Genomic DNA, 67,043 nt, shown 5'->3' with positions numbered 1-67,043 from the left:
TAAGTACATCACAAACACTCAGATAAACTCGCTGACAAAGCCTCAGCTGATCTCTGCTGAAGAGACTTCCAAACACCCATCACTTTCTCAGTATGGAAGTTTCTCTCCTCCAGCCCAGCCAATCCCAATTCTTATTGTGATTGCCGCCCGATCTCGTCCACTCAGCCATGGGAATCTCCTCCCTGCATCCAGCCAGTCGAACCCTGCTGGAACTTTCTTCCTGAGATCTCCGCTCGTGGTCCGGAGAATACAGCCCAAGTCAGCTCGATCTCTCCTCATTCGGCAAACCCGCTGGCTCTGGGAGCAGCCTCCTGAAACTCTGCTGAACTCCTTCTGTGTCCAGTACATCCTTTCTGAGGTAAGGAGACTCAGTCTATGAGGCCAATACCTCTGCACTTTAACCCTGCAAACCTGTGACCTATGACACCATAAAACAAGGTCAAGGTCAGGTTTATTGTCACGTTCACAAATATGTGTAAACACAGGTAAAATAAAACGCTTACTTGTACCGACACGAAGTATCAGGTAAGCAACATTCACAAGAAAATCATAAACATGAATTACATCCAACTTTTACAGGAAAGAATATGACTAAAGGAGAGTATTACTCCATCTGTCAGTTTCACCCACCCTCTCTCTCCATCCCAACCCCTCTCCACCTGGTTTCAATGACCAGGAAGCTCAGAGATTTGTGCTCTGTCCAACTGAACACCATAATGGGGAAGAGATGGTCTGGTAAACAGGAGAGATGGAACTCACCACTGCCTGCCAGTTAGGAGGTCCCTCAACTCCCTCATCACCTCCTCAACCACTCTACTTGGAGGTTGGTCCATCCCTACTGGAAACCCTCATGAAGAATATTTCTCATCCAAGATTATGTCCTCTTCTTCCTCACCCCCTGTTTTCAAACAGGCTGCTTCATCTGTAAAGCAGGAGCTGGTCATGGCCGTTAGAAAGCAAGTCAGTGCATATAGTCCTGTCTCTGTCAATGGTGCTGAGGTTGGGAGGGTTGAAATCGACAAGGTTTCTAGAACTGAACATCACCAACAGCCTTTCATGGTCATGGCCACTTCAGTCACCAATGCCTCTACTTCCCCGAAAGGATAAGGAAGTTCGGCAGGTCCCCTTTGACCCTCACCAACTTCCAGTGCTGCACCATGGAAAGGAATCTCTCTAGATACATCAGAAACACTCTAAAAGTTCAGGTTTAATCATCATTCAACCACACATGAACACCCCTGAATACAGCCAAATGAAACTGTGTTACCCTGGGGCCAAGCTGCAAAACAGTGTACCCACTGTCATACACAGCACGAGGCACACAGGGCACATATATATAAGAAAGCAGTAAAATATAGTCACAGAGAAAAAATATAATCCAAGACCCTGAGTCCATGACTGTTGCAGCAATCTGCAGTTGAACATCATATAGCTCCCTTTCTGCCAGGCGAACACAAGAGGAAAGCACCAACTTCACACCGTTCGTCACACCATACCACCCCCAGCACTCTGGTGGAATGCACCGACTCTGATGTCTCTCTGCTGGGCGGCTGCAAGCAGCTGACACCTCGGCTTGAGGCCCAGTTCCAACTACAACCGAGGCCGGACAGCTTCCCTGCCATCCGCCCCTGCTGTTCGACAAAAAATGCTGAGAGTTGGATTTGCAACATTGCACATTAACAATGTCCAACAGGGTATTGTGACCACAAGCAAGGAAAAATGACAAAGATGAACACTCGCTGTTAGAATACACAAATCCTTCGTGCACCCACTCCGATGTCTATCTGATGCAGACAGCAACACAATCTGCACCAAATCCAACTCCGCCAGTTTCTCCACCAACAACCACCTCACTGATGGGGCACATCTGCAATACTCTAAGTTTGTAATATCCAGACGGGTCTTGTGATTGTAGAAAATATGTTGAAAAAAGATAACAACACCTTTGTGTGTTGGCCTCCTACAAGTTGCTGTGTCCGAGCACCCGCCATCTTATCACTGGTTGGTATGGCTACTGTTCAGCCCATGGCCACATGAAACTACAGACAGTTGTGGACACAGCTCAGCACATCAGGGAAACTATTCTCCACTCTACGGACTCAGTCTACACTTCTCACTGCCTCGGTAAAGCAGTCAGCATAATCAAAGACCTCACCCACCGAGGACATTCTCTCTTCTCCCCCTCCCATCGGGCAGGAGATATAAACGCCTGAAAAGCTGCTCTTCCAGCAGGCAGAACAACAGCGACTGTGTCACTGTTTTAGACAATTGACCGTCCCCCTGGTACGACAGGGGGACTGTCGACCTCACAATCTACCTCCTTATGACCCTGCACCTTGCTGTCTGTCTTCACTGCCCTGTTGTAACACTTTATTCTGCACTCTTGTTGTTTTACCTCCTACTATCTCAGTGCACTGTTGTAATGAATTAATATTTATAAGACAGGGTTTTCACTGTACCTTGCTAAATGTGACAATAATAGACAGATTTACAATTAACAGAGGAGTGCAGAGCAAGAGGACGAGGTAGGGATGGGAGGAACAACTGGGGAAGGACAAAGTTTACAACTCAATGTGGGTGAATTTGGACCTTTCTGGCTTATTTTCTCCACATCTGCTGAGTGCAAACGCTGGCCCCAGTGGGGCAATCAGAGTGGTGTCTGTCAGTGAATCACAGTGACATGGGCTGGACTCCCCAAACTACATTCACCCCCACTGGCTTACAGGAGTACAGTATAATTAAACAGAGCTCTTTGCTCTATTTTACTCTTTTTAATGTAATTTCACAAAATATTTCCCAGGAGAATCTAACTTCCACCCAAGGTGGTGCAGACCATGGTTGTGACACCCTGATTCCGTTTCACTATATGCTCCTTCATTTATCTTTGTATCGTCTGCAAACCCGGCCACGAAGCCATCAATTATTTTATCCAAATTCATTCAACCTCCATCACCTTCCAAAGATTCACCACTCTCAGAGACAGGAATATTCTGTGTGCCTCAGTTTAAAAGGACCGGCCCTTTATCTTGTAACTATGCCCCCTTGTTTGTGTCTCTTACTGGGGGAAATGTTTCAATATTTACCTTGTCAAACCTACTGACAATCTTATATATTTGAATAAATCACCCCTCATTCTTATAAACTCCAGAGAATGCCGAGACAAACTATCTAACCTCCTGGACTGGACAACCCTCCCACCCAGACAGTAGCCTGGTGAATCTCCTCTGAATTGTTCCCATTGCTAGTACGTATATTGTTTCTTACATTCTCAGGGTGCAAGCACATATTTGATCTCGTGGGTAAACAAGGATGTATTTTGTATACATTTCTCTGACATTAAATGTACGTATTGAAACCTATAAAACCAGGACACTCCCTCTGTCCTATCGACCAGCAAAGTTTATACTCTGTCATGATCCCTAGCACACAGCAGTCCCACATGTTCTTTTCACTGGCACAGGCACTGCCAGGCTATGTAACAGCTTCTTCCCTGAGGCTGTGAGGCTAATGGATATCCTACCGTCACCAGGGTCAAAGTCAAAGTATATTTATATACAATAAACACAAAATAATCTGCAGATGTTCGGGTCAAAGCAACACTCACAACACGCTGGAGGAACTCAGCAGGTCGGGCAGCATCCGTGGAAAAGATCGGTCGATGTTTCGGGCCAGAACCCTTCATCAGGACTGTAGGGGGAAGGGGCAGAGGCCCTATAAAGAAGGTGGGGGGAGGGTGGGAAGGAGAAGGCTGGTTGGTTCCAGGTGAAAAACCAGTAAGGAGAAAGATAAAGGGGTGGGGGAGGGGAAGCAGGGAGGTGATAGGCAGGAAAGGTGAAGAAGGAATAGGGGAAAACACAATGGGTGGTAGAAGGAGGCAGAACCATGAGCGAGGTGATAGGCAGCTGGGGGAGGGGGCAGAGTGACATAGGGATAGGGGAAGGGAGGGGGAGGGAATTACCAGAAGTTGGAGAATTCTATGTTCATACCAAGGGGCTGGAGACTACCCAGACGGTATATGAGGTGTTGCTCCTCCACAGGGTTTAGAAAATACTAATGAAGATGTGTCAGAGCCTGACCAAGTTAAAAAGGGATATGAAACTTTTATAACCGAAGGATTTGTATCCTTGAAAGATGGATCCAATTCAGTACCAATAAGAATACTTAGAGATACTGGCTCTTCTCAATCACTAATATTAGACAGTGTGCTAAAGTTTAGTGGTGAGTCTGACATTGGTGAGGTAAATTATATAAGATGAGTTGGGAGTGCCCGTATGCCAGTACATTTACATAGAGTAAGTTTAAGGTCAGGATTAGTTACAGGGGTTGTTAAAGTAGGACTACAATCCAATTTACCTGTGAATGATGTTTCTCTTTTGTTAGGGAATGACTTAGCAGGTGGACAAGTTTTTCCTGAAGTGCATTTGACAATAAATTCAAATTCTGAGGAACCACAGTGGGATTCTAACACAGATTCTTCCTGTGTTGTAACAAGAGCTATGGCTAAAAAGACTGATGTACAGGATGAGGTTGTTACCCATGATTGCTCAAATCAAGATTCGAATTTTGAGGATGTATCAGAAACTTTCTTACTTGCATTATTTGATCAGGATTTTGGTGGTAAGTCTGAGGAATTGCGAAGAATACCACAAAGGCTTTAATACAAAAAAAAAATCGCTGAGCATTATATTACTTTGAAAACGTTTGATGATGAGGTGTTAGATAGGTTTCCAATGAGTAATCTGGAAATGCAGTTACATCTTGAACAAATAAAGTTAAAGCAATTAGAAGCTGATTTGGAAAGAAGTCGGTTAGAAGCTGAAAATAAAGAGAAGGAATTCGAGGCTAGAGAGGCCCATAAAAAAGGGAATTTGAAGATAGAGAGCAAAGTAAGGGAATTTAAAGAAAGAGAAGCTGAAAACCAGGGGAAATTTGAGCTAGAGATGGAGAAATTAAGGATGGGAAATCAGTCTTCTGGTTCTAAGAAACAGTTTATTGCTAGTCGTGAGGTTATTTTGGCTCCTCCATTTAATGAAGCTGAAGTGGACAAATATTTCCAGCATTTTGAAACTATTGCTCTGAGTTTAAAGTGGCCGAAAGAGCAATGGTCAGTGATGTTACAAAGTGTAATTAATGGCAAGGCACAACAAGTTTATACAGCTTTAAATGCTGAGCAAGCACTGGATTATGATATTGTTAAACAGCATATATTAAAGGCATATGAGTTGGCTCCGGAAGCGTATCGAGAAAGATTCAGAGATTTGAAGAAATCTATGGAAAAAAACTTATGCAGAATTTGCCTATCAGAAATCTGTGTGTTTTGAGAGATGGGCTTCCTCTAAAAATGTGAATGGGGAGTATAATAAATTAAAAGAGTTGATTTTGCAGGAGGAATTTAAAAGGAGCATCCCTGTTGAAGAGAGAACATACTTAAATGAAAGGGACACTGCTACATTGCAGGAAACTGCTAAATTAGCTGATGAGTATGCTTTAATTCATAAGAATAAATTTTCTCCAGGTAGAACTTTTAAAAGGAAAAATAGCACAGAGAGTCAAGGTAAACCAGAAATTTAACCTGAAGTTACTGAGAAAAGTAAGGATGAAGGGAGACATGTGAAGGAAAGATATTTTGATATTATTTATAATTATTGTAAGAAACCTGGACATGTAGTAGCTAACTGCTTTCGATTGAGAAGGAAAGAGAAAGAAGTAGTCCCAGATGCTTGTGTGCAGCAGATTGAAACACCTGTAAATTCATAGGGTTTAGAAAATACTAATGAAGACGTGTCAGAATCTGACCAAGTTAAAAAGGGATATGAAACTTTTATAACCAAAGGATTTGTATCCTTGAAAGATGGATCCAATTCAGTACCAATAAGAATACTTAGAGATACTGGCTCTTCTCAATCACTAATATTAGACAGTGTGCTAAAGTTTAGTGGTGAGTCTGACATTGGTGAGGTAAATTATATAAGATGAGTTGGGAGTGCCCGTATGCCAGTACATTTACATAGAGTAAATTGAAGGTCAGGATTAGTTACAGGGGTTGTTAAAGTAGGACTACAACCCAGTTTACCTGTGAATGATGTTTCTCTTTTGTTAGGGAATGATTTAGCAGGTGAACAAGTTTTTCCTGAAGTGCATTTGACAATAAATTCAAAGTCTGAGGAACCACAGAGAGATTCTAACACAGATTGTTCCTGTGTTGTAACAAGAGCTATGGCTAAAAAGATTGATGTACAGGATGAGGTTGTTACCCATGATTGCTCAAATCAAGATTCGAATTTTGAGGATGTATCAGAAACTTTCTTACCTACATTATTTGATCAGGATTTTGGTGGTAGGTCTGACCAGAAAGATTTGTCTTTATCTCGGAAGGAGATAAATAAATGTTTGGTTGTTTTTATATAACCTGTCTCGGTTGATAATCATTGTTGCCGGTTACGTAACAAAAGACCACACCAAATTGTGATCTTTGATAGAAATTTACCATACCTAAAAGTTCTTGCAATGCTTTGTTAGTGCACCACTGGAAATTCCATAACAGTGGCAACTTTAGACAGCAGACGTGTCAAAAGTCACCCTCCACCCCTTCCCACTCCATCTCCCTTCCTCTTCAACCCCTCCCACATCCTCCCCTATATTCACCCACTCCTCCCCCTTTGTCTCCCACCTCCTACCCTTTCCCCTCCTCCTCCCCTGCACCTCTCCCTCTCCCCCTCCTCTCCCCTCCCTTATCCCTTTCCCCTCACCCCCAATCAACTCTTTCTCCCCTCCCCCTCTTTAGAACATGGCTCTCACTGTATTTCTGAATGCGGTGTGCCTCTCTCTATAGCCTGTGTTTCTCCGTATTTCAGATGCCTAGGACTGACTCCTGGTGATGGCTGTACCCACTGTCCTGCAGTGTCTCGCTGTGCTGGATGTGGCTGTGACCAGGGTCCTGAGTCCAGGCCTGCAGCTGTAGGGGACTGTGCCCCTGCTGGAGCTCTGGGCAGGCTTGTTGCTGAAATAATACTGTAGGATTTTGCGAATAATCAATGCAAAAGTCATTTTCTGGGCTTCAAAAAGCCATAGAACTTAACTTTCATGAAGGATAAACCAAATGCAGTGACCTTACACAAAGTCATTACTTCAAACACCATTTCCCAAAGTGAACACACCTCGATAACAGAGTTTGTGAATTATGTAGAAGAGTTTCTCTTATGAACAATATGGGTCATCTGTCAGCAGACAGTGATGAATCTGTGGAATTCACTGCCACAGGTGGCTGTTGAGGCCAAGTCATTGGGAATATTTAAGGTAGAGATTGATAGTTTCTTGATGAGTCAGGGTATTAAGGGTTATAGGCAGAAGAAAGGAGATTGGGGCTGAAAGGGAAAATAATCAGCTATGATGAAGTGGCAGAGTAGAGAGACGATGGGCCAAATGGCCTAATTCTGTTCCTTTCTCTATGGAATAACCCAGATTCAGGATGAGGTGGCCCATTGCTCTCAGTAAGTACCCTGAAACATCGGAATTGTCAGAAATTCCATCAGCATCTGTGGTCCCCAAGGAGGGGAAAAGGATGAAATCGCACTGGACAGGGTGCAGGGATCCATCATGGTGGTGTTTGTGATGGAGCAGTGTGGTTATGAAGGAGAGAATGGATAGACCCCTTCCCTTGGAGTGGAGGATGCTGAGGGGAGACCTGATAGACGTACAAAATCATTACAGGCAAAGACAGGGTCGTCCATGTTTGAAACCTGCCCCATGGCAAACGTGTCTGAAACTAGAGAGACAGGGTTTGGGCAATGGTGAAGAGGTTTAGAGGAGATCCAAGGAAGAATGTTCATACGGAGGGTGGGGGGTTTTGGAACCTGGATCACACTACTTGGGGGATGGCGGACGGGCAGACTCACAATGTTTAAGAAATACCTTGAGAAGTACTTGAATAACCAAGATGGAGAAGGTTATGGACCAGGTGTCAGTGAATGGGAATAATGTGGATTGGTCATTGATGATTAGGACAGGCATAGTGGTCTGGAGGGTCTGTTTCTATGGTTAAAGACCGAGACAGTGTCCTGCAGAGTCGGGATATTGTACACTTTGATCAGAAACTCTGGCCCCAAAATGAACAAAGAAAGTCATGAATACAACCCCGAGATTCATTTACTTGCCAGCATTCACAGTAAATCCAAGAAACACAATAGAATCAATGAAAGACTGCATCAACAAGACAGACTAACAACGAATGTGTAAAGGAACACAGGTTGAGAAAATACTAAATAAATATCAAAATCAAGTTTAATATCACTGCCGTGAAATTTGTTGTTCTGCAACGGCAACACAATTATAAACACTGTAAATTACAGTGAATATATTTTTAAAAGGGAACAAACAAGTAGCCCAATCAGCGGCAGGAAGAGGCCACAGCGACGAGATTTCTCACAGGTCAGTGATGCTTGTTTAAAAGTACAGAAGGGACAAGCGGGTGACCATCATCGGGAGTAGGCCAGTGGTGAGAGTAGGAATGTCAAGCTTTGGCTCAAAAGAGATTTTGGCTCCGGATTAGATTTTGTTAAAGTTCCCTTTTGGTTTCTCTTACTGTACCTGGTGTAGTAAACGGCTGTTATATATTCTTCATGCTGGATGCTGGAGTCCTGGGAGACCCAGAGTCTCCCAGGGAACTACATCTGTGTGAAAAGCATCCGGCTGCAGCTCCTTGAAGACTGTGTCAGGGATCTGGAGCAGCAGCTGGATGATCTTCAGCTTGTACGGGAGAGTGAGGATAAATCGATCAGAGTTACAGGGAAGTAGTCACACCGAAGTTGCAGGAGACGAGTAGCTGGGTGACCGTCAGGATAAATGGAAATGTGAATGGGCAGTTAGCACAGAGCAGCCCTGTGGCCGTTCCCCTCAATAATTAGTATACTGTTTTGGATACTGTTGTGGGGGTGACCCCCCAGGTGAATGCCATGGAGACTGGGTTACCAGCACTGAGCATAGGTCTGTGGTGCAGAGGGAAAGAGAGAGAAGAGGGGAGTGGTAGTGTTAGGGGACTCAATAGTCAGGGGACAGGCAGGAGATTCTGTGGATGTGAACGGGACACCGGGATGTGTTATGTTGCCTCCCTGGTGCCAGCGTCAGGGATGTCTCGGATCACGTTTACAATATTTTGGAAAAGGAAGGAGTGCAGCCAGATGTCTTGGTACATACTGGTACCAATGGCATTGGAAGGAAAAGCAAAGAGGTCCTGAAGAGAGAATTTAGAGAGCTGGCAGAAAGCTGAGAAGCAGGATCTCCAGGGTAGTAGCTTCTGGATTGCTGCCTGTGTCACGCACCAGTGAGGGTAGAAACAGGAAAATTTGGCAAATTAATGCGTGGCTGAGAAGCTGGTGCAGGGGCAGAGCTTTGGGTTCTTGGATCATTGGGATCTCTTCTAGAGGAGGCATGACCTGTTCAAAAGTAATGGGTTGTGAACCAGAGTGAATGGACTCAGGATAGGACAGACGGTAAATGAGCAAAAATAGCGTGCAGTCAGACTCAGGAAGGGCAGGCAGATGACAGGACAAAAGTGCAGCCAACAGGGCGAGTATCAGTGCATTGGGGTTGCAAAATCAAAAAGGGTAGCAAATACGGCACTCAAAGTGTTATATCTCAATGCACGGAGTATAAGAGAAAAGCTGGATGATCTTGTTGCACTTTTACAGATTGCCAGGTATGATGTTATGGTCATCACTGAATCGTGGCTGAAGGATGGTTGTAGTTGGGAGCCAAATGTCCAAGGTTACATGTTGTATCGGAGGGATAGAAAGGTAGGCAGAGGGGGTGACGTGGCTCTGCTGGTAAAAAAATGAGGCCGGAGAAATAATAACAGGGGACAAGGAGATGGAGATGAGTATTTTGCATCTGTCTTCACTGTGGCAGACACTAGAAGTGTGCCAGACATTGAAGAGTGTGAGGGATGAGGGGCGAGTGCAGTTACTATTACAAGCGAGAAGGTGCTCAAAAAAGCTGAAAGCTACACAAGTCACCCAGACCCAATAAACTGCACCCTAGGGTTCGGAAAGAGGTAGCGGTAGAGATTGTGGAGGCATTAGTAATGAGCTTTCAAAAATAATTGAACTCTGCCATGGTGCCAGAGGACTGGAAAATTGCAAACGTCACTCCACTCTTTAAGGAGGGAGGCAACAGAAAGGAAATTATAGACCAGTTAGCCTGACCTCAGTGGCTGGTAAGATGTTGGAGTCAATTGTTAAGGATGAGGTTATGGAGTATTTGGGGACACAGGACAAGATAGGACAAAGTCAGCTTGGTTTCCTTGAGGGAAAATCTTGCCTGACAAACCTATTGGAATTGGTTGAGGAGATTACAAGTAGGATAAATAAATGGGGATGTGGTGGATGTTGTATTATTTGGACTTTCAGAAGGTTTTTGACAAGGTCCCAGAAATGAGGCTCTTACCAAGTGAAGAGCCCATGGTATTACAGGAAAGTTACTAACATGGTTAGAGCATTGGCTGATTGGTAGGAGGCAGTGAGTGGGAATAAAAGGATCATTGTCTGGTTGGCTGCCAAAGTGACTAGCGGTGTTCCACAGTGGTCAGTGTTGGGACCGCTTCTTTTCACGCTGTATTTCAATGATTTAGATGATGGAATAGATGGCTTTACTGCCAAGTTTGCAGATGATATGAAGGTTGGTGGAGGGGCAGGTAGTGTTGAGGAAACAGGTAGGCTGCAGAATGACTTAGTCAGATTAGCAGAATGGGCAAGAGAGTGGCAAATGAAATATAATGTTGGAAAGTGCATGGTCATGCACTTTGGTAGTAGAAATAAATGTGCAGACTATTTTCTATATGGGGAGAAAATCCAAAAATCTGAGATGCAAAGGGATTTGGGAGTCCTTGTGCAGAACACCCTGAAGGTTAATTTGCAGGTTGAGTCAGTGGTGAGGAAGGCAAGTGCAATGTTAGCATTCATTTCAAAAGGTCTGGAATACAAGAGCAAGGATGTGATGCTGAGGCTTTATGAGGCTTTGGTGAGGCCTCACCTCGAGTATTGTGAACAGTTCTGGGCTCCTCATCTAAGAAAAGATGTGCTGGCATTGGAGAGGGTCTAGAGGAGGTTCACAAGGATGATTCTGGGAATGAAAGGGTTATCATACGAGGAATGTTTGATAGCACTGGGTCTGTACTCGCTGCAATTTAGAAGGATGAGGGGGGGACCTTATTGAAATCTTGTTGAAAAGCCTCGATAGGGGCCGGCTGGTGGCAAAATGACATCAGTGCCGGACCTGGGAGTGGAGGTTCCCGAGTTCGAAACTAGTCAGGTCCGCCCCCGAGCATGCTTTCCATCTGTGTCGAGACCACGTAAAACAAAGGGAAAATACTGTGAAAATGTCTGTGTGAGGAGTGACGCTCCACAGTCTCTCTCTCTCTCTCTCTCTCGCTCTGCACCTTGGAAAAAAATCATGAAAAATCCATCATCACGGACACATACACGCACACGCATAGACCCGCACGCACGCAGGCACACGCCAAAAAAAAAGAAAAGCCTAGACAGAGTAGTGTGGAAGGATGTTTCCCATGGTGGGGGAGTGTAGGACAAGAGGGCACAGCCTCAGGATAGATGGGTGCCCATTAAAACAGAGATATAGAGATTTCTTTAGCCAGAGGGTGGTGAATTTGTGGAATTCATTACCACAGGCAGCTGTGGAGACCAGGTCATTGGGTGTATTTAAGGAAGACTGGACAGATTTTTGATTGGACACGGCATCAAAGGTTATGGGGAGAAAGCTGGGGAGTGGGGCTGAGGAGAAGAAAAAGGGATCAGCCATGATCTAAAGGCAGAGCAGAGTTGATGGGCCAAATGGCCTAATTCTGTTCCTGAGTCTTACTGTCTTATGAAAACCTGTTATTTATTGCCCCTGGTTAAAGAGCCTGATGGTTGAGGGGTGATAACTGTTACTAAACCTGGTGGTGAGAGTCCTGAGGCTCCTGTACCTTCTTCCTAAACACAAAATAATCTGCAGATGTTCGGGTCAAAGCAACACTCACAACACAGTGAAGGAACTCAGCAGGTCGGGTAGCATCCATGGAAAAGATCAGTTGACATTTCGGGCTGGAACCCTTCGTCAGGACTGAAGAGGGAAGGGGCAGAGTCCTTATAAAGAAGGTGGGGGGATGGTGGGAAGGAGAAGGCTGGTAGGTTCCAGGTGAAAAACCAGTAAAGGGAAAGATAAAGGGGTGGGGAGGGGAAGCAGGGAGGTGATAGGCAGGAAAGGTGAAGAAGGAATAGGGGAAAACACAATGGGTAGTAGAAGGAGGCAGAACCATGAGGGAGGTGATAGGCAGCTGGGGGGGGGCAGATTGACATAGGGATAGGGGAAGGGAGGGGGGGAAAAATTACCAGAAGTTGGAGAATTCTATGTTCATACCAAGGGGCTGGAGATTACCTCGATGGTATATGAGGTGTTGCTCCTCCAACCTGAGTTTAGCCTCATCATGGCACCATAGTTCAGTCTCTCCCCCCCTACATTCGGGATACATCCCATGCCCTCCACCTCTTCAATAACTTCCAGTTCCCCGGTCCCAACCGCTTCATTTTCACTATGGATGTCCAATCCCTGTACACCTCAATTCCCCATCAAGAAGGCCTCAAAGCCCTCTGCTACTTTCTGGATAATAGACCTCACCAGCTCCCCACCACCACTACCCTCCTCCGGTTGGCGAAACTGGTTGTCACACTCAATAACTTCTCTTTTGGCTCTTCCCACTTTCTTCAGACCAAGGGTGTAACTATGGGAACTCGCATGGGCCCTAGCTATGCCTGTCTCTTCGTTGGTTATGTGGAACAGTCTGTGCTCCAAACCTATTCTGGTACTGCTCCCCAACTTTTCCTTCGGTACGTTGACGACTACATTGGTGCTGCTTCCTGCACCCATGCTGAGCTCGTCAATTTCATCGACTTTACTTCCAACTTCCACCCAGCCCTCAAATTCACTTGGTCTATCTTGGACACTTCTCTCCCCTTTCTCGATCTCTCGGTCTCCATCTCTGGAGACAGACTGTCCACTGACATCTTCTACAAGCCCACTGACTCTCATAACTACCTCAACTATACCTCTTCCCACCCTGCCACATGCAAAAATTCCATTCCCTATTCCCAGTTCCTCCGTCTCTGCCGCATCTGCTCCGAGGATGAGGTTTTCCATTCCAGGACATCTCAAATGTCCTCTTTCTTTAAGGATCGTGGTTTCCCTTCTGCTGTCATCAATGATGCCCTCACCCGCATCTCCTCCATTTCCCGCACTTCAGCCCTCACCCCATCCTCCCGTCACCACAACAGGGACAGGGTTCCCCTTGTCCTCACCCACCACCCCACCAGCCTCCGGACACAGCACACTATCCTTCGCAACTTCCGCCACCTTCAACAGGACCCCACCACTAAGCACATCTTTCCCTCTCCACCCCTCTCCGCTTTCCACAGGTATCAGTCCCTCCATGACGCCCTGGTCCACACGTCCCTCCCCACGGATCTCTCACCTGGCACTTATCCCTGTAAGCGCAAGTGCTACACCTGTCCCTACACCTCCTCTCTTGCCACTGTTCAGGGCCCCAAACAGACCTTCCAGGTGAGGCAACACTTCACTTGTGAGTCTGTTGGGGTCATCTATTGCATCCGGTGCTCCCGGTGTGGCCTCCTCTACATCGGTGAAACCCGACGCAGATTGGGGGACCGCTTTGTCGAGCACCTCCGCTCCGTCTGCCACAACAGGCAGGTTCTCCCGGCAGCCACACATTTCAACTCTGCTTCCCATTCCTATTCAGGTATGTCCATACATGGCCTCCTCTACTGCCGTGATGAGGCTAAACTCAGGTTGGAGGAGCAACACCTCATATACTGTCTAGGTAGTCTCCAGCCCCTTGGTATGAACATAGAATTCTCCAACTTCCTGTAATTCCCTCCCCCTCACTTCCCCTATCCCTATATCACTCTGCCCCCTCCCCCAGCTGCCTATCACCTCCCTCATGGTTCCGCCTCCTTCCACCACCCATTGTGTTTTCCCCTATTCTTTCTTCACCTTTCCTGCCTATCACCTCCCTGCCTCCCTTCTGCCACCCCTTTATCTTTCCCCTTACTGGTTTTTCACCTGGAACCTACCAGCCTTCTCCTTCCCACCCTCCCCCCCCACCTTCTTTATAGGGCCTCTGCCTCTTCCCTCTACAGTCCTGACGAAGGGTTCCGGCCCAAAATGTTGACTGATCATTTTCATGGATGCTGCCCGACCTGCTGAGTTCCTCCAGCGTGTTGCGAGTATACCTTCTTCCTGATGGCAGCAGCAGGAACAGAGCACGGTCTGGATGGAGCCACAAAACAACAAATTTCACAACATTGTCACTGACAGTAAACCTTATTCTGTATGATGGTGCGATTACATAAATCCTTGGCTTCCAACTTCGCAGAAGGTAACTGGGAGCATCTCAGAAACATAGTCACCACTGTACCAGACACCGTTTTACTGGGCCTTGCTAGATCTCTCCCTGGTCACTGTTGCCTCAACAGAAACCACTCCTCATGTCTTCTCCCACACCCTCCCACGAATGTAGATTCTCCTTAAATCCATAATCCACATCATTCCCACTTTGTCCAGAGTCCTAGTGGCTGCATCCTTCAAATCCCAATGTTCCCACCACCACAAACACTGCCAGACAGGGAGATGGAATAAACAGAGATTTTATTTGGATTCAGTATTAAAAAGCCTGGACAATGAAGCACAAATGAACCCTTCCCTCCCTCCCTCCCTTCCTCCCCACACCAGCATTAAATCATGCTTCCAAATGTCCCTGTAACATTCCCACAGCCCGTGGTTTAAAGTCTCACTTTAACTTCAGCACCTGCCACCCACTCCCCTCCCATCTCACAGGGGCCAGAAGCCACTCTCGGTCAACAGTCAAATTGACTGAATGAGTAAATCTAGTCACCCACTGTGAGTCTCCAGATGCTGACCAGGACTGAGCTGTGGGTCGGAGATGTTCCCCACTAAGCTCCTTCACTTCATCCCAGACACGTTAAAGTGATTCAGGTTCCTTTGAAAAGCAACATTACAGTCCGTCTCCTGCAGTGAATCAGCAAATTATCAGTAATACCAAGCACAAAGATCAAAGCATAAATCATGGATTTCCCCCGAGAATATCTCGTTAATCACCCAGAGTCCAGGATTACACTCTGTTCCCATAGATTTCTTCATCAATATCCTGCTAGGAACTGAATTTCCTGCAGAGGGGGAGAGAGGCGAGGAGATATGGTTATAGAGTGAGGCATCAGCAGTCAATCTCCCCAACACTGACAATGAAACCGACTAAAACCCCCCCCCCAACACAACACTGGGAATAATGTCCAGTGATTCCAATTCCCAATAAACAGTACAACATAATCTATACATTCAACCCATTCCCCACCACATCACAACCGTAACACATCCCACAAAATCCATCTCCCCCCACCACCATAAATCACCCACAACACCCCCATACCCCAAACTCTCCCTAGCCCTCCCTCACCCCCACCTCAAAACACTGGGCAACCCTGGGAAAGCAGCAATTCCAATGACAAACCATGAAAACTGGGCACTGGATCTCTGGAATGGAACGGAGCAGGAGGCCATTCCCAGGGTGAGGTGCTGTGGGGACTGGTTACAGCCCATCCCACAGCTCTGGTTCCGGACCAGGGTTTCTCAGTGCCCAGACTGTGCTGTAATGACCAGCTCCAGCTCCAGTGACAAGAGCTGGGAAGCCCAGCATTGACCAGAGCCCAACACGGTTCCTACCTCAGGCCATGGCAGAGGAGTTGGAGGAGGATTCTCCTTTGTCAGAAGCTGTGAATGGAAGGACAGGCAGGAAAGCATTTACTACCAATGCAGTGCAGACACAGAGAAACAAAGACAGCCACATGCACACAATACACCACTGCACAAACACAGGTATATACGGATAATCACACACACCGACAGAGACATGCACAAAGGTGTTGTACACACAGACACAGAGACACACACACGCACAGAACCCCTGTTCTGTTGATGAGACCCAGTGAACATGAACAATGTCACACAACCACCCAGCTGTGACTTACAGTAAACTTACTTTTGGTGGGATTGTAGCCCTTGTTCCCTGATGAAAAACAGCCTGCTGTAAGACACAGAGACAGTCAATGAGAATGGTCCCACATCCCCAGCATATAACCAGATAGATTCATCTCCTGCCCAGTGAGCTCTGAATTCCAATCAAACAGAACTCAAGGCACAAGCTGTGAAAGGAGACACATCCAACAGGATCAGTGTGGCCCCAACTCATTTTAAGGCCATGAGACGGAACAAAGCTGGAGTGTGACAGAGTGGTCAGTGGGAGGTTTGGAGTGACCACTTACTCTAATACTGACCCTGACCCTGGTCAGGTCCACCAGGTATGGATGCACACGGTAATGAGAGGCTCAGGTGGGGCAGGTAGGAGGAACTGATTTCCCTGAGCAGAGGAGTCCAAGATCAGAATCGGTCAGTGAGGAGAGAGAAACTGGGAGTGACCAGAGGAAAGAATATTTCATGCACCCTGCCCCAGAAGATGGCTGGAATCAAACACACTGACGGAGCAGTGAAGACAGACTCTCACAACATTGAAGATAGATCTAGACAGGCATCTGAATCACCAAGGTAGAGAGGGCAAGGAAATGGGATCAGAGTGTGCAAGTATGTGATCAGCAATGGCAGGTCGTGTCCAAGGGACTAAATCCTTGCAGTCTGACCCAACGGCTCTCGAACTGGGGAATTGTGACCGTTACTCTATAAGATGATCAGAGGTTTAGATAACATGGACAACAGCTTTGGCTTTAAGCAGGAAAGCAATGTCTAGTACCAAAGAACATCCCTATGAGGTTGATTGAAAGAAAGTACAGAGGGTGAATGTCAGGGGGGTGAATGGAACACTGCTGGGGGTGGTGGTCGAGGTTGACACATTACCGACAGTTAAGAGGAGGAAACTGTTATAATGGGAGGAGGAAACGTGGTGGGGAATGGTGGGGTTGGATGTGGGCACCCTTGGGTGTAGAAACACAAGGGTACTGGGATGGGGTTCGCTGAGGAATGCCAGGAGGACACACCCTTCCCAAGCCCCCTTCCCCAGGGGAACAGTCCAACTCCCTTCTGTCCTACCTTTCTTTTTGTAGGCAACACCAACAGCGATGACCATCACCAGGATCACCAGGACCACATCTATAGCGATGACCAAGATCGGGATGGAGTTGGGCTTCAGATCTATTGCTGATTCAGAGAAACAGTCACATCAGTGACAGAGACAGTGTTAACCCCGATTCTCCTAGACCAATCCCACCCACACTCTCCCATCCCACCAACCACCCTGTCTTAGAAACATGGATTCCTCCCTTTGTCCAACCCTGGGCCTATGGTCAACAGTGACCCCTCACTGTGCTCTTGAACCAGAGGTCAACAGTGTCCCAGCCTTGGGCCAGTGGTCAGCCAAGCCCCCTCACTTTCACTGCCCGTGTACCGCCCCACCAGTGAGTGTTTCTTACCCAGCAACATGACGAGGGGCTCGGGGAGACTCCGGTGTTCCACCCGACAGGAGAACTCTGCTGTGTCCATGGGCTCCACCTGCACCGTCCTGGTCAGCTGGTAGGTGTTGTCGTGATTGGGCAGGACCTCGTGGGAATGGATCTCCTCCAGGATCCGGTCGTCCCGCAGAATAGTCACGTTGATAGACTGAGGGTAGAAGCCAGTGGCCACACAGGAGAGGTGGCGGCCGTCCTTGGAGGCGGTGAACGAGACTTCGGGGGGATCTGGGGTGGGAGAGAAGAGGCAGTGAGTGTTGGGAAGAAGGGAGAAAGAGGAGATGAGGAGACGGGGAGGGAGATGGGGAGACGGGGAGGGAGATGGGGAGATGGGGAGACGGGGAGACGGGGCAGAGAGGAGGGGAGATGGGGCAGAGAGAGGAGACGGGGCAGAGAGAGGAGACGGGTGGAAGGGGGCACAGTGCAAGTGTGAGGGGGGGGTCACTGCTAGACACACATTCCCCCCCCCCCACTCACTGGGCTCTAGGTGACTCTCCCCGGCCTTGACGTATCTCTTCACTGCGTCAATGCACTCCTGATCCAGGTAACCCTTGTTGTACTGGTTGTAGTCCGAATCCTGGTCCCAATTGTCCTTGGTGATCTGACCCCAGGGCACAGGGGTCACCCACACCATCTGGTCCTTGTCAAAGGCGATGAGGTCTGACCCGTCCCAGCCGTACTGAATGAACCCGCTGGTGGTCCCGTCGTCACGGAGCTCACAGCCAACCATAAACTGGTAAATGTGGATCCCTGGAACAAACCCGGGGGGGGGGTGGTGGGCACATCCACATCTGTCAAACGTGGCTCAAAATCACACCCCCAACAATGCCGACAGTTACCTTCATAATTCTCACAGTTACCCCATCACCCCCCACAATCCCCACCGTTAGACCTGTCCCCCCAGATTCCCACAGTCACCACTAACCCCTTCCACAATCCCCAGTCACCCCTACACCCCCCACAATGCCCAGTTACCCTGTCACCCCAATCACCCCCACCACCACTCCCTCAACAATCCCTAGTTTCCCCTATCCCCCACAATCCCTTTACCCCATTCCCCCATCCCCACAGTCACCACCAAACCCCTTCACAATCTCCAGTCACCCCTACACACCCCACAATGCCGCTACCCCATCCTCCCACAATCCCGTTACCCTGTACACCCCACAATCCCCAGTTACCTGTCACCCCAAATCACCCCCACTGCCCCACAATCACCACCACTCCCTCCACAATCCCGTTACCCCTACCCCCAACAATCCCCATAGTTACCCCATCTCCAATACCTTGGTACCAACCCCCCAGCTTCACCCATCATCCCCACAGTTACCCCATCCCTACCACAATCCTGTTACCCCATCCCCACCACAGTCCCATTACCCCATCCCCACCACAATTACACCCCTCCCCACCATAATCCCCAAAGTTACCCTCAACCCCCAGTTACCCCATACCCCCACAAACCTCATTTACCCTGTACCCCCATAATCCCTGCAGTTACCCCGTCACCCACAATCCCGTCACCCATTCAGCCCCCACAATCCCTAGTTACCTCCACCCCTACAATCTCCAGTTACCTTGTTCCCCCCACAATTCCCAGTTACCCCATCCCCCAATACCCAGTTACCCTGTCTCAACACCCACAGTTACCCCATCCCCACAGTTTCACCCTTCCCCCACAATCCTCATTGTTACTCCATCACGCCCACAATCCCCATAGTCGCCCCATCGCTCCCACAATCCCCATTGTCACTCTGTCTCTGCCACAAACCCCAGTTAACCTATCCCCACAGTTAAGCAGTCGCCCCACAATCCCCAGTTACCCAGTCCCACCCACAATCCCGAGTTACCCCATCTCCCTGACAATCCCCACAGTTACCCTGTCCCCAATACCCAGAGCTACCCCATCCCAATACCCAGTTACCCCGTCCCCACAGTTTCACCCATCATCCCCAGTTACCCATCCCCCCACAATCTCCATAGTTACCCCATCACCCACACAATCCTCACAGTCGCCCCATCACTCCCACAATCCCTAGTTACCCTGTCCCCCCACAATCCCCAGTTACCCAGTCCCACCCACAATCCTGTCACCCCATCCCCCCAACAATCCCCAGTTACCCCATCCCCCACCCAAATCCCAGTTACCTCGTACCCCTCATAGACCCCATAGTTTCCCTGTACCCTCCACAATCCCCACCGTGACCACCACCCATTCCACAATCCCGACAGTTACCCTCCATGTGGAGGAAAAGGATTAATGAGCTACGTGACTAGGGTCAAGGAGACTGCAAAGCAAAGACCCTTGTGTGCAAATAGAGAATGTTACGTGCTAACTCTCGCGAGATCAGGTATGAGTCTAATCTGCTGCGACCAGAGAAACAGGAACTAATGTGCTCAGCTCTGCAAGATAGTTCAACTTGTAACTGCTCTTTTCTCTCTAAGTTTTTTGTAGTGAACAGTAACATATTGGCAGAGTGGTAATATTCTTATGCAATGACTGGATATATTATAATGAGTCTGCTGTTACTATGCTGAACAGTATAAAAGGACACTATTGTAACAGGAGAGTAGAGTCGGGTGCTGGTGGAGACCAGCTCTCTCTCTCCTCGGTCCCAAGTAAAATAAAGGTCCCGAAACGAGACTCAGGAGTCAGGTAACACACATCAAAGTTGCTGGTGAACGCAGCAGGCCAGGCAGCATCTGTAGGAAGAGGTGCAGTCGACGTTTCAGGCCGAGACCCTTCGTCAGGAGTCAGGTATTCTTTTCATCCCACTAAGGTCAAATTTTCACGACAATCTGGCGTAAGTCAACAGGATCCCAGCACTAACGGGATACTAACAGAGGGACAGCTGTGGAAAACCCCAGTAGAAAAGGAAATCGACTGGGGTAGCTATCATAATGTGCACAAGAAAGCTGCGACTCTTGTGCCTGGGGGATAGTCCTGGCTGCTCCAACGGTGAAAAGGAGAGCCGGGACCAAACATTCACAATCTGGCAATTGAGTGAATATGGAAGAAGTGAGAGATTTGGCAGGAGCGATTATAGCTCAAGGGACCTAACTCTAGGAGTAAGGCATCCCAAGGCTGCCCAGTGTAGAGGCAACTCTGGGGGTACTTATCTCCGGCCGGATCGCCGGCCGATACAGTAATACATGAAACGGGATAACATTTAGTAATGACCTGTACGGGTGGTCCCAAGGAGATTGGCCCTATGTCGGAACATTTAACTTGCTTACGCAAGTTAAGATAAGGGACTGGAAAGAGACTGTGGAAATGGGAGATGGGGATCCGAATTGGGATCTGAATTATATGATCGGCTGTTTTAATAAATGGGAGGAGGTGGCCAAGAGACTCTGGCCCCCTAAGCCCCCTTGGAAAGATAAAGGACCACATAAGAGTAATCCCCCGGCCTCCCAACCACTGCTGGGACAGTATATCAGATCGGCCCCGAGTGATCCCCCGGAGGGGGACACAGAGGAATTGACACAGATGGCCACCCCCTGTGGGCGAGGTCAGAGGCAGAGACAGCCAGGCCCCCGGCCACGGTATCAACCCCCTCTCCGTGAGGACGGGGCCGTGACGGCTCCAGGAGGTGCGAGGGCTGCCGGAGATGAGACCGAAGTGAGCAGCACCACAGGTGATGCAGGAGGCCACGTGCTACTACTACGTTGACTCAGGCCTAGGGGGCTGGCATCGGGCACGATGATGGACTCTCCACTTCTCCCTCTCCCTCATCAGTGTGTTCAGTTCATCTACATCAGCCGCGCCGCTGTCTTCTAGGAGTGTGTTGACCGTAGTCTTGGGAGGGTGCCCAGGGTTCATCCTCCCGTGCTTGGGCTCCCGTATGATGACTAGGCTGGCAGGTAGCTCGGGGTGGCGTAGACAGTGCCCCGCTAGTTGCAGTCTTCTCGCCTCGATTTTAGTGGAGAGCATCGGTAGGTCGTTATTGAGCTCGACGTTCGCCATGTGCTGTTGCCAACTCAAGTCAAGAGCCAACCAGAGCATTCATGTATAGTAACCATCCAGAGACTTTCACATCGTCTTGGTGAGTGTCTACGCCTCACATCCGTATGTGAGAATGGGCTCTATGACTGCTATGAAGGTCCTCTTTTTAAGCCCTCTGGACTTCCAGATTTCCTTCTTGTCGTTCATAGCCCTCCACGCCAGCGCCTTCCGTACCTTTATGTCCTTCTCCGAACTCATCAGTCTTGACCCGAGGTACCTAAAGTCAAAGACTTTCTTAATGGTATCATTCTTTACATTCTTGAGTGTACTTTCGTCGCACTTAAACACCACGTACTCTGTCTTTTTAACGTTTAGGTGAAGTCCAACTTTACTGCACTCAATAAAGGCCGCGTGACTCGACAGCAAATACGGGGACGAAGAGAGAGAGAAGAAAAGGAGGGGACAAACCCCTCAATTCAGGCCCCCAAATATCATGATAGGTGACGTCCCTGTATCCCAACCGAAGTACTCATCATGGTCACAGAGGCGCCTGACCCCTTAAAGAAACCAAACACCTTCCACAATTGGTTGGTCCTGATGCTATATACTTGCCCCTCCTAGGGGGATGCACAGATACTATATAATCACCCCTCCCAGGGGAATGTACAGATACCGTATACTCACCCCTCCCAGGGGAATGTACAGGTACTGTATACTCACCCCTCCCCGGGGAATGTACACATACTGTATACTCACCCCTCCCGGGGGATGTACAGATACTATATACTCACCATTCCCTGGGGAATGTACCGATACTATACACACACTCCTCCCTGGGGAATGTGGAGATGATATATACTCGCCCCTCTCTAGGAAATGTATAGATACTATATACTGTTACATACCTCATAATGGGTTAAAGAACCAGCAGAAATGGAAAACACTTTTAGTCTGGTATTGCTTTTAACTAATGCTATTTTTATTAGTAACTACCTAATAATACTATAAAATCAGATAAATCAAACAAGTTAGCAAAAATCATGCATATATAAGTGTGGAAATATATAAAAGCCAAGCTTCTTCCAGCTTAGGGTGTAAGTGGATACAGTCTTATGATAGTAGGTAAGATAGTTCAGTTCAATGCTCAGGTTAATTAATGTGAGATGTTTGTAATCCAAAGGCGAATGCTGTGAGAAGGCAATTACATCGATATTCCACAGATTCTATGACAGCAATACAGAATAACAATAGTGGTAGGTTATCTCCGAAGTTGTTCCACTCCATACACAAAGTATCACCGACAGTGATCTTCAACGAATATCCTTTCAACACAAGTGGTACCACACCTGAATTCAGCTACGGGTCATTCCAAAGTGTGGCCACAGGATACTCCAACAGAATCCACGTAGGGATTATCACCAACAGTAGTCTATCACTAAGGGGACCTTCTTCAAGTGGTAAAGCTACCAACCCAGGCAAGGATTATCACACACAGGTAGTTTCCACACAAGGTTACTCCAAACACACAACTGTGATAGCCATTTATCCAGTTCCACGACATACGAAATAACTCCAACAGTGATTTGCCACGGGGTGCCTTTCTTCAGTGAACTACCACACCCAAATAAGGGTAACACACAAGTGATATTCACAAAGTACTCCCCTTACCAGAGAACCCACTCCTGTGGATTAACTACATGACAGTCACACCTTCGTATTCGAATGGAATCAAACTCACCCTGGCGGGCTACTTAGAGAGAGAGTCCAAACAGTGACCTCTTTGTCACTAGGCTTCTTCTGGTACAAACCTTCCTCTCCCTGCTTCTCTTCCTTTAAAGTCACCGAATGTGACCACAAAAAGGAGACTGTCTTCTGTGGTAAAGTTACCAACCCAGGCGAGGGTTGGACACACCGATAACTTCCCACCGGTCACATCTTTTCCACACTGCGAGAGCCACTGATCGACTCTCCTGACTGATCCTCCAAAAACCCATCTTTCTGTGGGCACAACAAAGCTCACCCAGTGTCCAAAACCATGTGTGTGTCTAACAACCAGCTGACCTCGTATTTATCTCAGCATGCTGAACACCAGCTGTCCATCACATAACACCGCCCTCGGTTACCGTGCGACTCACGAGCTGCTCGTTCCTCTCTCTCTCTCTTTCCATGGCACCCAGAAGCTGCCAGCAGTAGTCAGTGTCCTTGTAAAGGTGGAAACACGAGCTGAAAGGCAGACTCTGCCCTCTCTCTCTCAGCAAAAATCCAAAAGTTACTCTCTGTTCTATCTTGTGCCTTAAAGTGACAGTCCACAGAAAATATGAACCCTGGGAGTACATAATACGGGGCATCAGGTACATAACAATACTCACCCTCCCTGCGGAATGTACAGATACTATATACTCACCCCCCCTAGGGAATGTACAGATACTATATACTCACTCCTCCCTGGGGAATGTACAGATACTATATACTCACTCCTCCCCGGGGAATGTACAGATACTATATACTCACCTTCCCTGGGATGTACAGATACTATATACTCACCCCACCCTGGGGAATGTACAGATACTATATACTCACTCCTCCCCGGGGAATGTACAGATACTATATACTCACCCCTCCCTAGGGAATGTACAGATACTATATACTCACTCCTCCCTGGGGAATGTACAGATACTATATACTCACTCCTCCCTGGGGAATGTACAGATACTATATACTCAGCCCTCCCCGGGGAATGTACAGATACTATATACTCACCCCTCCCCAGGGAATGTACAGATACTATATACTCACCCCTCCCAAGGGAATGTACAGATACTATACACTCACTCCTCCCCGGGAAGTACAGATACTATATACTCACCCCTCCCAAGGGAATGTACAGATACTATATACTCACTCCTCCCCAGGGAATGTACAGATACTATATACTCACTCCTCCCCGGGAAGTACAGATACTATATACTCACCCCTCCCAAGGGAATGTACAGATACTATATACTCACTCCTCCCCAGGGAATGTACAGATACTATATACTCACTCCTCCCCAGGGAATGTACAGATACTATATACTCACCCCTCCCAAGGGAATGTACAGATACTATATACTCACTCCTCCCCGGGAAGTACAGATACTATATACTCACCCCTCCCTGGGGAATGTACAGATACTATATACTCGCCCTTCCCTGGGGGATGTGCAGATGCTATTAAAACGTGCCCGTCGTCCTCTGGGCCTTCGCTAAAGGAGGCTTTTGTGATACCCCCGGGGGATGGAGCAGACTGGGGACAGGATGACACGGTGCCCAGTAATGAGACAATCTCACACTGGTTGGAGAATGGAGGGAAAACTGCTATAATGGGGGAGCACGGAGACATAGCGGTAAAGGGGAGGTGACACGGTGCTCGCAGAGGAAGGGTGAACCAATTCCAGATTTTGTAGCAAGGTTTAAGCAGAAGTGGGGAGAGAGTGTTGGGACACCCTTAGAGGGGAATGGTCCCTTGGCCATCCAGACTTTGTTAACCTGCATGAGGCCGCTGCAAGCCCAAGGATATAAATTACAGAATCTGCTTTGGACATATGGATCGGGAGGGACTCTTTTCTCAGGAAACAGACGAGAGAGGGAAAATGTCAGTAGGCCAGTACTCCCAAAGCAAAGGGTGCCCATCTCAGGGATGAGGTGGGGAAGGGGAGGGAATTCGGGGTTTCGAAGAAATCTCCCTGATTCCCCAAGCGACCAATGCTGTCGTTGTGGTGAGAAGTGGCACTGGGCCCGAGATTGCCAAACTACATACCGAAATTGCGGGAAAAGGGACAGTGGGCCCGGAACTGTCACCCCCGCCCCTTGCCGTCCCCCTCCCCAGGCTTCAGAGGATCAACAGTTGCCCACTTCCTCTTTTACTCATCCCTCGCCTCAGCAATAGGGGCGCCACGGAGAACCGGTGGTGCGGGCAGCAGCCATCAGACTATCCAGAAGGATGAGAGAAGAGCCCATGGTGGTTGTAAAAACAGGAGATAGTGAGGGGTCTTGTCTGATTGATATGGAGCTACTCTGTCTTCTGTGCCCCCCACCACCCCCGCGGACGCGCAAGCGAATGGACAGTCGATTAGCACCATCGGGATAGCCAGTGTCCCGATGACAGAAACCCTTTTCGACCCCTCCCTCGCTGACAATAGATAACGTGGATGTTACTGATACCTGTATAATTTCTAAAGACAAGCCCCTCCCCTTGTTAGGCAGACAGACTCTATAAGTTAGCTGCGACTTTGTACTGTCGGCCTGATGGTATTTACGTGGATCTCCCGTAAATTTGCATCCCGCAGATGTTAAAGCTCACTGGAAGAAAAGGACCATTCAGCGGCTGGCCTGACAGTAGAGGCTATCTCCACGCTACTAGACCAACACCGCGTAGTGTTAGCAGCCGAATTTAAATTTTCGTTCAGCCTGCTGGAAACAAAACTTGATCAAATCCAATGCAAAGTGGAGGACCATGGCCATCGCTTACCCTCTCTCGAGCTTGCTACGGACGACCTGAGCCAGCGCATCAGTGAGCTGGAAAACATCTGCTCCAGCTTACTCGAAAACAATACCAAGCTAATGGCTAAAGTTACTAACTTGGCATGTTGGCCTTCATAACAAGGGGACTTGAGTATAGGAGCAAAGAGGTCCTTCTGCAGTTGTACAGGGCCCTGGTGAGACCACATCTGGAGTATTGTGTACAGTTTTGGTCTCCAAATTTGAGGGAGGACACTCTTGCTACTGAGGGAGTGCAGCGGAGGTTCACGAGGTTAATTCCCGGGATGGTGGAACTGTCATATGTTGAAAGATTGGAGCGACTGGGCTTGTATACACTGAAATTTAGAAGGATGAGAAGGGGATCTGACTGAAACATACAAGATTATTAAGGGATTGGACACGCTAGAGGCAGGAAACACGTTCCGGATGTTGGGGGAGTCCAGAACCAGAGGCCACAGTTTAAGAATAAGGGGTAGACCATTTAGAACGGAGTTGAGGAAAAACTTTTTCACACAGAGGGTTGTGGTTCTGTGGAATGCTCTGCCTCAGAAGGCAGTGGAGGCCAATTCTCTGGATGCTTTCAAGAAAGAGTTAGATGGAGCTCTTAAACATAGCGGAGTGAAGGTTATGGGGATAAGGCAGGAACGGGGTACTGATTGTGGATGATCAGCCATGATCACAGTGAATGGCGGTGCTGGCTCGAAGGGCTGAATGGCCTACTCCTGCACCTATTGTCTGTTGGAGGACTGGAGCAGATGACAGAACCTACGCATCCCTGGCCTGCCCGAATCCATTGAAGGCAGGCGTCCTACTGAATTTTTTTTCCAGTCTGCTTTGCAAGATCTTTGGGAAGGAGACACTCCCATCCCCGCCAGAGATTGATAGAGCCCACCATTCACTAGCAGCTAAACCAGCCCCAGGACAGAGATCGTGCCCGGTTATTCTTCGACTTCACCACTACCAGATTAAAGACAAAATAATCTACCTGCAGATGCTGGGGTCAAAGCCACACTCACAACACGCTGGAGGAACTCAGCAGGTCGGGCAGCATCCGTGGAAACGATCAGTCGACGTTTCGGGCCGGAACCCTTCGTCAGGACTGTAGTGGGAAGGGGCAGAGGCCCTATAAAGAAGGTGGGCGGAGGGCGGGAAGGAGAAAGCTGGTAGGTTCCAGGTGAAAAACCAATAAGGGGAAAGACAAAGGGTGGGGGAGAGAGGCAGGGAGGGGATGGGCAGGAAAGGTGAAGAAAGAATAGGGGAAAACACAATGGGTAGTAGAAGGAGGCGGAACCATGAGGGAGGTGGTAGGCAGCTGGGGGAGGGGGCAGAGTGAAATAAGGGTAGAGGAAGGGAGGGGGAGGGAATTACTGGAAGTTGGAGAATTCTATGATCATACCAAGGGGCTGGAGACTACCTAGACGGTATATGAGGTGTTGCTCCTCCAACCTGAGTTTAGCCTCATCATGGCAGTAGAGGAGGCCATGTATGGACATATCTGAATGGGAGTGGGAAGCAGAGTTGAAGTGGGTGGCAACCGGGAGATCCTGCCTGTTGTGGCAGACGGAGCTGAGGTGCTCGACGAAGCGATTAAAGACCAGATTAAAGATCTCCTGGTTAGGGAGGCCCGGCGCAGATGAAAGTTACAATACCACGGCCAGCAGATTCAGGTTGTGGAGGACTACTCTCCCGAAGTTTTGAGCCTCCGAGCCCAGTACAGAGAAGTAATGACGGAGCTATACAACCGAGGATTCAGGCCTTCCCTTCTATATCCTGCACGGCTCCGCATTACACTTCCCAGCGGAGACAAGAAGTGGCTACGCTCGGTAGATGAAGCACGAAAATACATCGATAGCCTCCCCACTATACTGAATACTTCATAAGATATTTTTATCCCATAGCCTCTGCCAGGTAACATTAGCAGTACATGGATGGTGAGCTCTGGTCTGACTTGGCTGGGTTAGGTACGGACTACCACGATAGGTGGAATAATATTCATTCAGTCTGCTCTCGAGAGGGAGAGTATTTCCTTTTACCTCCAATCCAGTGAACTCTACAACCTTTCGTGGGAAGAGCACTGGGTAAACTCTGTTTATTTTTTTTCAAATATCAGTCTATATTTCTGTTTTATGGTTCAATTTGTAGAGCCATGTTTAATAAACCTTGGGGGAATTGTTTTATCTCTCACTAAGCACATTGTCAGTTTAGGAGTGTTGAATGTTTACTGTTTAACTAACAGTGACAGAGTTTAAGATGACGCTACGAGTGACAGGAAGTTGTACTGTTGGATGATCGTTGGTCTTCAGAGCTTGCTGCTCTGCTCTCTGGCAGCTGTCTTGTTGTGGGTTGGGGGGGTGGGGGGAGGGTACTCCAATGCCGGTACTGTTTTTAAGAACCCTCAGAAGTCCTTGTTATACAGGATTTATTTCTGCCCTGTTTCTCTTTGAATTACACTCCTGCCTTAGAACTGATACCCGAAAACGTGACACCGTTTATGCCTACCAACCTGTATCCTTTTTAAAGGAGAATGGTTGGTCCGTTAAATTTTGTGAACTGGAATGTCAAGGGGTTGAATCACCCTGTTAAAAGAAGGAAGGTATCCTCACATCTCAAACATTTAATACAGCAATTGCATTTCTACAAGAAACACACATTCACAGTTCTGACAATTCCCATCTTATGTCACGATGGGTGGGAAAGCAATTCCACTCCACTTTTCAGGCTAAAGCCAGGGGGAGGTCTCAATTCTCATAAATCAAAATGTCCCCTTTGAACTCCACAACAAAATATCAGATACAAACAGCTGTTTTGTCATTGTCTCGGGGAAAATTATAGAACACACTGGTAGTGTTGGCTAACATATACGCTCCTAACTCAGATGATGTGGACTTCTTTGAATGTTTTTTCTCTGCGCTGCCTGATTTGAGTTCATACTCTCTCATACTAGGTGGAGACTTCAACTGTTGGTTAGATCCAGTGCTGGATCGATCATCTCCTACTCCCAGAGTACAGAGCAAATCTGCCTCATTAATTCAGTCCTTCCTCTCCAACTATGGCACCTCTGATGTATGGCACTTTCTCCACCCAAATAAGAGAGAATATTCTTTCTTCTCACACATTTTCTAGAAGTGACTACTTTCTAATTGATAACCAGATGATTCCATTGGGCCGTTCCTGTGTTTATCAGAGAATAGTGATATCAGACCACGCTCCGGTTGTCCTGTCTATAACTCTTCCTGGCCTTCCTCAAATAAATAATCATTGGCGTTTTAATTCGACCTTACTGTCAGATAGTGACTTTGTAAAATTTATGGACGACCAGATAATCTTTTTCCTTAATACTAATACGTCACCTGAAACCTCAAGCCAGGTTGTTTGGGATGCTCTGAAAGCATACCTCAGGGGTCAAGTTATTTCCTACACCGCGAATATGAAAAGAAAGAACCACAAAGAATGTCTTGACCTGGCCAATCAAATTAAAGAAATAGACCAACAATATGCTCAAACTAAAAATCCAGAGCTGTACAAAAAACGAGTGGAAATCCAAACTAAATTTGACCTTATTTCCACTCATCCAATTGAATGCCAAATCTTGAAGAGCAAGTGCCAGTTCTATATTCATGGTGACAAATCTGGTAAATTTTTAGCCAACTAATTAAGGGGCTTCAAAGCCAAACAACACATCACAACAATTCAAATGGAAAACAGAAGCATCACCTCGAATCACTCTGAAATCAACGACACATTCGGGAATTTTTACTCCCAACTTTACACCTCTGAATCCCCAAATGATCACATTTTGGTCGAGAATTTTTTAAATAGCTTAAATATCCCTACACTCTCTCTAGATCTCAAAATGAGACTGAATGAGCCAACATCATTAGAGGAAATATCCTCAGCCATCTCGTTACTGCAGACTGGTAAATCTCCAGGACCCGATGGGTTCCCGGTAGAATTCTTTAAATCATTTTCATCACTGCTCTCACCTCAACGAACCTTGGTTTTATCTGATTCATTTAACTGCCAGCATCATTTAACGAAGCATGCATCATTCTTCTGGCGAAAAGAGGCAGAGATCCAACAGAATGCTCATCATACAGGCCAATCTCTCTGTTAAATGTCGATGTCAAAATCTTAACTAAAGTTCTGGCCCGTAGATTGGAGAACATCCTACCCTCTATTATTTCTGAAGACCAAAAAGGTCTTGTCAAAAACCGCCTCCCTTTTTTAACATACGCTGTCTTTTAAATATCTTATACTCACCTTCAGGGATTCCTGAATGTGTTATCTCCTTAGACACAGAGAAAGCGTTCGACCGTGTGGAATGGAATTACCTCTTTGCTGTTTAAAAAAATTTGATTTTGGACCAAGTTTCATCACGAGGATTAAACTGTTATATTTGTGTCCCACTGCCTCTGTTTTGACCAACTCTCAGCAATCCCAACCTTTCAACCTGAAACGTGGAACCCGCCAAGGGCGCCCTTTAAGCCCTTTACTTTTCGATCTGGCCATAGAGCCACTGTGTGGATCTGACGGGGGTTTAGAGGGAGGGAGTTGAGCACAAAGTCTCCCTTTATGCTGACAATCTTTTACTTTTTATATAATGCCCGATCACCCCCTTACCCCCTTACTCTTTAACAAATTTAGCCAGTTTTCAGGATACAATCTTAACTTAGACAAGAGCAAACTTTTTTCAATAAATGGAGAAGCACAGGCGTCAGAGTTCCAGAACCTCCCTTTTAAGGCAGTGAATAACCAATTTACATACCTTGGTGTCACAGTAACAAGGAAATATAAGCGTCCCTTTGGAGAAAATTTCATTAAATTGTTAAATCATACAAAACAGAGCCTAGCACAGTGGTCACCACTGTCCATGTCCCTGATGGGCCAAATCAATGTTGTCAAAATGAACATCATTCTTGTACCTTTTTCAATCCATACCAACTTTCATTCCTAAAGCCTTCTTTGACTTGCTAGACTCAGTCATATCGTCCTACTTATGGAAGGGCAAGCGTCCCTGACTGTATAAAGTCCATCTTCAAAAATCTAAAAGTGTTGGGGGCACGGCTTTGCCCAATTTTCACTTATATTACTGGGCAGCTAATATACGTTATCTCATCTTTTGGTCTCATTTCTACAACCAATCTGACTGCCCAATATGGGTGGCAATGGAACTGAACTCTATTAAGAATTTCTCCATCTCCGCACTTCTTGGATCCGCACTCCCTTTTCTTACTCCTAAACCAATTGTTAATCCTGTTATCAGGCACACCCTGAGAGTATGGGCCCAGTTCAGGAAGCATAGTGGTCTCCATGGCTTCTCTCTTTCAAGTCCTATTCTATATAATCATCTCTTCAAGCCTTCTATACATGATCCAACATTTCAAGACTGGTACAGAAAGGGCATCAGGCGCTTTAAAGATCTTTTTATAGACAACTGCTTTGCATCATTTGCACAACTGTCTGCAGAGTTTAACCTACCCAACACTCAACACTCAGATATTTGCAAATTAGACATTTTATCAGCCCTCTGATACCAAACTTCCCTGAGGCACCCAACACAAACGTCACTGATATCTTCTCTGCATGAATTCATTGCTCAAAGGTCCAATATTTACTATTTGCGACAAGCTAGTGGTTCTGAGGCGAGCTCCCTTGACAAAATTAAAACTGCAAGGGAGCAAGATTTAAATTTTTCACTGTCAGACAATGTATGGGATTCAGTTCTCAAGTTAGTTAACTCAACCTCTTTATGTGCCCGACACTGCCTGTTACAGTTCAAGGTCATACACAGGGCCCATATGTCTAAAACTAAATTATCTCGCATTTACTCAGATGTTAATCCCTGCTGTGAAAAAATGCGAAAGGAGCAAGGCTTCCCTTATTCACATGTACTGGACATGCCCTAGCTTGGAAAAATATTGGAAAGATGTTTTCCAAAGTCTATCCCAAATACTTAATTATAATTTGGAACCTAACCCTTTGATTGCTCTTTTGGGCACCCCCGGAGAGGGGGGCACACACCTAAGTCCGACCAAACATTGCACACCGTCTTTTGGCCAGGTGTGCAGTCTTGCTCAGGTGGAGGGATGCTGCTCCGCCCACCCACGCTCACTGGCTCAGGGACATCATTTCCAGTCTATACTTTGAGAAGATCCATTATTCAATTCTCAACTCGGACATAAAGTTCCAAAAGGTGTGGGGACCCTTTCTTGAATATTTTCTGAATGCCAGCCAAACTAAAGGCCCATCCTTTCTTCCTCTCCTCTGCACATAACTCCCTGACTTCCAGCATTCTCCGGTAAAATTCTACGGACTCAGACGTGTAAACATACAATGTTTGTGTGTTAGGAAAATACACCTTCTCTATACCAATGCAGCTCTGTGGGGACAAATGTTCTGTTTAAGCCTTCTTGCCAACGCAATGATGGCTTGCAGACGGGGATTGGGATTGGGAGGAGTGGGTCGGGGCAGGGAGACAACTAAAGCATGATTGTACTATGGGTGCATCTCTTTCACAGATGTGAATTGTACATTTGTTATGTACTGCACAAACCCCCTTTGTACTATGCTTTCTTTATTTTAAAAAAACAATGAAAATATTGCTGAGAAAAAAAAAGCTCGCTGGAGGAGTGAATGATTGTTGTGATACTCCGGTATCGTACTGCTGGCAACTGGGTTGCAAACCTTATTCCCCCCTCGTACAACAACCATGCACAGCCCTGAGGGATTCCTCTGACTTGCAAGGACAGTATTTGCAATAGCTCCTGGAAACCGGCCGGGAAAGCAAGATGCTTCACTGCACCGCTTTGTACGGGCAGGGCGCAGATCCCACCTACGATGAGCAGGCAGCCCCCTGTGTTGGAGACACGGAGACCTTGAGAACCGGGACCGGGATCCTTCTGTTCTTCAGCCCCAAAGGGCTGGGAATAGCAGTAGAATTTAACAACCAACAGCGAGACCGATAGAAAACAGAGGGGCTCTCTCACAGGAGACCTGCAGACCCCCACCTGACAGTGGCTGTTAGCACTGCCCCCCCTCGTTAAACCAAAGCGCATTGGATCTATGGTGCACCATCTGTCACAAATTTCACACCCAGCTCATACAATCTCTGTTTTAATCCCAGGCGCGGCTATGCTCATCTTTGACAGGCAGACAGGAAGGATTACCGTAAAACCTTGGATGTTAAAGGCATTATCCCAGTGACAGTGCCCGCCCCACCAGGCCCCCTAGTTTATCCAAAAGCTCTTGCTGGCGTTAACACCGGACTGTTATCCCCATCCCCTACAATCCCCACAGTTTCCCCCTCCCCCCACCCACAATTCCCAGTTGTCCCATCCCCCCCTCAGTTACCCCATCCCGTCCCCCAATCCCCACAGTTAACCCATCCCATACCCCAGCATTCCCCAGTTACTCCTGTTCCCTCCACAATCCCGTTACCCCATCCCAATCTCCAATTACCGCCATCCCAATACCCACAGTTACTCCCGTCCCCCCACAATCGCCAGTTACAACTGTCCCCCAATCCCCAGTTACTCTTGTTTTCCCAATCCCCAGTTACACCCATCTCCCCAAAATCCCCAGTTACACCCGCGCACCCCACAATCCCCAGTTTCCTCATCCCCCCCACAATCCCCACAGTTGCCCGTCCCATCCCCCCATAATCCCCAGTTACCCTTCCCCCAATCCCCATAGTTACCCCCCCATTCTCAGTTAATCCGTCCTTCCCACAATCCCCAGTCACACCTACCCTCCACAATTGCCACAGTCACCCCTATCCCCCCCCACAGTCACCCTGTTCCCCCTCCCCTCCATAATCCCTCCCATTGCTCCCCATTACACCCATCATACCCGGTCCCTCCCATCACCCCCCCCCATGTTGTTCACCACTCACCCCCTGTCTGGTTGGTCCGGCTCATGGCGATTGGGATGTTGGCCTTGAACCACTGATCCCATCCCTGATAGATCTGTGTGTTCCGCTCCCAGTAGTCGTCTCCCTGACTCTCCACCATCCACTGCTGACGGGGCACCGCCTTCCCCAACTCACTGTCATAGTAAATGATCGGCTCTTCGTCCACGTACCCAACTGTCATTATCTCAGGGACTCCCGACCCCGGAGTCACTCCCGTGAAGAAATAACGGAGAGAGTGAGAGCCTGGAACCGGAGCAGAGAGTTAGAGAGGCTTGGAGTCCAGATTGCAAGGAGAACCCATATCTGAAATCAGCACCCTGAGACCCAAATCCCTGGAGTCCACCCCCAACTTCTCCTGAGAGAATCAGGGTCCCAGAACCGGAGAATCAGGACTGACCCCTCACCCCAAGGGGAACATTCAAAGCAGAGACAGGATCTAACTGTCCGACACATTCTCCATTGATGGTCAGGACGTCGCTCAGTCGACAGAACCAGAGGCAACAGTGGGACAGGAGGAATTTGTGGGATCACTGGTGGAGGAAAGCAATAGGAAGGGTAGAAAAAGAAGGAGCGGCCATTCTACGAGATAATATTTGGCCTTTAGTGAAGGGATTGGACGGTAATGTAGTGGTTAGCATAGCACTTTATAGCGTCAAGGATCTGGGTTCAATTCCAGCTAAGCTCTGCAAGGAGTTTGTACATTCTGCACATGAATGTTTGAGTTTCATCTCGGAGCTCCGGTTTCCCCCCACATGACACAGACGTACAGGTTATACGTTTGGGCATGGTGTGCTACTTGCGCACAAAGGAATTTAAACTGCGCACAAGGGGTTGTCACCCTCGACCTCGTTGCCATGTTAAGTATATTTCACAATCATACACAATCACTTTTCCAGTTTCTGATGTGAACAGTGTTGACAACCTGGTGTTTATGACGACTTGCCCGCAGATTTCAGAACTGGCTATTGCATATGAGAAATAAAACTCAATGATGTGTATTATTTTATTTCTTTTAAACAACTAACCGAACGCGGTAATTTATTATCCTCAGAATTGCTTCAGGTTCACTTCCACTGAAAAATTCACTGTGCGCATGTTATTGTCGCGGGGCAAAAACGTGCCCAGCACAAGGTTTTTGACCACACTGGTCATTACAAATCAGAGGGGACACTGACGAGAAGCAAAGTAACACTTGCAGGCTTCCCCCAAAACATCCTCAGATTGTGTTGATCAATGAGGCAAATGACACATTTCACAGATGTTTCGATGCACTGTGATGTGACAACTGGAGCAAACACTCACCTATTCTTACAGGTGACTATTTTCTCTCCACAGAGAGGAGACTGGGGAGGTGAGGACATTGGTCTGTCCCTCCTGCAGGACATGAGAGTAGAGACATTTCCACTCACCACTAACACTGCAGGACATGTGTCCAGTCACAGCTCATGGCAGAACACACAGAGCTGCTGGACTCTGGGGCAGTTCAGATGCAGAAAATCCGGTAAAAGGTCCACTTAGTGATCTGGTCACATCACAAGTCGAGGAGGAGGAGATGGGTGACACCAGGTAGGACAGTAAGGACAGGCAGGTCGTGTCAGGGACTCTCAGTGGTCACTGCCCTCTCAAACACGTATACCATATCGGACACTGCTGGGGGAATAATCTCAAACACGTATACCATATCGGACACTGCTGGGGGAATAATCTCAAACACGTATACCATATCGGACACTGCTGGGGAATAATCTCAAACACGTATACCATATCGGACACTGCTGGGGTAATAATCTCAAACACGTATACCATATCGGACACTGCTGGGGGAATAATCTCAAACACGTATACCGTATCGGACACTGCTGGGGGAATAATCTCAAACACGTATACCGTATCCGACACTGCTGGGGGAATAATCTCAAACACGTATACCGTATCGGACACTGCTGGGGAATAATCTCAAACACGTATACCGTATCCGACACTGCTGGGGGAATAATCTCAAACACGTATACTGTATCGGACACTGCTGGGTAATAATCTCAAACACGTATACCGTATCCGACACTGCTGGGGAAATAATCTCAAACATGTATACCGTATCGGACAGTGCTGGGGAATAATCTCAAACACGGATACCGTATCGCAGCGGTCCCCAACCACTGGGCCGCAGACCAGTACAGGGCCGCAGAGCATGTGCTACCAGGCCATGAGGAAACGATATGAGTCAGCTGCACCTTTCCTCATTCCCTGTCACGCACTGTTGAACTTGAACATAGGGTTGCCAACTGTCTCGTATTTGTCGGGACATCCTGTATATTGGGCTAAATTGGTTTCTCCTGTATTTCCCCCGCTAAGATAGAGCGTACCTATGAAACCTTTCGTGCCGAAATGGCGTGAAGCGAAGAAGCAATTACCATTGATTTATATGGGAAAAGTTTTTGAGCGTTCCCAGACCCTAAAAATAACCTAACAAATCATACCAAATAACACATAAAACCAAAAATAAATAACACTAACATATAGTAAAAGCAGGAATGATATGATGCATACTGTTATGTACCCCGTAACTGGGTTGCCAAACCAGCAGAAATGGATCACTCATTTGGAGTCTGGATCAGTAGAACTAAGAAAGTTTTATTAAAGAAACAAGCAACACAGTACTCTAATAGTAAGGATACAAATGCAACAGGTTAGCAATGAATAAACACACATGTACACAGATCTAGGATAACAGGATCAATCAAGCTCTATCGTCATCTAGGGGTAAATGACCAGTTTCAAAGTGACGCAAAGTTCAGTTCAATTGGGTTCAGTTCAGTTCACAGTAATCACTGTCGTGCCATTGGACAAGGCGGGGGAGGAAGAGAGCGGAGCAGAGGCGAATGAATATTCAAACGGCTTCCACACAGACCTTCCGATATTGCTCACAGGCAGCTTTCAGGCGAGCCCTTTGTAATGTCTTCTGAGGTCACTGACTGTGACCCCTCCTTCAGATACGGTCGATCCTCTGCAGTGAACCTGGCACCCAGGCAAGGGCGGACACACACCAGGCTCCCGCCGATCCGTACCTTTCCACCCTGTGCGTCTATGGCTTGGTTCCGCAACCAGCCCTCCAAAAGACTCCCGCCGACTTTCGAGGGGGGCACCGCTTCCAGGGTCTCGTTACCTCGTGGTGTCGTGTGTGTCTGCCTTAGCGAACCTGTCCCTTTTTATCCCCCTGCTGGGGTATCGCCTGTCCATTACACTTCAAACAGTTCAGGGTTCAAACGGAGCCGATCTTGACAAATACCCAGACTGATGTCTCCTTCATTAACATCTCCAAATGCTGCTCCATTGTTTTCCTTATCTCTCTCTCTCTCTCCTGCAGACAGGTGGCAGACCAACTGCTGATCTCCCTGGTGCCAGCACAGGACAGTTAATCTATGTGTACTTTTGTAACCCTCTTTCGTCACAATACATAGCCTATATAAAGTAGAAATAATGTATGTACAGTGTAGTCGGGAAGATGAAGGCAAAACCAATTTGTGGGAGAAAAAAATCGGCACAGACGTGCACACAGGTGCCCGCGCAAGGGTTCATGTCATGGTTGTCGTTTCTAGGGCAAAGTGCCCCAGGATTTGACTGCTACTTTAGTACCTTATTTGGGAGTGAGAAAGTTGGCAACTCTAACTGTAAAAGACATGTTGAGGTGAGTTTAACCCTACTTGAACACCCCCACCACCCCAGTCGGCCGGTCCGCAAGAATATTGTCAATATTAAACCGGTCCGCGGTGCAAAAAAGGTTAGGGACGCCTGTCATATCAGACACCACTGGGGAAATAATCTCAAACATGTATACCGTATCGGACACTGCTGGGGAATAATCTCAAACATGTATACCGTATCGGACACTGCTGGGGAAATAATCTCAAACACGTATACCATATCGGACACTGCTGGGGGAATAATCTCAAATACGTATACCGTATCGGACACTGCTGGGGAAATAATCTCAAACATGTATACCGTATCGGACACTGCTGGGGAAATAATCTCAAACACGTATACCGTATCGGACACTGCTGGGGAAATAATCTCAAACACGTATACCATATCGGACACTGCTGGGGAAATAATCTCAAACACGTATACCGTATCGGACACTGCTGGGGAAATAATCTCAAACACGTATACCGTATCGAACACTGCTGGGGAAATAATCTCAAACACGTATACCGTATCGGACACTGCTGGGGAAATAATCTCAAACACGGATACCGTATCGGACACTGCTGGAGAATAATCTCAAACACGTATACCGTATCGGACACTGCTGGGGAAATAATCTCAAACACATATACCATATCGGACACTGCTGGGGGAATAATCTCAAACACGGATACCGTATCGGACACTGCTGGGGAAATAATCTCAAACACGGATACCGTATCGGACACTGCTGGGGAATAATCTCAAACACGTATACCATATTGGACACTGCTGGAGAATAATCTCAAACACGGATACCGTATCGGACACTGCTGGAGAATAATCTCAAACACGGATACCGTATCGGACACTGCTGGGGAATAATCTCAAACACGTATACCATATCAGACACTGCTGGGGGAATAATCTCAAACACGTATACTGTATCGGACACTGCTGGGGGAATAATCTCAAACACATATACGGTATCGGACACTGCTGGGGGAATAATCTCAAACACGTATACCGTATCGGACACTGCTGAGGAATAATCTCAAACACGTATACCGTATTGGACACTGCTGAGGAATAATCTCAAACACATATACGGTATCGGATACTGCTGAGGAATAATCTCAAACACGTATACTATATCGGACACTGCTGGGGGAATAATCTCAAACACATATACCATATCGGACACTGCTGGGGGAATAATCTCAAACACGTATACCGTATCGGACACTGCTGGGGGAATAATCACAAACACGTATACCATATCAGACACTGTTGGGGGAATAATCTCAAACACGTATACCGTATCGGACACTGCTGGGGGAATAATCTCAAACACGTATACCATATCGCAGCGGTCCCCAACCACCAGGCCGCGGACCGGTACCGGGCCGCAAAGCATGTGCTGCTGGGCCGCGAGAAAACGATGTGATTTGGCGATATGAGTCAGCTGCATCTTTCCTCATTCCCTGTCACGTGCTCTGTTGAGCTTGAACACACGGGAGGTCATTATCCACGCGTCATCCATGTCAGCGCGGGAAGAAGATTAAATCACCGAGCTTGCAAATGACGGCAGGCTGAAAAGTATGTTTGACATAACATCTCTGCCAGCATTCTGGATCAAAGTCAAGGCTAAATATCCTGAGATAGCCACGAAAACTTGAAAACGTTGCTTCCATTTCCAACATTTTTCTACGAAGCGGAGTTTGCTGCAATGAATGCAACGAAAACTAAACTGCGGAATAGACTGGATATAAGGAACCCCCTTCGAGTATCGCTGTCTCCCATCACCCCTCAATAGGACCGTCTTGTTGCAGGGAAACAAGCCCAGGGCTCCCACTGATTCAGCGATATTGATGTGTTGCAATGATTTTATATGTTCATACGGGGAAAATATGTGCTGTGTGTTTAATATCCAAACGTTACTTAAAATGTTATGATGCTATTGACCTATATAACCATATAACAATTACAGCACAGAAACAGGCGATCTCGGCCCTTCTAGACCGTGCCAAACGCTACTCTCACCTAGTCCCACCGACCGGCACTCAGCCCATAACCCCGTATTCCTTTCCTGTCCATATACCTATCCAATTTTTCTTTAAATGATAATATCGAACCTGCCTCTGCCACTTCGACTGGAAGTTCATTCAACACTTACTTCAAGCTCCCCTGTCCTCCCCTGATAATTGACTTATCACTATATTCATGCGAGGAAAATATGCGCTGTGTGTTTAATATTAAATTCATTAGATAAAGCCTTTTAGAAACGAGATTGAGTGTCTATGCCACTTATCACCTATATTCCGGTCGTGATTAACCTCCCTCAACCCGCCCCCCCCCCCACCGAACAGAATCGCCAAAAACGATTTGTAGAAAAACGGCAGGTACACACTTGCAGAGGTCATGCATGCGTACTGTTGCCCGCACAAGGCTTCATGGTCATTGTAGTCTTTCTATGGGTAAACACAACATAGAAAATAGGTGCAGGAGTAGGCCATTCGGCCCTTCGAGCCTGCACCGCCATTTATTATGATCATGGCTGATCATCCAACTCAGAACACCGCCCCAGCCTTCCCTCCATACCCCCTGACCCCCGTAGCCACAAGGGCCACATCTAACTCCCTCTTAAATATAGCCAATGAACTGGCCTCAACTGTTTCCTGTGGCAGAGAATTCCACAGATTCACCACTCTCTGTATGAAGAAGTTTTTCCTAATCTCGGTCCTAGAAGGCTTCCCCTTTATCCTCAAACTGTGACCCCTTGTTCTGGACTTCCCCACATCGGGAACAATCTTCCTGCATCTAGCCTGTCCAATCCCTTTAGGATTTTATACGTTTCAATCAGATCCCCCCTCAATCTTCTAAATTCCAACGAGTATAAGCCTAGTTGATCCAGTCTTTCCTCATATGAAAGTCCTGCCATCCCAGGAATCAATCTGGTGAACCTTCTCTGTACTCCCTCTATGGCAAGGATGTCTTTCCTCAGATTAGGGGACCAAAACTGCACACAATACTCCAGGTGTGGTCTCACCAAGGCCTTGTACAACTGCAGTAGTACCTCCCTGCTCCTGTACTCGAATCCTCTCGCTATAAATGCCAGCATACCATTCGCCTTTTTCACCGCCTGCTGTACCTGCATGCCCACTTTCAATGACTGGTGTATAATGTCACCCAGGTCTCGTTGCACCTCCCCTTTTCCTAATCGGCCACCATTCAGATAATAATCTGTTTTCCTATTTTTGCCACCAAAGTGGATAACTTCACATTTATCCACATTAAATTGCATCTGCCATGAATTTGCCCACTCACCCAACCTATCCAAGTCACCCTGCATCCTCTTAGCATCCTCCTCACAGCTAACACTGCCACCCAGCTTCGTGTCATCCGCAAACTTGGAGATGCTGCATTTAACTCCCTCATCCAAGTCATTAATATATATTGTAAACAACTGGGGTCCCAGCACTGAACCTTGCGGTACCCCACTAGTCACCGCCTGCCATTCTGAAAAGGTCCCGTTTATTCCCACTCTTTGCTTCCTGTCTGCTAACCAATTCTCTATCCACATCAATACCTTACCCCCAATACCGTGTGCTTTAAGTTTGCACACTAATCTCCTGTGTGGGACCTTGTCAAAAGCCTTTTGAAAATCCAAATATACCACATCCACTGGTTCTCCCCTATCCACTCTACTAGTTACATCCTCAAAAAATTCTATGAGATTCGTCAGACATGATTTTCCTTTTACAAATCCATGCTGCCTTTGTCCGATGATTTCACCGCTTTCCAAATGTGCTGTTATCACACCTTTGATAACTGACTCCAGCAGTTTCCCCACCACCGACGTTAGGCTAACCGGTCTATAATTCCCTGGTTTCTCTCTCCCTCCTTTTTTAAAAAGTGGGGTTACATTAGCCACCCTCCAATCCTCAGGAACTAGTCCAGAATCTAACGTATTTGACTTCTACTCTTGTCCGTTGGCAACCCTACCACCCCCCACCCCCCCAGGTCGGCTGGTCCGCAAGAATACTGTCAATATTAAACCGGTCCATAGTGCAATAAAGGTTTGGGACCCCTGCCATATCGGACACTGCTGGGGGAAAAATCTCACATGGAGAAACAGTAACAACTGCTGAGATTGTGGTACCACTGCTGGCTCTGACCCACAGCAGGGGAGGGAAAAGTCATGGTGAGTGTTGGTGGTCGAGGAATCGTTACAGAGGGGTAAAGACACGTGCTCCTCATGCTGAGCCCAGGAAGGTGTGATGCCTCCCTGGTGCCAGGGTCAGGGAAGGGTCAGAGTGGTACAGAGGTTCTGAAGGGGGAGGTTGAAAAGTCAGAGGTCATGGTAGGTGTTGGTACCAAAGAAATAGGCAGAGAGGTGTGGTCCTGCAGAGAGTATTTATGGGGGTGTGGCTGAAGACAAAAAGCAGGATCTAGAGTTGTAGTGAATTACTCTGTGCCAGTGAGGGTAGAAATCGGAATATGTGTGGCCGAGGAGTCAGAGAGTCACACATCTCAGAAACAGGCCCTTCAGCCCAACTAAAACTCCTATCCAAGTGTCCCATTCATCAGCGTTTTCCGTCTCCCTCGAAAGATGATGATGCAAGTGAACAACTCGACCAGGGGCAACATCCTCCAGATGGTTCACAAAACTACTTCTTTCACATTGAAATTTTCCATCCATGTTTCTATCAAAGTGCCTTTTAAATGTTGTTAATGTACCTGCCTCAACCACTTCACCTGGGACCACCTTCAGCAAAGATGAACCACCTACTGGGGGACGTTGCTGCCCTTTGGCAAGTTCTCTTAACTCCCACCTGAAACTTTTGCCCTCAGATTGTGATTACCCAACCCCAGGAAAGAGACTGTGGGCATTAACCCTCAAGATGTCACCATAAGACACAGGAGCAGAATTCGGCCCAAGTCTGCTCTGCCATTTCATCACTCTTGTGAACCTCTGAACCCTCTCCAATGTCAATACATCCCTTCTTAAACAAGGGGTGTAAAACTGCTCAGAGCACTCTACATAAGGCCTCACCTGTGCCTCATAAAGGCTCAGCATTACATCCTTGCTGTTATGTTCTAGTTCTCTTGAAATGAACACCGACTTTGCAGCTGCCTTCCTCACCAGTGACTCAACCTGCAAATTAACCTTTAGGGAATCCTGCACAAGGTCTCCCAAGTCTCATTCCACCTCAGATTTTTGAATTTTCTCTCCATTCAGATGCTTTTATTCTATGCTTTCATTCCTTCTACCAAAGTGTATGACCGTACACTTCCCGACTCTGTATTCCATCTGTCACTTCTTTGTCCATTCTCCTCAGCAAAGTCCTTCTGCAACCTCTCTGCTTCCTCAGCACTACCTGCCCCTCCACTTCTCTTCGTATCATCTGCAAACTTGGCCACAAAGCCATCAATTCCATTACCAAAATCACTGACATGCAATGTAACAAGAAGTGGTCCAAACACCAATCACTACAGAACAACACTAGTCACAGGTAGCCAATAGGGAAAGGCTCCCTTTATTCCCACTCCTAGCCTCCTGCCGATCAGCCAATCCTCAATCCATGCGATATCTTGCCTGCAATACCATGGGCTCTTGTTAAACAGCCTCATGTGAGGCACCTTATCAAAGGTCTTCTGAAAATCCATGCACACAGCATCCACCAATTATCCATCCTGTTCGTCACACACTTTAACAAGATCACCCCTCATTCTCCTAATCTCCAATGACAAAACTCCCAAGCCGCTCAGCCACTCTCCATAACACTCCTTCCAGCCCAAGGAACATGCTGATAACTCACTTTTGGTGCATTGCAACTTAGAACATAGAACATAGAACAGTACAGCACAGTACAGGACCTTTGGCCCACAATGTTGTGCCGGCCCTCAAACCCTGTCTCCCATATAACCCCCCACCTTAAATTCCTCCATATACCTGTCTAGTAGTCTCTTAAATTTCACTAGAGTATCTGCCTCCACCACTGACTCAGGCAGTGCATTCGAACTAATGGCTTCTTTCCTGAGCAGATTGGCCAAAGCAGATCACAATAATCCAAATGAAACTGCACTGAAGTCCTACAAATAATAAATCAATTTCTATACTCATTGTCTTGACTGATGAAGGTGAACTTGCCAAAATCCTTCTTTGCCACCCTAACCAATTTCCCCTGGGATCAATAAAGTATGACTATCTACCTGGGATGCACCTTTCAGGGAATTACGTACTTGAAGACCTTGGTACCTCTTCTCCAGTATTCACAACCACTCACCTTGAAAGTCGTACCTGGATTTGATTTCCTAAATTGCAGAACCTTATACTTATCTGAACTAATTTACATTTCATCAACCATTTACCCTGCAGATCAAGATCCCTCTGTAACTTATGATAATCCTCTTCACTATTTATTTAATTATTTAGAGATACTGTGTAAATAGCCCTTCCCAGGGCTCGACCAATTTCTGCCTTCATTCCCATAATATCCTCGGAGACTCTCATTCAGACCATGGATTTATCCATTTTTATGCAGCTCAAGAACACCAACACCTCGTTTGTAATATTGAAATGTTTCAGGATGTCTCTGTAGTCTTTCCTGAATTCCCCAGCTTGGGTCTGACCTTCTCCCCAGTAAGTGGAGATGTGAAGTATTTATTTGAGACCGCAGGCTCCACACATATACAGCCACACTGATCCTTCAGGCACCTCTGCTCTTGATATACAGATGATTTTCAGATTATCCTTGACAGAGAAGGTAAAGAAGATCTCATTCTCCCTACAATTGGAACTGCATAAAACGGTGGACAGTCTGCACTGAGTACTGTGAGCATTTCTGCTCAGTACACTATAGGAGGCCAAGGGGGTGGACCCGATATGTAACAGGCACAGTTCGGAAGGACGTCAAAATCTTTGTCCCATCATAGGGGTATTAAAACACGGGGTCATAGGTTAAGGTGAGAGGAAGGAGTTTCACAGAAGATCTGGTGTTTTTACCCGGAGGGTGTCTGATATCTGAAACTCACTGCCGGGGATGTGGTGCAATCACATACTAACACTACATTAAAGAGACATTTGGACATTTCAATCGGAAAAACTCAGCCATGGATGGTTTCGGGACCGGATGGGAAAGGAGGAGGGTTGGGCACGAGGCTAGCAACCCGATCGTGTAAAAACACAGAGCTACGGAAACTCCAAAGGTTTCATTCCCGGGAGAGGGAGGAAGGCACAAAATGGGCTGCACCATAAAACTGGAAACTCTGAACAGCCCAGGCAGCACCATAGCTAATGTTTCAGGTCCAGAACTGGGAATGTGAGAAAATGAGTGGGTGGTGTTAGAGTGATTTTTGGGTTTAGGACATTTACATTTAACAATTGACTTTGGCTGCCAGTCTTCACGTCTGAAAATTTATTGTGCGTTTAATTTGGGGTGCAGCTCTGAACAATGGGTTTCGAAATGCCTGGACTCCCAGACCAGACAATGCTGCTTAATATTCATTTGGATGTCTGTGGTAAGGATGTAAATCAGGAGGTGTGGATGTTGTATGTAGTTTCAAAGAAAGCATTGTCCAGGCTTTGTAAATATGGAGTTGTCCTTTGATGTTTGGCACATAAAATATCAAGCCCCATATTGGGCCAATGACTCCCTTCTACTGAAAGCATCTCCATATGATGCCTGCTGTACCTTGTTTTGTCGAATGAAGAAGCTGCTTTGTATCTACCAGTAATTTTCTCCGGTGACTTCATTCACGCAACACAGGTGGGAGGGATTGGACAATACTCTGCCTCTGATAGGGTGTTCCGCGCTGGCCAGTACATAGACCCCTCTGGTTAACAGATTAATAACCTCTCCTTCACAACGTGAAGGTGTCTCACCTCCTTCCCTTTCTGTAATACATTTAGCTTCCTTCCCACAACCCAGTACAAACTCCTCTCTGTCCTCTGTAAATGCCCCCCCCGACACACACACACACACACACACACACACACACACACACACACTTACCTCACCTTAACATGTCGGGAGGAAGCAGTACTCCAGCACGGATCTACAGGACTGAATTGGCTCTTCCCTCGCCATCCTCTAAACCCCAGTGTAACCAGCCATCTGGTGTCCCACTGTCCACGTCCAGTTCCTGCCCAAGTCAGTGAAGGTGTCAAAGTTAACCCATCCCTCCGCATCTTGCCTCCTGTGTGCAGTCTCTGCAGGGGCTCCCACCACACAACACCTCCAAACCGCCCTCCACTGACCTTAGGCTGGGTGGCGTGGGACCCTCACACAGTGGCGGTGCTTGCTGGTGCTATAGTACCAGCAGAAATTACAATAGCACCACCAAGAAATTAACTGAAATTTCACATACAAATTGCAGCTGCTGTCTCTGTAGAGTTTTGAATACAGCTTGTTTCTCCAGTTGATCTAGTGAAACAACGCCCCCAATTACCATAGCAACCACACAGCAATGAAGTTATAAACTCTGTTAGATCCACTCTATGCTTCTGCTTATTCGTTCGTTGTCAATGTCTTGCCGTTGCTGTCCTCAGGTCAGTTAGCTGATCTAAGATCACTTAAGGTGATGATGTCACTCACTCTCACTCACGCGAGGGATCGATAGTATACATCCAGGCGCAGATCCATGGTCTCGCGAGACTAACGGATGCCACACACACACACACACACACACACACAACGTTTACAAGCTAGCGTGGGCCTGGCACGTGCATTATCTTGGCAGCGTGAAAAATGGATCTATTTTTAGTGAGAAAAGGACCTCGTCCAGAGTAATCAGTGGTGTCTCAGCCTGAGCCTGTCTTAATTGAGTGACATGCAAAAAGAAGTAAGTGGGGATGAGGACGACAGCAGTTCATTGAAGGAGTGTGAGGGTGAAGTAGAGGAACAAGAAATGGAGCGGGATTCGGAAGAGAACGTGGATGAAGCTGCTCTTGGTGTTAGTGGGAATACTGTTAACGATATTAGCCAGCAGCCTGAGGAAGGACCCCATTGGCCAGCATTGAGAAAGTACCCTTCGCTGCTCACAACAAGTTTGGCAATCAGCAAAGGAGTTTTATTGGTGGCTGGTTTGACTGACTGGAATATTCGATCATGAAAGATACTACGTCCTGCTTCGCATGCAGGCATTTCCTGTGTGGAGGACATGGGTTCCATTCTGAGTTTACCTTCACTGTCACCGGTCACCGCAACTGGTGGAAAGCTACAACAGCTTTCAAAACCCACCATGTAAGTGCAGCTCATAAGTTTGCTATGGAGTCATGGGTTGAATTCAGACTGAGAAAACAAGACGGTTCAAGATTGGGAAATATGCTTGACAAAGGACATGCAAAGATTGTCTAAAATCGTGAGTATATGAGAGCAGTGGTTGAGTCTCCAGCAAGGACAGACAGTGAATGACACAGTGGAATTTCTAGCTCTAATGAGACCCTACCACGATGCATTTGTAGATTTATACAAACTAATCTGCATATCACTGACTCTACCTGTGACGTCTGCCTCCTGTGAACGGAGTTTCTCTTGCCTCAGATGCCTCAAAAGCTACCTAAGGAATGGCAGCGGCGATGCTCAGAACAGCAACTTGGCCCTGTTGGCCATAAACAGCCGGAGGATCAAAGCACTTGACACCCAGAAAATCATTGATGCTTTCACCACCAATCACAACAACAGACAGATTGTGCTTCTCTGAAAACATTAATGGTGAGTGCAGTTGATTTTTTAAAAATTTGGGCCAAACTAATGCTGATTATTATTATTATTTTGTGGTGGATACCCCATAGTCCTTATGTTTCCTGAAAATCCTAAACTATTACATTTACTGCTATTAAGCCTACTGGTTTTGCTTAGATTTCCAAGCGGTGATTCTGTTGATTTTTGTTTTAAATTCAGTAGCCGAATTAATTGAGGTATTGCATGGTCAGAGTACGATTTGTCGAACTCCTGGTAAAGCCTTGCATCTGTTGTTTGCCTTATTTGACTTTAATAACGGTGTATCTTTTGGCATTGTCTGTCTATGTAATGCGAATAGCAGTGGACATTGTGGGTTAGTGTTGTGTTTTTCAGTTGAAAAGCACGAATTTGACGCTGATTGCGGGATTGGTGCGTGATTCACGTTGTGCGCTGTGGGTCGGATGCTCTGTTGGTTTGTTTGTTTATGCTCTGTGTAGCCCGGGTTGTCGCCGATACTGTTGACAATGTCACAGTTCACTCCTATATTATATTGATCAATTGCTGTTGCTTGTGAATCAACAGAAGCATTTATAGTAGGCACATAATGCTTGAAACTGACTTTTGAACGCCACGTGTCTGGCCTTGTAAATACATATTACCACAGGGCAGCGGTCCCCAACCACCGGGCTGCAAAGCATGTGCTACTGGGTCGCGAGGAAATGATACGATTTGGCGATATCAGTCAGCTGCACTTTTCCTCATTCCCTGTCACGCCCACTGTTGAACTTGAACGCACCCGAGGTCATTATCCATGCGTCATCCATGTCAGCGCGGGAAGAAGATCAACTCCTCGAGCTTGCAAATGATGACGGGCAGAAAAGTATGTTTGACATAACATCTCTGCCGGCATTCCGAATCAAAGTCAAGGCTAAATATCCTGAGATAGCCATGAGTGGGATTGTATTACAGACCACCCAATAGTCAACGAGAATTGGAAGAGCAAATCTGCAGAGAGATAGCAGGCAACTGCAGGAAACAAAGTTGTGGTGGTAGGGGATTTTAATTTTCCATATATTGATTGGGACTCCCATACTGTTAGGGGTCTAGATGGTTTAGAGTTTGTAAAATGTGCTCAGGAAAGTTTTCTAAATCAATATATAGAGGGACCAACTAGAGGGGATGCAATATTGGATCTCCTGTTAGGAAACGAGTTAGGACAAGTGACGGAAGTCTGTGTAGGGGAGTACTTTGGTTCCAGTGATCATAACACCATTAGTTTCAATTTGATCATGGACAAGGATAGATCTGGTCCTAGGGTTGAGGTTCTGAACTGGAAGAAGGCCAAATTTGAAGAAATGAGAAAGGATCTAAGAAGCGTGGATTGGGACAGGTTGTTCTCTGGCAAAGATGTGATCGGTACGTGGGAAGCCTTCAAAGCCGAAATTTTGAGAGTGCAGAGTTTGTATGTTCCTGTCAGAATTAAAGGCAAAGTGAATAGGAATAAGGAACCTTGGTTCTCAAGGGATATTGCAACTCTGATAAAGAAGAAGAGGGAGTTGTATGACATGTATAGGAAACAGAGAGTAAATAAGGTGCTTGAGGAGTATAAGAAGTGCAAGAAAATACTTAAGAAAGAAATCAGGAGGGCTAAAAGAAGACATGAGGTTGCCTTGGCAGTCAAAGTGAAGGATAATCCAAAGAGCTTTTACAGGTATATTACGAGCAAAAGGATTGTAAGGGATAAAATTGGTCCTCTTGAAGATCAGAGTGGTCGGCTATGTGCGGAACCAAAGGAAATGGGGGAGATCTTAAACAGGTTTTTTGCATCTGTATTTACTAAGCAAACTGGCATGAAGTCTATGGAATTAAGGGAAACAAGTAGTGAGACCATGGAAACTGTACAGATTGAAAAGGAGGAGGTGCTTGGTGTCTTGAGGAAAATTAAAGTGGATAAATCCCCGGGACCTGACAGGGTGTTCCCTAGGACCTTGAAGGAGACTAGTGTTGAAATTGCGGGGGCCCTGGCTGAAATATTTAAAATGTCGCTGCCTACAGGTGAGGTGCCGGAGGATTGGAGAGTGGGTCATGTTGTTCCGTTGTTTAAAAAAGGATCAAAAAGTAATCCGGGAAATTACAGGCCAGTAAGTTTAACGTCGGTAGTAGGTAAGTTATTGGAGGGAGTACTAAGAGACAGAATCTACAAGCATTTGGATAGACAGGGACTTATTAGGGAGAGTCAATATGGCTTTGTGCGTGGTAGGTCATGTTTGACCAATCTATTGGAGTTTTTCGAGGAGGTTACCAGGAAAGTGGATGAAGGGAAGGCAGTGGATATTGTCTACATGGACTTCAGTAAGGCATTTGACAATGTCCCGTACGAGAGGTTAGTTAGGAAAATTCAGTCGCTAGGTATACATGGAGAGGAGGTAAATTGGATTAGACATTGGCTCAATGGAAGAAGCCAAAGAGTGGTAGCAGAGAATTGCTTCTCTGAGTGGAGGCCTGTGACTAGTGGTGTGCCACAAGGATCAGTGCTGGGTCCATTGTTATTTGTCATCTATATCAATGATCTGGATGATAATGTGGTAAATTGGATCAGCAAATTTGCTGATGATACAAAGATTGGAGGTGTAGTAGACAGTGAGGAAGGTTTTCAGAGCCTGCAGAGGGACTTGGACCAGCTGGAAAAATGGGCTGAAAGATGGCAGATGGAGTTTAATACAGACAAGTGTGAGGTATTGCACGTTGGAAGGACAAACCAAAGTAGAACATACAGGGTTAATTGTAAGGCACTGAGGAGTGCAGTAGAACAGAGGGATCTGGGAATACGGATACAAAATTCCCTAAAAGTGGCATCACAGGTGGATAGGGTCATAAAGAGAGGTTTTGGTACATTGGCCTTTATTAATCAAAGTATTGAGTATAAGAGCTGGAATGTTATGATGAGATTGTATAAGGCATTGATGAGGCCGAATCTGGAGTATTGTGTTCAGTTTTGGTCACCAAATTACAGGAAGGATATAAATAAGGTTGAAAGAGTGCAGGGAAGGTTTACAAGGATGTTGCCAGGACTTGAGAAACTCAGTTACAGAGAAAGGTTGAATAGGTTAGGACTTTATTCCCTGGAGCATAGAAGAATGAGGGGAGATTTGATAGAGGTATATAAAATTATGATGGGTATAGATAGCGTGAATGCAAGCAGGCTTTTTCCACTGAGGCAAGGGGAGAAGAAAACCAGAGGACATGGGTTAAGGGTGAGGGGGGGAAGTTTAAAGGGAACATTGGGGGGGGCTTCTTCACACAGAGAGTGGTGGAGTATGGAATGAGCTGCCAGACGAGGTGGTAAATGTGGGTTCTTTTTTTAACATTTAAGAATAAATTGGACAGATACATGGATGGGAGGTGTATGGAGGGATATGGTCCATGTGCAGGTCAGTGGGACTAGGCAGAAAATGGTTCAGCACAGCCAAGAAGGGCCAAAAGGCCTGTTTCTGTGCTGTAGTTTTTCTATGATTTCTAAATCTCTGAAAACGTTGCTTCCATTTCCAACATTTCTCTGCGAAGCAGGCCTTTCTACAATGAATGCAACGAAAACTAAATTGCGGAATAGACTGGACATAAGGAACCCCCTTCGAGTATCGCTGTCTCCCATCACCCCTTGATAGGACCGTCTTGTTGCAGGGAAACAAGCCTAGGGTTCCCACTGATTCAGCGATATTGGTGTGTTGCAATGATTTTATATGTTCATACGGGGAAAATAATGTGCTGTGTGTTAAATATCCAAACGTTACTTAAAATGTTACGATGCTATTGACTTATAAGTGACTTATAATTGACTTATCACTATATTCATGCGCTGTGTTACATAAAACCTAAAATAACACTAACATATAGTAAAAGCAGGAATGATATGATAAATACACAGCCTATATAAAGTAGAAGTAATGTATGTACAGTGTAGTTTCACTGAACAGAATCGCCAAAACCGATCTGTAGAAAAAGGATCGGCAGGTACACACATGCGCACACTGGTGCCCGCGCAAGGCTTCATGGTCATGGTAGTCTTTCTCGGGGTAAACACAACGTATTATGTCCTGACGAAGGGTCTCGGCCTGAAACGTCGACTGCACCTCTTCCTACAGATGCTGCCTGGCCTGCTGCGTTCACCAGCAACTTTGATGTGTGTTGACTGCTATTCTTGTCGGTTGGCAACCCTACCCCCCTCCCACCGGGTCGGCCGGTCCGCAGTGCAAAAAAGGTTGGGGACCCCTGCCTTAAGGTACATCCCTCAGCACCATCACCGAATAATTCAGTCCCACTGCAGCACCAGCAAGAAAAATTCTCTGGCACCACCGCTGCTAACCGGGGGCTGAATGTCCCGCTGACCATTGACTCTTCACTCACCTGCGGAGACCCCTCCACAGAGGACCCCTCCGCAAGAGTAGATGTAGCATCATTCCTCCCTCTCAGCGCTGTTTCGAGTTTCCATGTCCTCCGTCACTGCACGGTAACATGACAATTACACGATAACATTACAATTCCCCGCTCCCCAAGGCCGGCAGACTCCGTGAGAGACCCGTCAGCTTCAACCCGAATACGCTGATTGGTCCGCGCCATTGTGTAGCCCAATCATAATCCGCATCCATTTATAGTCATTGGTCTCTGGGCAGAAATCGTCGCAGAAGTTCGAGTCACTTGGAAATAAAATTACAAACAGCCGCATCCGTCCAATCATAAAAAGAGCTGATGTGTGAGTCATCAGTTGCCGGGAAGGGTGGAGTGAGCGGAGTTTGGAATCACAAATTGAAAGTATGGGAACGGGAGGGAGAGGCAGGGTCCTGATGTCACAGATCCTGGGGGCCAGACCCCGGGGAAAATTACACAGAAGGAGAAAGACAACCTGCTAAAGAAATTCAGTACGGCGAGAATCATTTGTAGAATTAGAGTGATGGTCAGTGCCGTGGGATTGAGAGTGTAGAGGGCTGTGAAAGAGATCAGAGAGGTGAAGGCGAGGGGTGAGGTCAGGGATGGTAGGTGATGGGTAGAACCAGGTGAGGGCCGAGGGAGTTCAGAGACAGACTCTGTCGGTAATAGGTAGACCCAGAGGGAGAGTGGTGATAGGCGGATGGATCCAGAAAGCAGAGGAGAGGGGGTGGGGTGGGGCGGGGCGGTGTGTTGGGATAGGTTTGGCCAGGGGAGGAGAACACCAGGTAATTAGGTGTATTTAAACCTATTTATTATCGAATGGGCAGGTGGGATCAGAGTGAGTGTTGGGGAGGGAAGCAAACTGGATAAAGGGATGGGGGAGTAAGCTGGAGAGAACATAGCAAATTGGAAGGGAACACAGACTGATTATCTGATATCTGAAAGTAGAATGTACAGACCAATGGGTGAGAGATCAGGTCAGTGGTGTGGACAGGACACAAGACTGCTAAATGGCTGCCCCTTGATCTCGCTGATGTAAATCAGGCTGGAGTACTGAAAACAGTGGAGGAGTTTGGAAGTGGTGCAAATGAATATACCTTCACCTGGAAGGGGTGTTTAGGTCCCTAGATGGAGGCAGTGGAGAGGGCATAGGGACACCTCCTGTGGTGTCTGTAGAGGGGAGGGATGAGTGGGCCAGTGAGTCATGAAGGGAGTGGTCCCTACAGGTAGCCGAAAGTGCAGTATGAGGAGAAGGTGTGACGAAGTGGTATTCCACCACGGCCGATGGATGTGATGAAGGAAGATATGCTGGATATGGATAGAGGGAGTACTGACCATGAGGGCACCTACCCTGGGATAAGGACCCTGATGGTGGCCTGTGGGCAGAGACATTGGGGGCACAGACACTGAGGGAATAGACTGTGGTACTCTACCTGGGGGACAAACCCTATGGGTACAAGCATGGGGTACAGATCAGGGGCTGGGCCAGATCTAACAGTAATGATCCCCACTGCCCTTCTTCAATCTTCACTCACCATCCTCACTCCTGACTGGTGGTCCGTGGTCACTGGGGCCCAATCTGCAGTCTGTACAGAACTGGAGGGTGTGAATTGTGAAGAAGTTGTTAAGAGGACGGTGGAATGGATGGAGAGGATGTGGATGAAATTTATTCCTGGGAAAAGTGTCATGTTACATTTCAAAAGGTATGATGTGAGCTTGAAGGGACATAGTGAATGAGTGGAGGGATCTGGGGTGCATGGACTTTCTTCTTTGGCATTAGGGAGCTCTGGCATTAGTTTTCCTTCCCTCTACAGGAATGTACCCAGACTGTAGGTGAAACATCTCCACTGCAAAGCCTCTTATTATGCACAAACAAATTTCTTAGCTTGGCTTTCTTTCTAGTTTACCTGGGTCAATCCTACTTCAACTGACTATTTGAATCCTAGAGTGGTCCTGCATTGCATTCGAAGTGTCCCTGGTTAATCTGTTCCGTACCTTCCAATATTCACTTTATGCAGTTTAGTTTGTTATTTATGCATGATTCATCTGTAGAATTTATCCTTACCTTCATAAGTTATCAGGTGTTACATGTGTTATGTGTACCTCTATGCTTTACACCCTGGTCCAGAGAATCATTGTTTCATTTCTATATACATTATATGGTTATATACTGTATGTTGTATACATCTACATGGTTAACTTACAATAAATTGACTTGACTTGACCTGTCCCTTTCCATTGCCATTTAAGCTTTCAATTTCATAAACTGAACTGGATCTCTCTGGATTCTGCCTTAACTCGATGACTACCACCCAGTGGCACTCACATCTACTGGATGAAGTGCTTTGAGGGGTTGGTCATGGCTAGAATCAACACCTACCTAAGCAAGGACCCAAACCACTACAATTTCCCTATTGCCACAGCAGATACATTCTCACTGGCTCTCCACTTGGCTTTGGATCACCAGGATACTAGTAATACTTACGTCAGGCTCCTGTTTCAAAACAGTTCAGTGTTCAGATTAATCATACCCTCAGTTCTAATCAAAAAGCTCCACAACCTGAGTTTCTGTGTCTCCCTCTGCAACTGGATCCTTAACTTCTTCACCAGGAGACAACAGACTGTGTGAATCGAAAATAACACCTCCTCCTTGCTGACAGTGAGCACTGGCACACCTCAAGGATGTGTGCTTAGCCCTCAGTACTACCCCGTCTACACCCACGACTGTGTAACTAGGCACAGCTCAATTGCCATCTATGAATTTGCTGACTGTTGGCAGAATTTCAGACAGTGGCGAGGAGTACAGGAGTGAGACAGATCAGCTGGTTGAGTGGTGTTGCAACAACAACCTTGTACTCAACGTCAGTAGATCAAAAATTTGATCCTGGACCTTAGGAAAGGTAAGACAATGGAGCATACACCGGCCAGGACACTCACTGAAAGCAGAGACGAGGGGAAATGTTCTCACTCACAGGGTGCTGAGTTTTCCTCAAAATGAAGCAGAGTCTTGGGTTATTTTACAGGCATTGTTGTTTCAATGATGAAGTCACTGGAGACACAAAGCAGCTTCTTTATTCAACAAAACAAGGTACAGCAGGCATCATGTGGAGTCACTTTCAGTGGAAAGGTCTACTGGCCCAACGTGAGGCTCGATACTTTGTGTGCGAAGCATCAAAGGACAGTTGCATATTTACAAAGTATGGACAATAACTTCTTTTTAAACTACACACAAACTTCACACCCGCTGAAATGCAACCACACCAGAAACATCCAAATGAATTTTAATCAGCATTGTCTAGTCTGGAATTCACGGCTTTTAGGAAAGTAATGTTCCGCGCTGCACTCCAAATTAAATCCACAATTTATACTCAGATGGAAGACTGGTGGTCAAAGTCATTTGTGATCTATAAATGTGCGAAACCCTAAAATCGCCCTAACACGCAGAGTTAGGTGCATACTTGATAAGCAGAGGTGAAAGGTTACGGAGTGGTAGACAATGCAGGGTTGAGGGTATGATCAATCAGCCACGACCAAGCTGAATGAGAGATCAGGCTGGAAGGGCTGAGTGGCCTCGACCTGCTCCCAACACAATGCCGTCCAACAGCTGGAAGGCAACATCACAACATTTAAATAAAGTAAATCTCTTTCAGTAACTTATCAAAGTCTTTGCAAAAAGTAGTCAGTTCTTGCACAAAATCAAATTCAGGTTCTTCAAATGAACATAATTTGTACATCCAACCGTATTAAATCCTCTGCGTCGTTACGCATTTCATTCCCGCGCTGGTTCTTCGACTCTTGGGTGGCTCGCCATCTTGTTTCTTGGTTCATTGGATGAAATCGTTTAGCATCCACAGTAAGTCAATTCACAAACTTGTACCAAAACTTGACCAAATGCCTTGGTATGATTTTACAGAACCAATTCCCGACTACACAGTAGGGATTTTGGACACTGGACTCTGCCAATATTGTCTCACTAAAGCTGCTGCATGTTATAGTCATAGCTTCAATAAATATTTTATCACTATTGTCTCTCCTCCAGGGATTTCACCCTCAGGGTTTCAAGTTAGTAGGATAAAGCTACTCACTCCTCATTCCACCCTTACAGGTTCATGTATTCAGCTTCTAATCATTGCTGTGTTTCTTTCCTTGTCCATATGCATTCACCATGCCTCCTCTCACATCGCGCTTTTTTTTCAAATTCCCCTTTCTAAAAAAAAATTGGTAAACCTCATTTTCTTCCCTCTGTAGGTGGAGCTTTCTAACATTACATCATTGGGTTTAATTAACCTGGGTTACATGTGGACAGTCACTGTTCCCCAACACCGGACCCATTTCTGGTTTGTTTTCCAGGTCTGGGGACACAGAGCTGTGGCCTCTCCCTGTTATGTCAGCCTGGATCCATTCCTGGTCATGCATTCCAGGTCTGTGGACACAGAGCTGTGGCCTGTCACTGTTCCCTGACACCAGATCTATCACCGATCTGTCTTCCAGGCCTGTGGACACAGAGCTGTGGACTATCATGGTTCGCTGAGCCTGGACCCATTCCTGGTCTGCATTCTAGGTCTGGGGACACAGAGCTTTGGACTGTCACTTTTACCTCATCACACTGGATCCATTCCTGGTTTGTATTCCAGGCATTGGGACACAGAGCTGTGGCCTCTCCCTGTTCTCTGACACTGGATCCATTCCTGGTCTGTATTCCAGGCCTGAGGATGCAGAGCTGTGGCCTGGAATACAGACCAGACTTCCAAACATCCATCACCTTCTCAGTATGGAAGTTTCTCTCCTCCAGCCCAGCCCAGCCCAATTCTTATTGTGACTGCCGCCCGATCTAGACCACTCATCCATGAGAATCTCCTCCCTGCATCCAGCCAGTTGAACCCTGCTGGAACTTTCTTCCGGAGATCTCTGCTCATGGTCCAGAGAATACAGCCCGAGTCAGCTCGATCTTTCCTCATTCAGCAAACCCGCTGTCTCTGGGAGCAGCCTCCTGAAACTCTGCTGAACTCCTTCTGTGTCCAGTACAGACAAACCACCTCTCCCGGAAGGTTGGGAGTCTCCTGCATATCAATAGTGGCTCCCTGATGCCCAGAAATTATATACAATATCCCGGAAATAGATTTTTTTGAGCGGGAGAGGGAGAGCGAGAGCAAGCATCCTGATTGGTCTCTCTTCATGCTAAGAGTGGTCCCCAAGCAGCGGGCCGCGAGGAAACGATGTGATTTGGCGGTATGAGTCAGCGGCACCTTTCCTCATTCCCTGTCACGCGCTGTTGAACTTGAACGTACACGAGGTCATTACCCGCGCGTCATCTATGTCAGTGCAGGAAGAAGATCAACTCCTCGAGCTTGCAAACGACGGTGGGATGAAAAGTATGTTTGACGTAACATCTCTGTTGGCATTCTGTATCAAAGTCAAGGTTAAATATTCCGAGATAGTCAGGAAAGCACTGAAAATGTTGCTTCCATTTCCAACATATCTCTGCAATGAATGCAACGAAAACTAAATTGTGGAATAGACTGGACATAAGGAACCCCCTTCGAGTATCGCTGTCTCCCTTCACCCCTCGATGGGACCGTCTCGTTGCTAAGTAGACCTATCAGTTTTCTCTGTGGGCGGGCTTTACAGTCGACCTCGAAAATAATGACAGTCTTGCTCGCTGCACTGTTTGCAACCGTTACTTTTCTATTGCCCATGGTGGATTAAAATGTAAAAGGCATGTTAAGGTGAGTTTAACAGGTGTCATTACAGCATATTTAACGTTATTTAAACTAGCTGGCTGGCTGCTAAGGAGCTACGTGATGTCCTACGTGATGAGGCCAAACTCCCTGTAGACTTGCTCAAAGTTGTAATAGAATAAACATGATAGTATAATATAATATAAGTACATATTTTAATGTCACATATTCTGCATATACCCAGCTTGGTTTACAGATTAGACAAAATCACTAAACAAAGTATTACGTACATCCTTGGAGGTCGATGGGGGGGTGGTGTGGATATGGGGTTGCGGGGGGCAGGGGTGCTACCTCCCTGAAATGGTGGTGATTGAAATGAGTTTTTGCAGGGTGGGATGTCTGCCAGTACATACTTTCTGAGGTAAGGAGGCTCAGTCTACGAGGTCAATACCTCTGCACTTTAACCCTACAGCCATGTGACCTATGTCGTCGAGGCTATCCCTCGAGGTCGAGGATGCTGGTCTTCGTTCTGAAGAAGTGGCCCACAGAGCGAAGACGCCTGTGCGTGTATTTGTTTAACGTGTACTTGACGTTGCACTCCAAGAAGTACACGATACTTCACAAATCAACCAACTGATTCATGTATGTAAAGTATAAAGTATAAAGTAACTGATTCCAATGGCATGGAAACCACGACGATCGGAGCTGATGGATTTGTTGCAGCCTTCATCCGCCTTCACAGCCGTTGATTTCGAAGTAACTTCTTCCCTCGTTCCACCGTTGAGTTCTTGGTTGGATTGTACTTTGTCAGGGACCTCACCCTCGACCTTACCGCCATGGGTGACCCTACCAGGAGCATAGCTCCAGACGGCATCGCTCTCAGGATCTCAGGACCACACAAGCTTCTCCACCACGACAAGGTGACGATCCACGGAGAAATGTGACCTATGACACAAAAAGCAAGGTCAAGGTCAGGCATATTGTCACATACACAAGTATGTGTAAGCACAGGTAAAATAACAAGCTTACTTGCACAGACACAAAGTATCAGGTAAGCAACATTCACAAGAAGATCATAAACATGAATTACATACAACTTCTACAGGAAAAAACATAAAAAGTTAATTTTAGACTGAAGTGGTCTCAGTGTTGTTAAACTGTAGCAAGATAAGATAAAACTTTATTTTATGATCGGAACGCTGGAAACCTCAGTGGTCAGGCAGTCTCTACGGATCCAAAAGATGTATGTGGGTGCTTTGGGACAAGACACTGTATGGTATCTGATGCAGTGCCCCACCTGAGACAATAACTGAGACAGATGCTGAACAACCCACCGTGTTGTTCCAGTGATGGCTTTTCAGTCCAGGTTCCAGTTTCAGCCGTCTCTCCTGTCTTCACCCTCACACTGAGCTTCGTCCAGACCCTCTCACCCCATGTTCTGGGTCATGAAGTTTGACTCTCCCTCACTCTCTGCAGTGATCTACCTCACCAGGGCTGTCTGTTTCAGATTCCAGTTCCAGCTTTGCTTTTCCATGTCAGAGGGCATGACTCAGCCTCTCGCTCAGTCACAGGGAGTTTCCCAGGGGTGGGGCTGGCAGATGACACTGACCAATGAGATATAGTCTGGGATCACTGTGACAGTGGTCAGCCGAAGGTTAAACCTGTCGTAAACTCTGTGTGTGTGTGTGTGTGTGTGTGTGTGTGTGTGTGTGTGTGTGTGTTTCTGTGTATGTATGTGTGTGTGTGTGTGTGTGTGTGTCTGTGTGGGTGTGTGTCTGTGTGTGTGTCTGTGTCTGTGTGGGTGTGTTTCTGTGTGTGTGTGTGTGAGTGTGTGTGTGTGTGTGTGAGTGTCTGTGTGTGTGTGTGTATGTGTGTGTGTGTGTGTGTGTGTGGTGTGTGGGTGTGTGGGTGTGTGTGTGTGTGTGTGTGTGTGTCTGTGTGTGAGTGTGTGTGTGGGTGTGTGTGTGTGTGTGTCTGTGTGTGAGTGTGTGTGTGTGTGTGTCTGTGTGTGTGTGTGTGTGTGTGTGTGTGTGTGTGAGTGTCTGTGTGGGTGTGGGTGTGTGTGTGTGTGTGTGTGGTGTGTGGGTGTGTGAGTGTCTGTGTGGGTGTGTTTGTGTGTGTGTGTGTGTCTGTGTGTGAGTGTGTGTGTGTGTGTGTGAGTGTGTGTGTGTCTGTGTGTGTGTGTGTGTGTGTGTGTGTCTGTGTGTGTGTGTGAGTGTGAGTGTCTGTGTGTGTGTGAGTGTCTGTGTGTGTGTGTGTGTGTCTGTGTGTGTGTGTATGTGAGCACTGCAGAGTAAAGGACAGAAAGAGGTAAAGTGGTAGAGAGATGGACAGAGAAAGAGGGAGACAGACACAATGAAAGACATTAATAGGCATGGAGAAAGAGATAGATAGAGATTAAAGAGCAGGAGTTAAAACAGAAAAAGGCAGAGAGAGAGATACAATGAGACAGACAGTGATGGGGAATGTGGGAGAGACAGAGAAAGAGGGAATGATGGAGAGAGTGGGAGAGAGATGAACAGAGACAGAGAAAGAAATTAATTCGGGGCCAGGGAAACAGAGAGATGGACATGGGGAGGGAGAGAGACAGTGAAACTAAGGGGGTGTCTACACACATAGGGACTGACGGAGAGAAAGAGAAATAACTGAGTGGGGGAGAGAGACACGAAGAGCTGGGGAGAAAAATAGGTGGAGGGACACAGAGAGAGAGAGAGAGAGAGAGAGGAACCACTTTACACTTTCTGAACACGACACTTCTTGTTCTCTTTTTCAATGCCACTCCGCACCAACATTCTCAGTAGTCCACAGTGAGTCACTGGTCACTCTCTGACATTATTAAAGGAAGGTATTACTTGATCTGTCACTGTTTCACCCACCCTCTCTCCCTCCATCCCCACCCCTCTCCACCTGGTTACAATGACCAGGAAGCTCAGAGATTTGTGCTCTGTCCAACCGAACACCATAATGGGGAAAAGATGGTCTGGTAAACGGGAGAGATGGAACTCACCACTGCCTGCCAGTTAGAAGGTCCCTCAACTCCCTCATCACCTCCTCAACCACTCTACTTGGAGGTTAGTCCATCTCCACTGGAAGCCCCCACGAGGACTATTTCTCATCTACCTGGCCCATCAGCTGAAAGGATCAATCACACCTGTTTTAAACCCTCCCAGTTCAGACATGGTCCTCCACTGGATACTGACTTTGCCAGCCCACACGTACAGTGCGGGGACTCTGACTGTTCCCTGATCCAAGGCTGCAGCCCCAGTATCCAAGATTATGTCCTCTTCTTCCTCACCCCCTGTCTTCAAACAGGCTGCTTCATCTGTAAAGCAGGAGCTGGTCATGGCCGTTAGAAAGCAAGTCAGTGCATACAGTCCTGTCTGTGTCAATGGTGCTGAGGTTGGGAGGGTTGAAATCCGCAAGGTTTGTAGAACTGAACATCACCAACAGCCTTTCATGGTCATGGCCACTTCAGTCACCAATGCCTCTACTTCCCTGAAAGGATAAGGAGGTTTGGCAGGTCCCCTTTGACCCTCACCAACTTCTTGTGCTGCACCATGGAAAGGAGTCCATGACTGTTGCAGCAATCTGCAGTTGAAGATCATATAGCTCCCTTTCTGCCAAGCGAACACAAGAGGAAAGCACTAACTTCACACCATTCATCACACCATACCCCCCCCCACACCCCCAGCACTCTGGTGGAATGTACCGGCTCCGACGTCTCTCTGCTGGGCAGCTGCAAGAAGTTGACACCTCAGCTTGAGGCCCAGTCCCAACTACAACCGAGGGCGGACAGCTGCTCTGCCATCCGCTCCTGCTGCTTGAGAAAAAAACCAGTGAATTGGATTTGCAACATTCCACATTAACAATGTCCAACAGGGTCTTGTGATCACAAGAAAAATGACTAGGATGAACACTCGCTGTTAGAATACACACATCCTTCGTGCACCCACTCCGATGTCTATCTGATGCAGACAGCAACACAATCTGCACCAAATCCAACTCCGTCAGTTTCTCCACCAACAACCACCTCACTGATGGGGCAGATCTGCAGTACTCTAAGTATTTAATGTCCAGAAGAGTCCTGTGATTGTAGAAAATATGTTGAAAAAAGACAATAACACCTTTGCATGTTGGCCCCGTAGAAGTTGCTTTGTCTGAGCTCCCGCCATCTTATCACTGCTTGGTATGGCTACTGTTCAGCCCATGACCGCATGAAACTACAGACAGTTGTGGACACAGCTCAGCACATCAGGGAAACTATTCTCCACTCTACGGACTCAGTCTACACTTCTCACTGCCTCGGTAAAGCAGTCAGCATAATCAAAGACCTCACGCACCGAGGACATTTTCCCTTCTCCCCCTCCCATCGGACAGGAGATATAAACGCCTGAAAATCTGCTCTTCCAGCAGGCAGAACAACAGCGACTGTGTCACTGTTTTAGACAATTGACCGTCCCCCTGGTACGACAGGGGGACTGTCGACCTCACAATCTACCTCCTTATGACCCTGAACTCTGTTGTCTGCTTTCACTGCCCTGTTGTAACACTTTATTCTGCACTCTTGTTGTTTTACCTCCTACTACCCCAGTGCACTGTTGTAATGAATTAATATTTATAAACTGCATGTAAGACAGGATTTCCACTGTACTTTGCTAAATGTGACAATAATAGACAGATTTACAATTAACAGACGAGTGCAGAGGAAGAGGACAAGGTAGGGGATGGGAGGAAGAAATAGGGGAAGGGCAAAGTTTGCAACTCAATGTGGATGAATTTGGTCCTTTCTGACCCCCACTGGCTTAGAGGAGAACAGTATAATTAAATAAACCTTTCTTTGATACATTTTTCTCTTTTTAAAGTATACAGAACACAACTCAAAGATACGTCCTCCTGCAGACAGCCACGAAACAAGAAACATCATGGAACCTGTTCAAAGGAAACATCAAACACCCAACCTGCGAAAAAAAGAACGAATTGTACAAACAAGAAAAAGCGAGTGAACAACACATAGAATATCAACATCAATCCAAGACCAGACCAGGTGAATTCAGCTTCGTTCAGTTCAGCACAACTAACTGACTACAGGCTGCAGAGTCAGTCTTTGTCAAAACACCCCAGTCTGCCCAAAACCACTCAAAATCAGCCAAAAAAAAATATGGAGTAGTCAGAATCCAGAAATACAAGCAACATGAACCTCAAAGTCTCCAAAAATGATCTCTCAGCCACGAGCCTCCTTGAACTGGGAGCCCAAAACTCCTGCGCTTTCCTCCCACAGCACGTGGCAAGAGGGAGAGGAAGGTGGGTGAAATGCAGGCAGGTGGTGCTGAACACCTGCCTGACCTCCACTCTCATCTTCGTCGACTTCAACCTTGCTCGATGCCTCAATCAGAGAGAAGCAATAGATTCGATCACGAGCTCACGCCCTGAATCCAGGCTGCCAGGCTGCTCCAAATCAAACTGAACTCTTTTGGAGACAGCAAAGTGCCAGATCACTCAATCAGACAATAAACACACCACCATAATGTAAGCTACAGGTTCCAATCGCACACAGCTTTGTAGTAGAATCACAAAGACAACTGAGAGACAAAGGAAAACATGAGGAAATCTGCAGGTGCTGGAATTTCGAGCAACACACATAAAAGTTGCTGGTGAACGCAGCAGGCCAGGCAGCATCTGTAGGAAGAGGTGCAGTCGACGTTTCAGGCCGAGACCCTTCGTCAGGACTAACTGAAGGAAGAGTGAGTAAGAGATTTGAAAGTGGGAGGGGGAGGAGGAGATCCAAAATGACAGGAGAAGACAGGAGGGGGAGGGATGGAGCCAAGAGCTGGAAAGTTGATTGGCAAAAGGGATATGAGAGGATCATGGGACAGACGGGAGGCCTAGGGAGAAAGAAAGGGGGAGGGAGGAGGCCCAGAGAATGGGCAAGGAGTGTAATGAGAACGACAGAGGGAGAAAATAACGGATGGGTTCTAACTTCCGTTAATGCCCCACCTCCCCTTCGTACTCCATCCGTTATTTATTTATCTTTTATTATTACATATTTTTTCTCTCTCTTCTTTTTCTCCCTCTGTCCTTCTCACTATACCCCTTGCCCATCCTCTGGGCTTCCCCCCGCCTTGTCTTTCTCCCCGGACCTCCTGTCCCATGATTCTCTCATATCCCTTTTGCCAATCACCTGTTCAGCTCTTGGCTCCATCCGTCCCCCTCCTGTCTTCTCCTATCATTTTGGATCTCCCCCTCCTCCTCCAACTTTCAAATCCCTTACTCACTCTTCCTTCAGTTAGTCCTGACGAAGGGTCTCCGCCCGAAACGTTGACTGTACCTCTTCCTAGAGATGCTGCCTGGCCTGCTGCGTTCACCAGCAACTTTTATGAAAGACAAAGGAGTTGTTTCGTGAACTGTCTGCAGGACATCACCATTAGCTGTGCTGTTCAGTGGCGTCATCTTGGAGAGACTCTTGTCACTAGGAGAACGAGCTGTTTGCTGTTTACTGTTATCTATGCTCTGCACTACATGTGTTTTAGGAAGTCCAAAGTAAATTTATTATCAAAGTACATATATGTTACCATAGACAGCCCCGAGATTCATTTTCTTGTGGGCATACTCAATAAATCCATAATAGAATAGCAACCATATAGAATGAATGAAAGACTGCACCAACTCAGACATACAACCAGCGTGCAAAAGACAACAAACAGGGCAAATTCAGAAAAAGAAATCATAACAAAAAATAAATTAGCAATAAATATTAAGAACATGAGATAAAGAGTTCTTGAAAGTGAGTTCATTAGTTAGGGGGAACATGTCAATGATGGGGCAAGAGAAGAAGAGTGGAGTTATCCCCTTTGCTTCAAGAGCCTGATGGTTGAAGGTAATAACTGTTCCTGAACCTGATGCTCCCGTACCACCTTCCTGATGGCAGCAGTGAGAAGAGAGCATGACCTAAGTGACTGGGGGGAGGGGGTCCCTGATAATGGATGCTGGTTTCCTGCAACAACATTTCATATAGATGTGCTCAATGGTGGGGAGGGTTTTACCCGTGATGGACTGGGCAGTATCCATTATGTTTTGTAGGATTTTCTGTTCAAAGGCATTGGTGTTTCCATATCACCAGTCAATATACTCCACCGCAAATCTATAGAAGTTTTGCCAAATCTTCACGAACTTCTCAGGAAGTAGAAGGCACTGCCATGCTCTCTTCATGTTGTACTTCCATGCTGGGCCCAGGGCGGGTCCTCTGAAATAATATCCGAGGAATTTAAAGTTGCTGACCCTCTCCACCTCTGATCTCCGATGAGGACTGGCTCATGGACTTCTGATATCCTCCTCCTGAACTGTACTTTATTCATTTATTTATGATAATATTTTTATGCTTTCTGGGTTGCACCGTGGTCCAGGAGAAGGTTGTTTTGTCAGTCAGATGACAATAGAACTTTGAACATAGTCTGTCCCTTCGCTGACACAGGACATGGCTCTGTCCTGTTAATTGTTACAGAGCAATCTCCCTGCTCCTTCACTGTCACAGGACACCTCCTCTGTCCTTTCGATGACGGAGCGCTGCCCTCGTTACTCCTGATCTCCGCTGACCGGTACGGGACACGGGACGTCGTTACTGCGGATCTCCGCTGACCGGTACGGGACACGGGGCGTCGTTACTGCGGATCCCCGCTGACCGGTGCGGGACACGGGACGTCGTTACTGCGGATCTCCGCTGACCGGTACGGGACACGGGACGTCGTTACTGCGGATCCCCGCTGACCGGTACGGGACACGGGATGTCGTCACTGCGGATCCCCGCTGACCGGTCCGGGACACGGGACGTCGTGACGGCGGATCTCCGCTGACCGGTGCGGGACACGGGACGTTGTTACTGCGGCCTTTAGGGGGCAGCAGCAGCGCGTCAGAGTGAGAAACCAACCTCCGCAGCCGCACTCTGCCCAGTAACTGATGACTCAGCACTGAGCTCTACTCTCATTGGACATTCCCGGGGTTCCGGCAGTGCCCTGCTGCAGCTTTGGGGTTGAAGGTGAGTTGCGGCGGTAAATTAACCTGACAATTCCCGAATTCCCGACCAGGCTGGAGTGGTGTGTCCCAGATTCCCGGTCTGTGTGTGGGGGGGGAGGGGTGACAGAGGGGAAATAGGCGGGGGGGGGAGGAGATGCAGCAGAATGGAGTGAAAGTGTTAAGGAGGGAGAGGATGAAGGGGGAATGGGGAGAGGGAAGGACAGGGAGGAGTGAGAAGGGGAGACGGAGGGACGGAGGAGTGAGGGGAGAGGGAAGGACAGGGAGGAGTGAGAAGGGGAGACGGAGGGACAGGGAGGAGTGAGAAGGGGAGACGGAGGGAGGGATAGGGAGGAGTGAGAAGGGGAGACGGAGGGACGGAGGAGTGAGGAGGGGAGAGGGAGGGACAGGGAGGAGTGAGAAGGGGAGACGGAGGGACAGGGAGGAGTGAGAAGGGGAGACGGAGGGACGGAGGAGTGAGAAAGGGAGGGAGGGATAGGGAGGAGTGAGAAGGGAAGATGGGAGGGACTGGGAGGAGTGAGAAGGGAAGGTGGGACGGACAGGGAGGAGTGAGAAGGGGAGACGGAGGGACAGAAGAGTGGGAAGGGGAGATGGGAGGGAAGACTGGAATTGGGAAAGGGGAATGATTGCGATGAGGGGCAGATGGTAGAGGGAGAGAGGGTAGGAGATCAAATGGACACTGATTATCGTCCGTCCTGTGGGCTTTGGAACTTGCTGTGGATTGGGGGGAGTAAATGTGAACCCACTGTTTATCAAACATTCATAAAGCTACACAGTATAGAAACAGGCCCTTTGCCCCTTCAGGTACTTCAGATCCCCATCAATTCTAACCCACATTGACCTTTAGCCTTCTCTGCCTGGTGATTCAAATGCTGAGGGTATCTGCCTCCACCCAGATGCCAGCTACCTTCTGAGGAGAATATGCCCCCCCTCCTCAGATGTCATAGACATACAGCATGGAGACAGGCCCCCTAGTCTATCTCATCCATGCCAACTGTGCTGCCCCGCTTGTTAATTCCATTTATCCACATTTTCCTGTCCACGTACTTATCTAGACGCTCTTACATGTTGATAATGTGCCCCCCCCTCCACCAATTCTGGCAGTTCACTCCAAAACCACACCACTCTTTGTGTGAAGTTCCCCTGATATCCTAAGATCTCTGGCTTCCGATCTTAAACCTACACTCTCTAGATTTCACATCAGCTTTCTGGGGAAAGCAGTACAGGCTCTCACAGTGCCTCTACCCCTTGTAACCTTATCTACCTCGACCTCCTATAACCCATGGAATAAAGTAAAACCTCGGTTGTAATCCAGGCAACATTTGGTGAATCTTTCCTGCACTTATTCCAGTTTAGTAATATCTTTTTGATAGGATGGCCAGAGCTGCCCGTGATAGTCCAAATGTAGCCTCTCCAAAGTCTGTACTTCCAAACCCCACACTCAATGGCCTGACTGATGAAGGCCAAACACCTTGTTCACTGTCCTGTGACGCTGCTGTCAGTCAGCTAGGCACTTGCAATCCATACCAGACAGCGATACAACCAGTCAGAAAGCTCTCCTCTGTA

General features: G+C 47.1%; 1 protein-coding gene across 2 annotated transcripts; it reads right to left on the bottom strand.

Annotated features, from left to right (window-relative positions):
- Window positions 1-14,787: 14,787 nt before the first annotated feature.
- On the bottom strand, window positions 14,788-51,937 carry LOC140198064 (class I histocompatibility antigen, F10 alpha chain-like). Of its 2 annotated transcripts, none has more exons than XM_072258930.1 (8): window positions 51,754-51,937; window positions 33,956-34,216; window positions 18,075-18,347; window positions 17,562-17,825; window positions 17,182-17,289; window positions 16,121-16,165; window positions 15,805-15,852; window positions 14,788-15,251 (listed from the first exon to the last, which is right to left on the bottom strand). In XM_072258930.1, exons 2-7 carry the CDS (start codon window positions 34,152-34,154, stop codon window positions 15,806-15,808), a joined length of 936 nt encoding a protein of 311 aa, XP_072115031.1. In that variant the 5' UTR covers window positions 34,155-34,216; window positions 51,754-51,937; the 3' UTR covers window positions 14,788-15,251; window position 15,805. The 2 variants fall into 2 exon arrangements, with proteins under 2 accessions (XP_072115031.1, XP_072115032.1); XM_072258931.1 differs by having other exon boundaries at window positions 16,121-16,162.
- Between the last annotated feature and the right edge of the window lie 15,106 nt (window positions 51,938-67,043).

This window comes from Mobula birostris, chromosome 5 (genome assembly GCF_030028105.1).
Source record: "Mobula birostris isolate sMobBir1 chromosome 5, sMobBir1.hap1, whole genome shotgun sequence".
In the NCBI taxonomy this organism is placed as follows: domain Eukaryota; kingdom Metazoa; phylum Chordata; class Chondrichthyes; order Myliobatiformes; family Myliobatidae; genus Mobula; species Mobula birostris.
The sequence above is the reverse complement of the archived record's forward strand: the minus strand, read 5'-3'. Positions and strand labels throughout refer to the sequence as shown.

Bases quoted from the DNA above. Each gene is read 5' to 3' on its own strand.
- LOC140198064 (XM_072258930.1), bottom strand. From the start codon at position 34,154: ATGACAGTTGGGTACGTGGACGAAGAGCCGATCATTTACTATGACAGT. The intron at 18,348-33,955 runs GTGAGTGGTGAA...GGTTTGTTCCAG, and splicing joins CCGGACCAACCAGACAGGGG to GGATCCACATTTACCAGTTT. The intron at 17,826-18,074 runs GTGAGTGGGGGG...CTCCCACCCCAG, and splicing joins GGAGAGTCACCTAGAGCCCA to ATCCCCCCGAAGTCTCGTTC.